This window comes from Salarias fasciatus, chromosome 7, assembly GCF_902148845.1.
Source record: "Salarias fasciatus chromosome 7, fSalaFa1.1, whole genome shotgun sequence".
Classification (NCBI taxonomy): Eukaryota; Metazoa; Chordata; class Actinopteri; order Blenniiformes; family Blenniidae; genus Salarias; species Salarias fasciatus.
The window spans coordinates 30,088,249-30,159,815 of NC_043751.1; the positions used below are offsets into that span (position 1 = coordinate 30,088,249).

The following is a 71,567-nucleotide window of genomic DNA, read 5'->3' on the forward strand; positions in this document are numbered from 1 at the left end:
TCCAGCACCCGGTCGATCTCCTGCTGACATCTTTCTGTGAGGGCGAGATAACATCTCACATTTCACATCACAGACTCAACAAATGAAACCAACACCATTTAAGAACAAAACATAAAAACAAACAAAAAAAAATTATTGTCTCACTCAGGAAAACATCAAGTCAAGCAGCAGTCCTATAAAAAGACAAATCTGCATATCCATGTGTACCTTGTATGTGGGGGAAGTTCATCAGGTAGAAAAACCCAGTCAGCAGAGTGTTGGAGGTCGTGTCTGTCCCGGCAAAGTGAAGATCGAGAGAGTACATGATGAGCCGATCTTCTGAAAAGGAAGAATCTTCTCCCTTCTGAAAAGACAAACATTCTCACATCTGCATCTTATGGACAAACGGCACAAACACAGTCAGGTTCAAATGGATTATGGGTGATTTAAACTCCGGTTTTTTGTAGTGGAAAATAGGCAGCGTGCCATCTCTTTTAGCACCTGAACGCACCTTATCCAGCTCATCCAGGTAACAGTCGAGAAAGTCTCGTGGCTCTCCGGGGACTCTCGTCTTTTTGTGCTCCGTTAACAACTCCTTTAAAAGATCCGTAACAATCTACAAAAGGATAATAAAAAAATGTTCAAAAAACACCCACAAATCATCAGTCTTGTTTGTTTAATTGTCATTATCAAACTACATTTATGTATTGATTTTGTGCGCATGTGTAGCTGGAGTTGTTTGAACATTACCTGAGCATTCTGAAAGGCCTTTCTGAAGGGCAGTGGGAGGCGTCGGATGATAGGAAACGAGTTATATAGCTGTAGAGGAATTTAAAAGGAAGATAAGCTTTGAAAATAAGGTTTTCCCAATATTACCCTTAAGAGGAGGACCAACTATGATCCAAATAAAGTACTGAGTCAACTCATTTGTCACATTTCTGAGTTCCGCAGATCAAAAAGGAGCTGGCAGCAGTAAACAGAGCAATACCGAAGCCTCGTTCACACGAAAACGTTTCCAAGGGCAAACAAGTGTTTTGGGTGTCCGTTGACATGACGAGGATGCCTGGAGCCACTGAAAACTGGGGAAAACGTCACTCTGCTTGTGAGCACCCACTGCATCATTTTCAGTGTTTCTGCTCTTTCCATGTAAACAAACATCAAATTCCAAATGTTGAAATTCAAATTCAAAACGGAAACACAAGAACAATATTCATACTACAACCGTTGTCGTGTGAACGGGGCCTGAAAGCCATTGCTTCATGTACCTGAACTCACCGTCGCCCACGGCCCATTGGCCAGTTTGGCATTCTCAGTAAAGGACTGAACGATGACTTTGATGAAGTTTTCATCGTATCGTGTACCAAACAGAACCTGACAGATGATGTTGGAAACATAACCTGAGGAGTGAAGGGTTTTCCTGTAAATGGCACAGCGTTGACTCAGTCTTGACACAATATCATAGGCGGATCTAGGGGGTGACTACTTGGGCTCAAGCCCCGGATGTTTTGTCAAGAGCCCCGGATCGCGGATCCGAGCTGGTCCGAGTATAATGTGCAGTACTGGAATTCACCAGAGAGTGGCAGCATGCACTGGAGAGCAGCCAGCAATCTGCCGCCTGTGCAGAAGAAGAAGCGTTCACGTCTATGCGCGCCAGTCGCTGCTCCTTGATTCTACTGCTAACCAGAGTCGACTCATAATGGATATCTGAAGCTTTTTCAAAAAAGTGACGTCGCCACCACCAGCAGCAGCAGAAGCTGCTGCACAGATTGATGTTCCCGGTTTGTGAAACTCTGATTTTGCTGGCTGGCTATCAGTATTATCTGTTAATATCAACAACACAACTGCACTGAAAATGAAAGACAGCAAGATCAATGTTGCATTCCAGGATAAGACTAAAAACCCTTTGTGAAATCTGAATGAAAAGTATTACTAGCAAAATGATTAAAGTATTCATTGTGCAGAAAAGTGTTCCCTGTCAGTGCTTTGCCATCATAGGATGTTTTGGATTATTATACTGTACTACGGCAGATGTTTAAGCTTGTCCTAACACTTTTGGGTGGTTCAATCAACAGTTAATACTGATGTATTTTTCAGCTAATCCAGGGGAGTTTAGAACAGTTCATTTATTTGAAGAAGAGGGAGAATTTTCTAATCTCATCAAGAAACATTTCAAACATTTAAACTCAATATATCAGTATGTTCCACAGGCTTCATTTCTAAATATTTTTATTTTGGTTCATGTGTGAGTGAAGAGGAAAAGACAGGAGATGATCCACATTTAACATTCCAAAAAAGGCATGACGAGACATGAGAACAGCTCTGAAATATTGTAATTAAAGAGAAACAGAGACAGAAGAGAGGAAGGAGTGAAAGAAAGTGAGGGGAAAATGAACAGGAAATCATAAAAAATGTGCAGAGAAAGCAAGAGAGAAGAGACAGGAGGACTGAAGACAGGATTTGAGGACAGGACAGAGCAGTAAAGGACAGCAGAGGTGCCAGCCAGGATCACAGGGAGCCTGCAGTAAGGAAATAAGGGATTTTATTTCTTTAGTTTATGATCAGTCTGAATAACTTTTGTATTTTAGATTTTTTTCTTTCAGTGGACATGAGGCATAAAACAATGACTTCAAGGCTGCTGGTGGTGAGACGTTTGCATCATTAAAGGGTCTGATTTTTAAGTGTTCTCTGTGCCTTTCTCAGCTTTCAATTGGTGGTAAGTTGATGTAAAAAAAAAAATTAAAAAAAAGTAAAATAAAGATAGTTCAGTATGCGTGGCACAAAAAATGCCGGAAAAAATAAATCGGCATCTGCACTCTCAGGGCTAAGCCCCTGATCTCCTAGAATCTTAGATCCACCCCTGGTTTACAGTTTCTGCGATCGGCCTCGTTCATACATAAAGCTTGTTTTCCGAAACAGTTCCAGTTTCATTATGTCAGACTCGCCATCGGTAAGTACTAGCTCAGAAGCTCACCGGCTACATAAACACTCTGAATGTGCATGGCCAAAAGGGAGAAGCTTATTGGGCGCAAGCACGTAGAACCGCCTTACGAAAGCAGCTCGTCAGAATGATTGACAAACGGACCCACCAATTATTTAGGTGATCCACCCGGAAATCAAAATCCTGTATTATACCTTTAACTCAGACTTTAAAATAATAAGAGTTCAGTAATTTTTGCTGGTTCTATTGCAAAGACATTAACTTCTACCCACAACAGCATATTCTAGCCAGAAAACAGAGAAATGCATTGACAAAGATTGATATTTAATAGTCCATTTATTCCACGTGTGTTATGTATACTGTAACTAAAGAGCTCTTCACAGTCAGGAAGAAGAATAGCGATAGTTAGATAGATATAAAGATATAAAGTTAACATTTACCAACTTATTGTTAAATAGAAAGCTGAACACACACTCACTCGTCCAATTCATGGTGCGCACATGTGCACAGTAAGATGATGCCAGGCAACAGTGTAACCAGCTGCTATTGGATAGTTGCATAAATGTAAAATGAGCAGTATCTTTCCTGGTGTAGAAGTAAATGCCTCTTCTTACAACCACTGTCCTCTCAGGAGACAGTTTTCCTGTTATCTTCTTGTAAATGTGAAGAACCGCCAGTGATGAAAACCTCGATTCTCCCATCGTTGACCGCAGCCAATTCTGAATTCTCCGCATTGCAGAAAAACTCCTCCTTGGAGGTCACAGATCCAGGCGGGCAGAATCAGTGCTAACTGGAGCATCTTGTGCAGATTTGGATAACTGTCCTTCTGAATAGTTTTATGGAGTTGGTCAAGTGAAACAGGGGTCACAGCAGACACCTTGACAAGTTCCAACTCTGCTCCAACAAGGATGAATTTTCAGCGGCTGTGTGTGTGTACTTCTGAACACTGCTGCACACGACCGTTCAACAGTCTTTTTACAATAGTAACCAGAGAACAAGCGTTTTGTTTTTCCAGTAATTTCTGAGGGATGGCTGCAGTGTTTTTCTCCAGGATCAGTCTGTTCACGGGTGGCAGCCGCTGGAACTGAGCTGGTGGTTCAGGTAGCAGCTGGGCCGCAGATTGAGCGGATGGATATTGCAGCGTCGAGCTGCGACGAGGAGACTGCTGCTTTCTGCTCAATCGGGTTTTATTGTTAAAACAATTAAGCACCAGGAACATTTCACACACCAACACACAGAAAAATATGGTGGCTCGCAGGCCCCAGGTCAGTCCCCCAGCAACTCCCCTGGCTCACGGTCCGACATATCACAACATAAAAGCAACATAAATGAACTCACAGCACAGTGACACAAAGGCAGAACTGGGGCTGGGCGATATGGACCAAAATTCATATCCCATGGGTCACGTGATGCGGTCAGAGTGAGGGGTGCTTTTTCGCAGACCTCCCGTCTCCACCAGATATAATTAATGTTTTTGGGGTGCTTTTGGTTTTACACCGTGTTTTTTACAGTAGATGATCGCTTCCGAACATGTCTGCCTCCGACTCGACCCAAGTGCCGCTTGCTAACGCGGCCAGAACTCCCCCAGATTTGGAGAAATTAAAGTCAGCTAGCCTGGAGGCTACAGCTAGCCAGGGTGCGGAACTAGCAGGTGTAGAAGACATCGTCTTTCGCCTCGCACGGGACGTCACGCAGAAAATCAGCGCTTTGATGGAGTTAAAGTTCACAGAACTTGGAGTGACTCTGGAGGGCATTAACAGTCGCGTTGAAGACAACACCAAGCGCATCACAGAGGCAGAGTCACGCATATCTGAGGTCGAGGACTGCGCCACCTCCCTGTCTTCTAAGTTTGATGCTCTGGAAAAAGAAGTGAAGATTCTTTCACAACGCGCTGAAGACAGAGAGAACCGCAGCCGCAGAGAAAATATAAGGATTCTGGGCTTGAAGGAAGGCTCAGAGGGAAAACATCCAGTGAAATTCTTCGAGTCCTGGCTCCCTAAAATTCTGGATCTGCAAATCAAAAATGGATCAGTTAAAATTGACAGGGCGCACAGATCACTCGGCCCATTGAAGGAAAATTACGCCAGGCCGGTGATAATTAAACTGCACAATTTCTCAGACAGGCAGCGGACCATGGCAGCAGCGAAGGAAAAAGGCAGGCTTCTGTTTGAGGGAAGCACAATCTACATCCGGCAGGACCTTTCGTCCCAGGTGAGACAGACCCGACGGGAATTCAATGGTACCTGCCAGCGTCTCATCAGCCAGGGAATACGCTTCCAGATGCGCTTCCCAGCCAGCCTGTGCTTTACGCACAACAGCCGGGAGTACACATTCCAATGCCCACGCAAGGCTTGGGATCTCATCAAAGACTGGGACAAATAAAACACTAAAGGTCCAGCTTCATCTCTCTATTGCTGTCAGGTTGAAGACAAAAATAGCTTTGTTTTTTTTTTTTGTTTTTTTTCCTTAAATTTGGAGGACTCATTTAGCATAATTGGTGCTCTGCGCATCTCCTTGAACTACTAACAGGCATTCCTTTTGATATGTGCGCATGTGAAGTCATTTAAGTTTATTATGGTAATCCATTGTGCTATCAGTTTTTCATTTTTGTTTCTGCTTATTTTACCCCATAGTAAGATAATATCCTTGATAACTGTTTTCCAGTGTGATACGTGAATGAATATTAATGGGATGCTTTTTTTTATTTTATTTTTATTTTTTGCTGGTGTGGGACGGGAGGGTGACGGGGGTTGGTCTGGATCTGTTTGGGTTATGTTTGATCTGGATCACTTCCCTGGTTTGGAGAAATGCTACTCCTCTGCTTCACTTGCCCAAGTGTGTTCATGTCATTTTCTTGTTTCAGTAGTTGTAGTCGGTTTATTTTTTGTTTCTTTGTTCGTGTTCAGTAGGCTCCACCTATTCAACCTCATTTACAGATGTTTTTTTCACAGTTTTTTTTGGCTACGTTTTTATTTTTCCTTTGTTTTTTTTTCTGTGGGATGCCCTCTCTCTCATGTAAGAACAGTTTTTTTTTTACAACTTTTTATCTTAGTCTGAGTGGTGCACACTCTAGACTTCCCATTTATCTAAGCAGTAGTTATTGAAATGAGTGACCTCAAAATTACTTCATTAAATGTTAAAGGTTTGAATCATGTTGTCAAGCGCCAAAAGATTCTTACACTTTTGAAGAAAGAGAGATGTCAAATTGCGTTTCTACAGGAAACCCACCTGTCGGATTTGGAACAAGTTAAATTATGGAGGAATTGGGTGGGACAGGTATTTTATTCCTCCTTTAAATCCAATAGTCGCGGTGTAGCCATTCTTATACATTGCAGCCTCCCATTTATTTTAGATAAAACAGTAAGTGACAAAGAAGGTCGTTATGTACTTGTGTCTGGATACATATATGGTGAACAGGTACTGCTGGGCTGTATATATGGCCCCAATGTATACGAGCCTTCATTTCTTCTGAAGCTACTGGCAGACATATCAGAATTTTCTACTCCGTATACTGTGATAGGTGGTGATTTCAATTGTACTCTTAATCCTTCTATTGACCAATCTCCCCCTAGACCCTCCTCTTCCTATAAAAGCAAGAAATTATCTGACTTTTGTACTGATTTAGATTTACATGATGTGTGGAGAGTATTTAATCCAGTGGCACGAGATTATAGTTTCTTCTCAAAACCCCACCAAGCCTTCTCCAGAATTGATTTCTCTTTAACTTCTCGAGTACTACTAGACAGAACAAAAAACAGCACCATAGGAATTCAGACCCTATCTGATCATGCTCCTATCAGTCTGACTATTGGCCCTCTTTATAAATACACTGGAAACTGAAACCTTCTCTCTTAAGTAGTCAGCATTTTGTTGATTTTCTCAGTGTGGAACTCAAACAATTCATCTCTGAGAATGAGTCACCTGAGGTGAGTCCAACCACTCTATGGGAGGCAGCTAAGGCTTACTTGCGCGGTGCTATCATATCATACACTTCTGCACAAAAGAAAAATGCCCTCAAAAACCAATTGGACCTGGAGAAGACAATTAGAGAATTGGAGGTGGAATTTAAAAAGTCCCCTTCAAGCACTATTGGAAAAAAATTAGATGCTTCTCGCTCTGCCCTAAACCAGTTACTAACCAGGCAGGCAGAATCCTCCAGATTTTTTGCACAACACAGGCTTTATGAATCCGGCAACAAATCAGGTCGGCTTTTGGCCCGTCTGGCTAAGGGGAGTAGGGGGCTTACCTCAATATCTGCGCTCCTGGATACAAATGGAGTTAGGTGTCATAAATCCTCGGAAATAAATCATATTATGAGAGCTTACTACCAAAACCTGTATTCATCAGATGGTCTTGCTTCTGTGGAAACCAGAAAAAGATTTTTTTGAAAAGATAAATTTACCATCTATATCAGATGAACAAAAGGAAGACCTCACCAGACAAATCTCAGAAAAAGAGGTTTTGGAAACCATTAAGGTTCTGAAGGGGGGCAAAGCAGCGGGGCCTGATGGTTTCTGCCCAGAGTTTTATAAAAAAATTAGGAGACATCATAGTACGCCCTTTGGCAAACATGTATAGAGACTCTTTTGAGAAAGCTCAACTACCCACTTCTCTGAATTTATCTAATATCTCCCTCATCTTGAAAAAGGGCAAACAGCACGAATTATGTAGTTCCTATAGGCCTATTAGTATTATTCCAGTAGAAAATAAACTTCTTGCTAAATTACTTGCTAGGAGATTGGAGCTGCTTCTCCCCTCTATTATTAACAATGACCAAACAGGGTTTATTCGTGGCCGGCATTCATTTACTAATGTAAGAAGATTGTTGAACATTGTCCAGTTTACAAACCAATTTAACTATAAAGCAATTGCCATTTCCTTAGATGCTGAAAAGGCCTTTGATAGAGTAGAGTGGTCTTATCTGTATGACACCCTTGAGCGGTTTGGGTTAGGAGGAGATTTTCTTAAATGGATCAAAACAATTTACCATTCTCCCTCAGCGTCTGTTATCACCAATGGCATTTGCTCAGCCCCCTTCCTCCTAGAAAGGTCCACACGTCAGGGATGCCCTTTGAGTCCTTTGCTCTTCGCCGTTGCCCTTGAACCTTTGGCAGAGGCCATCAGAGCCCATACTGATGTTAGTGGTGTGGTTGTCAGGAGTGTTACTCATAAAATTGCGTTATACGCAGATGACATTCTTCTTTTCCCCACCTCACCTGAGATTTCCACCCCAGCTGTCCTCACAATTTTAAAGGAATTTAGTTCTATTTCTGGATACAAAATTAATTATGGCAAATCTGAGGCTATGCCCTTAGGTGGCTTTGATAAATTCAAGTTATCTGAAAATTTTCCTTTTAAGTGGTCTATCACCGGTTTCACATACCTTGGTTTAAAAGTCTCTCCAAATATACAGGAACTTTGGAACCTTCATTTTGCCCCTGTACTCTCCAGTGTGAAACAAGACCTGGTTAGATGGCATGACCTCCCACTCTCTCTTATTGGTCGCATCAGTTTGGTAAAAATGAATATCTTTCCTCGTCTCCTGTACCCTCTTCAAATGCTGCCTCTGCACATTACTAAAAAAGTCAATAATGACATAGAAAGGTCCTTTTCAAAATTTATCTGGCATGGCAAACGACCTAGACAGCGGCTCAGCACTTTGCAGCTTCCAAAGGAAAGAGGAGGTCTTGCAGTTCCCAATTTGCTTTTTTACAACTGGGCCTGTCATATTCGCATTATTTGGACTTGGCTACATTCTCATCTTAGCTCTGAATTGTGTGTGGACTCATGGCCGTGTTCCTCTGAGTCTCTTTGGAGCTTGGTGACCTGCAAACCTGACAAAATTAAACTGGATATTAGAAATAACCCATTGATCATGAACTCTATTAAAGTGTGGCAGGAGATTACAGCATATCTGGACAGAAAGGGCACAAAATCCATGTTGTCTCCCATCTGCAACAACCTGGAGTTTCCTCCTGGATTGAGTCCCTCTCTGTTCGACTTTTGGCATAACAAAGGGATCCATGCAGTAGGGGATATTCTTAAAAATAATAACCTTATGTCCTTTGAGCAGATTCGAGAAAAATATAACCTTATGAATGAACACTTTTTTGGTTATCTACAGCTGAGGCATTACATCACCTCACTTGCTAAACCTGCAGAAGATACACCCATCTATAGTGATGCAGAGAAATTTATCATTGAATTAAAAAACCTAAATCATGTAGTATCCCGTTTTTACTCTGTACTCTATTCTTATGACAAATCTGACACAAGTAAATTCTCAAGAAAATGGGAGGTCGCCCTTAATAACCAATATATTGAAGATGATTGGCGGGAGGCAGTGCACCTTGTACACTCAACTTTTACTTGCAATATAGGCTCATGGAAATCCAATACAAAATACTACATAGGCTCCATATAGCTCCTGCTGCCCTCCATAAAATGTCTCAAACCTTTTCTCCCATTTGTGGAAAGTGTGGAACTGACCTCGGGACTCATTACCACTACTTTTGGGATTGTAATAAGATTTCTAAATTTTGGAATAACATAGCTCAGGAACTAAGTGGGATCTTTAAGACGGAAAGGAAAGATAAGATAAGGAAGATAAGGAAAGATCCAGGTTTGTTTTTACTAGGATTGCCCTCTAAGGAACTAGTGCTTCCTGCTATTCAATTTAAATTGTTGGATAAGCTACTGCTTCTTGCTCGTAAATATGTCCTTTTAAAATGGGTCCATGACACTCCACCGACAGTGACATTATGGTATAGAGAAGCATTCAGTGTTATGCCTCATGAAAGAATCAGTGCAGTCCTTAAGGGCAACGAAAACCTATTTCTTAGAATTTGGAATCCTGTCCTGGTGTATTTACCCTCAGATCTCAAAGGTACTCTGTTAAAAGGACAGCTTCAATTAGACTGGAAAAAGACCCATCCTGTTGCAATGTAAGGCATGAGTTTGAGGTCCTTCCAGTACTACATGTATAGATGCCCACATATATGGTTTTTACCTCATTTTATTTTTGTGTGCTTACATTTAAGGTTGTTGGCCTATACCTATTAGTTTTTGATGGCAACCCCCCCCCCCCCCCCTTTATTTATTTTTTTTACTTTTTTTTATTTATTTATTTATTTATTTTTTATTTTAATTTTACTGTTATTTTTGTTGTTTCTCTCAAGTTGTATAGCTGATTACTATTTGCTGTAAATAATTTTGCTAACATCTGTGCATGCCTAATCGTTATTGTTCTGTGAGCCTCTTGTTTCATTCTGTATGTAATTAAAATAAAAAGAGTTATAAAAAAAAAAAATTCATATCCCGATATATTTAGGCTGACTATCGATATACGATATATATCCCGATATTTTTTTTTTTCGCAAAGTGAGAGCAAATGTTCTGTCAAAGTCAAAGCCAAATTTAACAAGTCACAAGTAGTTTTATTGAAACTGACTGTTTCAGTGAACAGTGGCAAAATCAAATGAGTAATCAACAGGTTTCCTCACCTGGTTCATGAAAAATGCTCAGTTGTTCAAATAATGAAAAGTAAACATAAATACCGTATAACAACAGGAGTGCCTTTATCAAATTAAATCTCTGTAAGGTATCTTAAAAAAATAGCTTATAAAATAAAATAGGCCAATCTTTTTCTGAAATAAATCCATTCATGAAAACACAATAAGCATTTTTTTATTCTACAACTAAAAATAGCTTATTGAAATCAAATGACTGATTTTCTTCTCCTCTCTAATAAATCTACAGACGCAAATAATAAACATTGCATAACAAAATATGACAAACCTTTGTAAGAGCAGCATTTATATATAAAGAACAAAATAAAGTGCTCAGTTTAAGAAACAGATGTAAACATCAGCTCTAGATTACCTTTTCCTCTTGTTCCTTTAGCAATTTCTTTTCTGAACAGTCTCAACCAGTTGCACAAGAAACATAATATCAAGTCAATATACATTCTCTCACCTTTTTTTCTACTTTGACAAACAGTAATGCGCACAGCTTTACACACTCAGTGCTGCAGTTTGCGCCACTGTTTTAGGTGTTGTAAAAGATTTGTCGTGCTTCCATCCTCGGCTATAACTTGTTTATAGCACTCCCGACATGTAATGTGACTTTGTCGGTCAAGTTCAAGGTCAAAGTTTATCTATAAAGCACATTTAAAATACAGTAAACACTGCCCAAAGTGCTGTACATAATAAAAAAGCACTAAAATAAAAAGAACAACAAAAAGTACATTTAAGAAATTAAGGTGCAAAGAATGTCTAGCTCAGCTCGTGATGAAAGCCAGGGCAAATAAATGAGTTTTTAAAAGCGATTTAAAACACTCAATGGTTGGAGCTGAACGAATGCTCAGTGGGAGGTCGTTTCAAAGTTTAGGTGCGGCAACTGCAAAAGCTCTGTCACCTCTGGTTTTTAGTCTTGAACGAGGGCAAGCTAACAACAGCTGGTCACATGACGGCAGAGCTCTGTGCAGCCCCTCATCATGAGGGGACAGACTGTAGAGGTAGGGAACAAGTTCAAGTATTTAGGTACATATATTGATTGTAATTTAAATTTCAGTGAAAACACATATTTTTAAAATCTGTAACCAACGTCTACTGCGCAAGCTCAACTCCTTCAGAGTGAGCAAGCACATTATGGAAACAGTCTATAAGAACCTGATAGAGGGAATCCTGACCTTTAATATGGTAATGTGGTACGTTAACCTAAACATAAAAGGAAGAAGCAAGCTGCAGAGGATAGTAAACCTTGCCTCAAAAATCATAGGCATAAGACAGAAACATTTAAGTTGCATGTACGAGGAAGTGCAGAGTAAAAAAGCTGTAAAAATAGCAAACGATCCCTCTCATCCACACAACAGGGAGTTTGAACTTCTCCCTTCTGGTAGACGTTACAAAGTGCCAAGGGCAAATCGTAATATCTTTAAAAATTCTTTTATTCCAAACGCAATTGGGGCATTGAACACCATGTCCCGTTGATATGTTGTAACGTAACTGCCGCTGCTGTCCTGCCTTTTGCCCTGAAGATGTCTGTGTGCAAGTGTTGCTGTTTGTTTCTGTTGCTGCTGTTGTTGTTGAGTTGTTCTTACTTACTTACTTACTTGGCCTTTAAACCCCTAGAGGGGCATAGGCCATCCACAACAGTCCGCCAGCGTCCACGGTCCTGGGCGATTCGCTCCAACTCCCTCCAGGTGTAGCCAGTCTGTTTGGCGTCCGCCTCCAGGTCTCTTCTCCAGGTGTTCTTTGGTCGGCCTCTCTTTCTCTTCCCCTGAGGATTCCAGGTCAAGGCCTGTCGTGTAATGTTTGTTGATGGTTTCCTCAGGGTATGCCCTATCCATTTCCATCTTCTCCTCCTGATCTCTTCTTCTGCTGGCACTTGGTTGGTTCTTTCCCAGAGATCTGCATTACTGATGGTATTTGGCCAGTGGATCTTTAGAATTCTTCGCAGGCATAAATTGATGAAGGTCTGGACTCTTTTGATGGTGGTCTTTGTTGTTCTCCATGTCTCTGCTCCATATAGAAGGACTGATTTGACGTTGGAGTTGAACAGGCAGATTTTGGTACGAGATGTTATAAGGTTGGATTGCCAGATGTTCTTTAGCGCTATGAACGTTGTTCTTGCCTTCCCGATGCGGGTCTTAACATCTGCATCTGTTCCTCCCTGCTGGTTAATAACGCTTCCAAGGTAGGTGAACGTGTCGACCTCATCCAGGTTGTTATCTCCCAACTTCACCGCTTCTCTGCTGGAGGCGTTGATTTTCAGGATCTTGGTCTTGTTGGGGTGGATGTGGAGGCCGACTTGGGAGGCATGGGAGGCTAGTCTTGTGGTCTTGTTCTGCATCTGTTGTTGATTGTGGGAGAGCAGAGCAAGATCATCAGCAAAGTCCAGGTCGTCCAGCTGGGTCCAGAGGGTCCACTGGATTCCGTCTCTCTGTCCATCTGTCGTCTGCCTCATCACCCAGTCGATGGCGAGGAGAAATAGGAACGGCGACAGAAGGCACCCCTGACGAACACCGGTCTTCACGTCGAAACGACGCGACAACCGGCCTCCATGAACCACCTGACAAGCCATTCCCTCGTAAGACTCCTTGATGATGCGTGTCAATTTGGCTGGGATCCCATAGTGTCGGAGGAGTTGCCACAGGGTATCACGATGCAGACTGTCAAAAGCCTTGAGGAAATCCACGAAGTTTACATACAATGAGGAATTCCACTCCAGGGACTGCTCGACTATAATACGTAGCGTGGCGATCTGGTCAGTACAGGCTCTGTCCCGCCTGAAGCCACCCTGGTGGTCCCGGAGCCTGGCATCCACTGCGTCCCTCATCCTCTCCAACAGAATTCGGTTGAACACCTTCCCCGGCACTGACATGAATGTGACGCCTCTGTAGTTCTCACAGCTGCTGAGGTCACCTTTCTTGGGCAGCTTGATAATATGTCCCTCTTTCCAATCTGTTGGTGTTTCTTCCTGTTCCCAGATCTTCACAAAGAGCGGTAGTAACATGTCAGCTGTTGTCTCTACATCCGCCTTAAGGGCTTCCGCTGGAATTCCATCTGGGCCGGCTGCCTTGCCGTTCTTCGTCTTCTTGATGGCATGGATAATTTCTTCTCTAGTTGGTGGATCACAGTCTATGTCGATGTCAATCTCTGTTTCTGCTATGTCTGGTGGGTTCTCAGGAGCTGGTCTGTTGAGAAGTTCCTCAAAATGTTCTGCCCACCTCTCTAATAGTTGTTCAGAGTCTGTAATGTTTTGTCCCTGTTTATCTTTGACCGGTCGTTCTGGTCTGCTGTACTTCCCTGCTAGCTTCTTGGTTATCATGTACAGGTCTTTCATATTGCCGTAGTAGGCCGCTTCTTCTGCTTCTTGCGCCAGGCTGTCTATATAGTGTCGTTTATCTTTCTTTATGCTCCTCTTCACTTCTGTATGGGCTTCTGCATATTCTGCTTGGGCTGCTGCTTTGCTGGCTCTTGTACGTTTCACGTTGACTGCTTCTTTCTTGAGTCTTCTTGCTTGTATCTTCCGGAGGGTGTCTACCGAGATCCAGTCCTTATGTTGGTTCTTCTTTGGCCCAAGCACTTCTTGGCATGTTTCTTTGAGTGCTTCTTTTGTTCCTTTCCAAAGGTCGTGGGCATCGGCGTCATTGGTGGTAAGCTCCTGCAGTACCTCGAATCTGTTCCTCAGGGTCATGGTAAAAGCTTCCTGTATTGTCTGATCTTTCAGTAGGGTGATGTTATACTTCGCCCTGCCTGCTGCCTGCCTGTCCATTCTCTTCAATCTCAGCTTGAGTCTCGCAGTCAGAAGATGGTGGTCTGATGCTGCATCAGCTCCCCTTCTCACTCGTACGTCTATGAGAGACCGCCTGAACTTCTTAGTAATACAGAAGTGGTCGATCTGGTTTTCCGTGATATGGTCAGGTGATACCCAGGTGGCCTTGTGTATCCTCTTGTGGGCGAAGATGCTGCCTCCAATGACAAGGTCGTTCAGTCCACAGAGGTCAGCGAATCTCTCTCCATTCTCGTTCATTTCTCCGAGGGCATGTTGTCCCATCACTTCCTCGTAGCCTCTGTTGTCTGAACCCACCTTCGCATTAAAATCCCCCATGAGGATGTTGACTTCCCTGTCTTTCAACTTGTCCAGAATTGCCTGTAGTTGGTTGTAGAACTGATCTTTATCTTTATCGTCATGGTCGTTGGTGGGTGCGTAGCATTGGATCACATTCATCTTGATGTTCTTCTTCATGGTCTTGAAGGATGCTGTTATTATTCTTGAACCGTGCGCTTCCCACCCTATCAGAGCTTTCTGTGCTGTTCTTGAAAGCATGATTGCTACCCCTTCCATGTGCACTGCGTTCTCTTCTTCATGTCCTGAGTACAACACAAGTTCGCCGCTAGCCAGTCTTTTTTGTCCGGCCTGCAGCCACCTCGTTTCACTCAGTCCTAGCAGGGCGATGTTATATCGGCGCATCTCTGCTGACACTTGTGCTGCCTTCCCTGCTTCGTACATGGTCCTGACATTCCATGTAGCGATGGTAGTGGTCTTCTTGGTCGATAGAAGGGTTGTCGGCACTGAAGCGTCCTTTCGGCTTTGGCCCCTGCGCGTCATATTTCCTGTAGGAGCAGGACCTTCCTCTCCCAGAACTGGAGTTTCTTGGGCTGTTGTGAATGCTTCTGTAGCAAAAGATTTTTTTCCGAGGTGAGGGTGCTGACCCCACGCCCAACCTTCCCGGAAGGACTGGGTTTCTTAATCGGAGTTGTCCCTCTCCTAGATGGATTGCCTGACTGGGCTACCGAGTTCCATCTACCCGGGTGAAGTGCTCTTAGTCTGGCCTCTGCCCGTCGACCAGTCCGGCATGGGTGACCCTACCAGGAGACGAATCTCCCACCGGCATAGCTCTTGGGGTCACTGAGGCACGCAAGCTTCCCAACCAACGACAAGGTTGCACTTCCTCTGGGAAGTTGAGTTGTTCTGCTTGTCGTTTTTTTCTTTTGAGACCAAAGACAAATCTCCACACTGTGGACAATAAATGAATTAACTAACTAACTAAGTAACTAACTCACTAACTAACTAACTAACTAACTAACTAACTCTCACAGGAGCGTCACAAAACACAAAACTTCTGACAAATATTCAGGAGCCAGACCATTCAAACATTTAAACACATACAATAAAATCTTAAAATGAACTCCAGAAGACACAGGGAGCCAATGAAGTGATTTCAGCACAGGAGTGATGTGATCAAAGCACCTTTTCCCTGTCAGGAGGCGAGCAGCTGCATTCTGGACCAGCTGTAAGCGACGAATGGAAGAAGCGTCTAGACCATAGCACAATGAATTACAATAGTCTAGACGTGTCGTGATTAGCGTGTGAAATGATTTTTCCAGCTGGTCCGAGGGTATGTAAGATTTTACTTTTGCAATCAGACGCAGCTGAAAGAAACTTGCTTTAACCACTGAACTGATTTGCCTGTCTAATTTAAAAGAGCTGTCAATCATGACACCAAGATTTTTCACGCAAGAGCTTTGAGTAACATCAAATGTAACTGTCGGGTCAGGTTTTCCAAACACAATTACCTCAGTTTTATTCTCATTTAGGTTCAGAAAATTGGATTTCAGCCAAACTTTAACTTCATTTATACAATTTTGTGAGGACTGGAGCGAGGCTTTGGACGTGAGTGGTATATATATCTGAATATCATCCGCAAAGCAATGAAAGGAAACCTGATATTTTCTGAAAATTGAGCCAAGAGGCAACATATATAAAGAAAACAAAGTTGGGCCTAATATGGAGCCCTGGGGTACTCCACATTTAAGGCATGCTTTGGATGATAAAAAGGATCCAATATTCACAGAAAAATGTCTCCCGGAAAGATATGACCTGAACCATTTTAACGCAGTGTCTTTGATACCAACTAGAGAGTCTAGACATGATAATAAAATCTCATGATCCACAGTATCAAATACTGCAGTGAGATCTAAAAGCATCAAAACAGCAGCGTGACCAGAGTCCATTGTTAAAAGTAAATCATTAAAAAATGTTAACAGTGCAGTTTCAGTGCTGTGACGAGATTTAAAACCAGATTGAAATTTCTCAGCTATTTTGTTTAGATCCAAGTGACACTGAAGTTGGGATAAGACAATTTATTCTAGAACTTTTGATAGAAAAAGCAGCTTAGAAATTGGCCTACAGTTTGATAGCTCTGCAGGATCCAAGACGTGGTTTTTTAAAAGGGGTTGAACAACAGCATGCTTGAAAACCTCAGGAACACAGCCTGAGTTAAGTGAAGTGTTGATCAACTTCAAGATGTACGGACCAATGGAATCAACAACAGATTTTAAAAGTTTTGATGGGAGGCTGTCAAAAAGACACGCAGAAGCTTTAGACTTTAATTTCAGGCACAGAAATTACCAATCGTCTGATACTTTAAAACTGAACCATCTCCAAATTACTGAGCCACTGCTTTTTCTTCTACTGACCAGTTCCTCCTTTGCGTGCTCTGCAGTGCTCTGCAGCCGCTGCTGTCCTCGGCTGTGTTCGAAACCGCATACTGCCTACTACATACTGCCGTACCCATACTGTCCATACTGCATACTGCATACCCAGTCCATCAGACAGTATGCAAAGCGTTTACACTACAGCATACTACATAATAACCCACAATGCATTGCACTCCTCCCTGAGCCGAAATCGACCTGCTAAAGCTGATTTAACTTTGACTCTAAACTCTTCAAATGTATAACTTTATCGAGATTTTTTTTTTTTTAAATTAGGTGACAAAGTGGTCGTTTAGAGCCCGAGTGTGTCGTTTATTTGTCCGAATACCAATCGTTTATGATTTTGTTCGGACGAATTCGGACAACTTTAAGCCAGCCGCAGTGAGCGGCTCCAGCACGGAGGAGTCAGAGAAGCAGAGAAGCAGGGAGAGGAGCCGCCACGGGGGCCCCCCGGTGCGGCGCGCCACCCCCAGGGGCGGGCCTGCCGGCGAGCGCAGAGTTTCTCACACCCTCCGGGGCCGGACCCAGATCGCGGGGCCGGACCCAGATCGCGGGGCCGGACCCAGATCGCGGGGCCATCTGGATGGCAGCAGAGGAGAGGGGGAAACAAGGCCACAGTGCAACTCCGTGGCTCAGAAGTGGAGGGCGGGGCATCCACAGTGCGATCGGAGGAGGCAGGGCTGAGACTTGGAACTCCTATTTCACAGCAAACCCACCAAGTAGCCTGTTCAGTCCGTCCAGTTCATTTCACCACAATGATTTTCTCAGTCGTCCTAATATTGGTATGCCTTTACTTTTTAGTTCTCAAAACCCAGCGGCCCAGGAATTTTCCTCCAGGCCCCTTTGCTCTGCCTGTTTTGGGAAACCTTTTAAATCTGAACCTGGAGAATCCCTTGAAGGATTTTGAAAGGGTATGTATTATTTTACGTATTAATGTCAGTTTTTTTATTTTTCCGATGAAAATTTTGCTGCGCATCTTTCCTTGTGCGTTATTCACACAGAAGCCACGCTCTGTTGAATGTTTATGATTTAAAAGCATGCTGCTGATATGAAAGTTGAGTGTCTGCACACTTGGTCCTTTAAAAATAAATTAACATCATTTGGCATCATTTTTGTATGCAATGCAAAAAAAAACCAAAAAAAAAAAAAAAACAACCTTGCATGTAGAAGGGTTTGTCTGTGTGTGGCAGTTATAATAAAAGCAATTGTGTGTCTGATGACAAACTTGATCGATCCATGCTCTCATTGCTGGAAAAGTGAACAGACACAACAGCTTTTACATTAAAGATATTTCACATTTGAATAAACCATGCAGTCAAATAACATTCAGTTAAAAAATAAACATAAGTCTGTACAAAGGTGGGTAACCCAGACCCCTGGATTTCTTTACTCAATATGAAATGCTTTTAATTCACTTACCCTGACTTTCACCATCAAAATAACCTTTATCTTATATCTTTATGACTGTCTTGGGTGATTTCTTTTGCATGAACACACAGAGTCACACAGCAGATCAAAACAAACATGCATGCATAATTTAAATATATAAACACATTTACTATAGATTAGGGGTGTCCTCAGATAGTCGACGATTCGATGATTCCTTCGAAGGGGCCTGATTCCACTGCCAATCATACAGTCGAAGCATTGAAGAAATGTGGTTATTAAACGAGGACCATTCCATTACAGCTGTATAGGGGTGCTGAATGACTGATTTTACATAGAATTGCTTGTTTTTTTCCAAATAAACAAGATATAAAGCCTATTTGGTATACATGTTAGCATATCAAATACACTGTGGAAAAATGTACTTAACTTGTACTTTTATTCAATATTCTATCTAACTAGTGTTTGTGAATGTACCACCATGGTGAGTGGCACAATCCGATTTTGCGCAGAGCTCCGTCACAGAGCAGCATCTCGGTGGTGATTTGGCTGAACTTTAAAAGGTTCAAAATGTAGAAAAAAACCCAGAACTTCAGACCAAGTCAAAGATGATCCAAAAAAAGTCAAATGCAAGTTGTGTTCTTTCATATCACTTCACAACAACATGGCTTTCCACCTTAAACGGGTCAGTAGCCAGATAATTGGGCTAATAAAAGACGGTTCTGTTACTCACTTCTCATTTTTAATGCTGACTTTTATTTCGTTTAATTGTAATATTTTAGGGTATTATTATATTATTATTTTTATTTATCTAAAAGGCTAATTCTATTAATTTAGTGTTTGTTTTTGCGTGGATGTTGCGCTGCGAAACGGACCGACACAGTGAAATTAAGCCTATTTCATTTAATTTGAGCAGATAATGTGAGAAACTGTTTAGCCTAAAAATGTGAGCTTATCTGCAGAGATTATAGATATAAATAAATAACATGCTTTAGCCCGTTTGTTAGAAGAGGGTTTGGTTCTGGTCATTTGAACTATACTTCATTTGTTTGATGTTTAGAGTTACCGACACTTTGTTCCAGTCTGTGTTTCAGTGTGTAGGGGAAAAAAAATAGGTGTTGTTTTACCTGCCTGCGCTGTTTTTTTTAAAATTATTATTATTTTTATTATTAGTGCAATCAGGGCCGGCTGCAGGCATAGGCGCCCGACGCTCCGTGTTCCGTGTGAGCACCGCTCTGCACTGTGCTGTGCTGCTCCGACGCCCTGTGTAGGCACGCTTCACCCCCCCCCCCCCCACACACACACACACACACACACACTTCTACTATAGATTCTAAAATCCAACAGAGAACACACACACACACACACACACACACACACACACACACAGTTCATAGATGTCCAGAGTAATTTACACTTTTCACAACTCAAAGTTTAGACCAGGGTTCCCCAATGGGCGGAGTTTGGGTCTGAATGGAGGAAATAGTTTATCCAGGAGCGATCCAGTTATTGAGGATGAACCTCTCACTTTCTGCACTGCTGACTTTAGGAGTTCTGACTTTTTTCTTTCACTGTCATATAGTGAATATATTTCACATATGTCTCCGTCTCTGACAGCAGGGAGGGGATTTTCTTTTTTAAGCAGCAGCACCAGCCAATCAGGGAGCTTTATTTCGAGGGTGTGGACAGGTCGGCGCGGAGCTGATCGGCGCCTCTCAGAGCACCACACACCACAGGATTTGCTATCAGAATTATTCAACATGTTCATTATGATCTCCCCTTCAGACGCCTCCCGAGAGGCTCCGACCGAAAAAAATCTCTCTGAACACACCGCACACCAGAGGAGGATCAGAACCGAACTCATACGCCCGACAGTCGGAAATGTCGGCTTCGACAGGGAGGAGAAGACCAGGGCAAAATTCGCCCTGATCCTTCTGTAGCAGTGTGTTAAACTGACCCACAGGTTGACGTGACCCGCCCACTTTCCCGCCGGCAAAAACCAAAACACAGACGATAGAACTTCCGGGTCACGGAGATCGAAGACATTTAAAAATCACATTGAAGCCTGCTTTGTGGACAGTATTTCAACTTTCCTTTATTTGATCTATCTTAACAAACGGAATATTGAAAAACAAACTAATTTTCATTTATTTGTTTTTATTTTAAAAATGAAAAAAGGGAAAAACGACTCATTTTTCAATAATTTGTTTTTTGATTCTTAATTGAATATCAATTGAACGAATGGTACATGGATTAGAAGCTTTTGGTTTGGCTTTATTCCAATTTAAATCTGCATGTCCACATTGCCTTGTTTTAAAAGCTGTTATCCCAGTAAGTGATGTTCCATGATTAATGATAAAAGTCATGAGTTTTGTTGTTGTGAAACTTCTAAACTGGGATTTTGTTCTTGTGCTTCACAGCTGAGGAGAACTTATGGAAATGTCTACACTCTGTTCATTGGCCGCAATCCAGCTGTTGTCATCAATGGGTTAAAGGTCATGAAGGAGGCCATGGTGACCAAGGGGGTGGAATTTGCCGGACGACCTCAAGACCTGTTCATCAATGCTATCACCCTGAAAAGAGGTTGATGTATTATCAACTCTATACTTGTTTGACATCTCTTGTTGGAGCATGACAGATGTATTCACCATTATTTGCTTGTTTGTTTGAAGGCTTAGATATTTTATTTTGCTGTCCAGTAATGCAGTTTGACGAGAAATAAGGCGGTGATTAGTGCCAGAAAATGTCATGGGTTCACGAACTGACTGGTCTTCTCTTCATGGAGTTTGCATGTTTTCCGTGTGTGTGTGTGTGTGTGTGTGTGTGTGTGTGTGTGTGTGTGTGTGTGTGTGTGTGTGTGTGGGTTCCAGGTACATTCCAAAACCATCCATGTGAGGTTAAATAGCTTCTAGGTGTGAGTGTGAGTTGTCGTTCTCACTGTTTGTCCTGTGGTGGACTGGACACTTGTCCAGGGTGGATTCGGGATGAACCCATACCGACCTGGGAATAACTCCAGCGGCCGACAACCCTGGACAGGATAAAGCTGGAGAGAAGATGGAGGATGGATGGATGGATGGATGGATCAGAAACAGGTTTACTGCCAAGTACAGAAGCCCATGAGGAATTTCTTTTGGTGGATGTGCAAACATAGATAAAAGAGGAACAGATTTAAAAAGGCACAAATAAAAAATATAAATAGAAGGAATTAAGAAACAAAATAACATAACAATAACTACAACAATAAATATGGAGAGGATTTACAGAATCACATAAGTTACTATAATTACAAAATTACAAAGGTTAAAGGTATACACAGTGATGATTATGGGGGGGGGGGGGGGGGGGGGGGGGGGGTGACGCCTTGTTCATGAGAGCGGTGACAGCAGGGAAGAACCTGTCCTTGTGTCGTGAGGTTCTGGTCCTGGTGGACCAGAACCTCCTTCCAGAGGGGAGAGTTTGAAAGAGTTGGTGGCCAGGGTGGGAGGGGTCAGCCACCATCTCGCCTTCCCGCCTCAGTGTGGTGGATGGATGGATGGATGGATGGATTGATAAGACGTGCTTGTACAATGAATCCTGTCTGCCACAGTGTTTCCTCAACAGGTTTCTGCTCCCATCAGGATGCATGTTTTCACAAATTCCCGGTCATAGTATGATTGACAACAATAATGTAGTTCTCTTTTTCTGCTATGTCACAGATTAACTTTTTCCTAAGAGTTTGTTCTGTTTCTTCTTCTTCTGTTGTAGGAGTGATTCTGGCCAACTATGGGTTAAACTGGAAGGAGCACCGTCGCTTTGCTCTGATGACTCTGAGAAACTTCGGGATGGGGAGGACCTCAATGGAGGACCGGATTCATGGGGAGATTCAATACCTCATCAAAACTCTGGAGAGCAATGTTGGTAGGTCATCTATGGACAATAATAGAAACATAACTAATAATCTGATACGTGAACATGGTTCACACCACTTGATTCAATTCTGTTTTCCATTCCTGCATAAAAGCCCCTTCATATCATGCTTCAATTTTAATGATCTTTACAGGTAAAACCATGAGTCCTGAGCACATGTTTCACAAGGCAGCGTCAAATATCATCTGCCAAGTTCTGTTTGGAAAACGCTACGAATATGACGACGACTTCATCAAAGAGATACTAATATTGTTCTGTGAAATTGGCAAGCTCATCAATGGCCCATGGTCGATGGTGAGTTAAAGCAGGGTCTACAGCCGTGTTCCAGCAGACTGCTTGACAGCACATTAACAACATGATGCAAGAGCTCATGTTCTGCCAGCTCTGTGGACAGACAACGCAAATCTTGATCACACCAGGAATCAGTAAATCAGCCCTAATTTATTTAACAACTAATCAAAATAGATCAAAATTGAAATATTTTGGAAAGCATTAAATTCACACATGGTACAATGTTTTAGGTAAAAAAAAAAAAAAAAGTAAATTGACCAGGTAGTGATCGGTTGACAGCTCTGCCCCCCCCTCTTCACCCGAGTGTCCAAAACATGCGGCCGGAGGTCAATTGACATGACAACACAATCGATGATCGACCTCCGACCAAGGGTGTCCTGGTGCCAAGTGCACTTATGGACACCCCTGTGCTCGAACATGGTGTCCGTTATGGACAAACTGTGTTAGCACAGAAGTCCAATAACAGAACACCACTCGGGTTCGGATCAAGGAGGCCGTGCGTCCCAATCACCCCTCCCCTCCAGGTCTCACTGTCACTGCCCACGTGGGCGTTGAAGTCCCACAGTAGAACAATGGAGTCCCCAGTCAGAGCACTGTCCAGCACCCCTCCCAGGGACTCCAAGAAGGCCGAGTAGTCTGCACTGCTGTTCGGCCAGAAGTGAAGAGTCCAGCTCTTCTCGAGAGATTGGGTTCCAGAGTCCAGGCTGTCTGGAGATCAGGCACACATTGCCCATTTGGGCTGAGCCCGGCCAGGCCCCGTGGGCAAAGGCCCGGCCACCAGGCGCTCATTTGCCATTGTCAGCAGGGTTTTTCACTCCCACCTCTAGGAGAGCTTCTCTCATGTCCCAAGAGAGGCTGGGGACATCGAGTCCAAGTGGACCATGTTCTTCATCTCCATTATCAAAGCAGCTGCCCGGAGCTGTGGTCGTAAGATCTCCAGTGCCTGCTGTGACGGTAACCCCCAAACCTGGTGATGGACACCGGAAGTAAGGGCAGCCATCAAGCTGAAGAAGGAGTCCTATCAAGCCTTGTTGGCTCGTGGGACTTGTGAAGCAGCTGACAGGTATCAGCAGGCCAGAAAAACTACAGCCTGAGTGGTTGTGGAGGCAAAAACTCAGGTCTGGGAGGAGTTCGGGGAGGCCACGGAGGAGGACTATCGGTCGGCCTCGAAGAAATTCTGGCAAACCGTCCGGCGCCTCAGGAGGGGAAAGCAGGTCTCCACCAACACTGTTTACAGTGGAGGTGGGGAGCTGTTGACCTCAATTGGGAATATTATAAGCTGGTGGAAGGAAAATGTCGAGGACCTCCTCAATCCTGTCGCCACATCTTTTGTGGAGGAAGCAGAGGCTGAGGTCTCAGAGGTGGACTCGTCCATCACCCAAGCTGAAGTCACCGAGGTGGTTGGTAAGCTCCTCAGTGGCAAGGCACCGGGGGTGGACTCATTTGATTACCTTAAGTCTCTAAGATGTGTAGGAACTTGGTTGACACGTCTCTGTAACATCGCGTGGTGGTCGGGGACGGTGCCTCTGGATTGGCAGACTGGGTGGTGGTACCCCTTTTTAAAAAGGGGGACCAGAGGATGTGCTCCAACCCTTCGGGGATCATACTCCTCAGCCCCCCTGGGAAAGTCTATTCCAGGGTACTGGAGAGGAGGATTCGATCGATAGTCGAACCTCAGATCCAGGGGGAACAATGTGGTTTTCGTCCTGGTTGTGGAACACTGGACCAGCTCTATGCCCTCCATAGGGTGCGCTAGGGTTCGTGGGAGTTCGCCCAACCAGTTCACATACGTTTTGTAGACTTGGTAAAGGCGTTTGACCGTGTCCCTCGTGGTGCCTTGTTGGGGTGCTTCAGGAATACGGAGTCCGGGGCCCCTTGTTAAGGGGCGTTCGGTCTCTGTATAACCGAAGCAGGAGTCTGGTCCGCATTGCTGGTAGTAATTCGGACCTTTTCCCGGTGCATGTTGGACTCCAGCAGGGCTGCCCTTTGTTTTGTTCATTAATTTTTAGGGACAGAATTTCTAGGTGCAGCCAGGGGCCGGATGGGGTCCGGTTTGGGGACCACAGGAATTCATCTTTGCTTTTTGCAGATGATGTAGTCCTGTTGGCTCCATCGAACCTAGATCCAGGTTCGATGGAGCCGAGTGTGAAGCTACAAGGATGAGGATCAGCACCTCCAAATCCGAGGTCATGATCCTTGACTGGAAGAAGGTGGCTTGCCCCCTCCAGGTTGGTGGAGAGACCCTGGCCCAAGTGGAGGAGTTTAAGTATCTTGAGGTCTTGTTTACGAGTGGGGGAAAGATGGAGCATGAGATTGACAGGTGGATCGGTGCAGCGTCTGCAGTGATGCAGTTGTTGTATCGGTTGTATCTGGGGAGGTGTTCCGGGCATATCCGATCGGGAGGAGGCCCCGGGGAAGACCTTGGGCACGCTGGAGAGACTATGTCTCTCGGCTGGCCTGGGAACGCCTCGGCATCCTCTTGAAAGAAGTATCTGGGGACAGGGAAGTCTGGGCGTCTCTGCTTCGACTGCTGCCTAAGCTGAAAAAAAATCAGACAGAATTAAAAAAAAAAAAAAAAAGGACAAAGTCTAAAGGCAAAACAATCATGGGCGATGCTAAGCTGCAGATCGCTAAAATGATGGATTTGAACTTTTTCTGCAGTGTTAGATGACTTTTCTGTGTTTGGCACATGCATGCATTGGGAGAAAGTCATGATATGATCATTAATATTCTCGTCTTTGCTTTCTTTTTACCAGCTGTACGATTCCTTTCCCTTCATTCGGAACCTGCCGCTACCCTTCCAAAAGGGCCTTAGAAATGTAGAGGTAATGCTTCATATTCAACTGAACCACACACATCACCTGTTACTGTGAACACTCTTAAAGATGAAATATTAATTCATATTATATCCCACATCGATCCACATGATGGCTGATGACTTGCTTTTCAGAGAATTCAGACTCTTATTGGGGGTTTGGTGGCTGAGCACAAGAAGACCAGAGTCCCTGGAGAGCCTCGAGACTTTGTTGACTGTTACCTGGATGAAATGGATAAGGTGTGTGTTAGCTGCAGCAGTTTGAACATCACACAACCATTGTCTGATTTGGGTTTGGTTGTCGTCTCTTTTGCAGAGAGTCGATGAATCTTTCTTTTGTGACAAGCAGCTGACTGTGATTACTCAGGATCTTTACATCGCTGGGACCGACACCACCTCCAACACCCTGCTGAGCAGTTTTCTTCACCTTACAAACAATCCACACATTCAAGGTACACCTGCAAGACTGAGACGAACATGAAACCTTTCATAAACCTTTAAAAATGTTTACTGCAGAGTAACCATCATCCAAGGCAGTCAGACTTGAATCCCACAGCAGCAAAAAGGAAAACCTTTTTTTCTATTGTTTGTAGGCAGAGATGTCAAAAGTATTTGCATTCACAACTCAAGTAGAAGTATAGATGAAAATGTTCAAAAAGACTTTTGTAGAAGTTGAAGTATCAACTCCAGCTTTTTACTCAAGTAAAAGTATAAAAGTACTGATTTCAAAACTACTTATAAGTATAAAAGTAAAAGTAATGTGAGGGCAAAAAATGGCTAAAGTGCAATTGTAAAATGCATTTTCTAAAAGGTTATAACAACTAATGTTGAAAAATTTGGAATGCACTAGAATAGGCTAACTGTTTCCACCTCATATGTCCATTGAAAAGGAATTGATTTTAGTAGATATATTACAGAACTGTGTGTGTACCACTGACAATTAACATGTGTTTCATGGAGCAGCAGATATGATGACTAGTTGCTGTCATGGTGCAAATAGTAATTCCTCCAGATAAGGCCAGGGATGAACGAGGGTTGGTTGGTCTTCCTTGCCCGCACCCTCCTCACTGGTGCTTGGTTGGAAAAGTTCCTTCTCTGCCTCCACGGACATTTTCGCTTCTTCATTCTGCTCCGGTTTGCGGGTGTGTGACGGAAATTCTAATGCGCATGCGCGTTGCATCGCTTTAAAACCAATGGGGGTAAAGGAATGGTGTCACGCTGAGACTTCTCATCCAACCACAATTAAATTAATCCTATTCGGAGGGCAGAATTTATTTGGTAAGCCGGAATAAAAATAAGTTGAAATGAAGTTAGGGTGACCATATTTTGAATTCTCAAAAACCAAATAAACAAAAAAAAAAAAAAAAAAAAAGGGGGGGGGGGCTCGCAACACAAATTCAGATAGGCTGCCTTTTCTAATATTAAATAATTTTCTAAATATGAACTCTTCTGTTAGAAAATCCAGCTTCAACAATATATTTCTTAATAACTGTAATAAGATAGAAGAATAGAAGATTCTCACCAAAATACTAACTTTAAGGGGCTGTATCATGCTTTTTTAGCGAGTCCAAACCCTAGAAATGGCATTAACATGGTAATAGTTTATTTTTGGCGCTAAGGAAAAGTCATTTTGTGTGAAATAAAAGATTTTCTGGGGCTAATTCTGAAACCCGGAAGAGAAAACGCTCTGTTTCACTGAAAATCCCGCCTCTCCCCCTGTGGACTTTGACTGGCAGCGTACTTCAGCCAATCAGCGCTTCAAAACAAATACGCTGGCCAGCTTTAGCTCTTTAGCTCTCTACACACAAAGACACGTGAAAACGTCTTTTCCTGTGAGAAACTCCCCAAGCGCAGACTCTTCAGACTCTTGCGCTTGCTTGATTGTTGCTTTCAGACGATGGTCAAAGTTTATTTCTGTGGGCTCCTAAGGGTGGCGTTGCTAACACTAGCGAGGGTTTCATGTTTGTTTTATGCACTTTTATACTTGTACTCCCGTATGAGTGCCGTAAAGCAGGTTTGTTCTCGCGAGATATAGTCGGGTCCGCTTCCTCTGAAAGTTGTAAATGCTGCTTTCAAGACACAGACACCGGGGGGAGTGGAGGGACCAGCAAATAACCGTTCCAAGTCTTTGTTTAACCCCACAGGGATTCTGAAAAACATTTATTGAGGTAAAAAAAGTTGCATAGTTCTGCTTTAAAAGTTTGAATATAATGTTATGTTGCAGAAAGAGTCCAGCAGGAGATTGATCAGGTGCTGGAAGGGAAGGCTCAGGCCACTTTCGAGGACAGACACAAAATGCCGTATGTTCAGGTATATGTCTCCTCCTGATTTCACCTGTGTCAAACATGTGTCTGGCTCAGCACAAAGTCAACTAAAACTCAAGATTATCCACAAAAAATCTGTTAGAGGGAAAGTACCATGCTCTTTTTATTCCGTCCCACAACAGCTAATAATAAGTTTCTGTTTTCAGGCTGTGATCCATGAAATTCAGAGAATGTCCAACATTTTTCCACTCAGTGTTTTTCACTGTACCACCAAAAACACAGAACTCATGGGATATTCACTTCCAAAGGTAATGGCTTACTGTTTAGAAACAGTTCAAACAGAAGTAAAAGATCCCTCAGGATTTTTTTTTCCTCTTCAGGGAACCACGATCATTCAGAACTTGACCTCGGTGCTGAATGAGGAAGGCCAGTGGAAGTTCCCTCATGAATTCAACCCTGAAAACTTCCTCAATGACAAAGGAGAATTCTTCAAACCGGAGGCCTTCATGCCTTTCTCTGCAGGTACGACTGCATGAACACCTTCATTTATGACTAAGAGAGTCAAATCAGACGACTCTTCTCCATTTTCTTCTGCGTCTCAGGTCCTCGGATGTGTCTCGGAGAGGGTCTGGTTCGTATGATGCTCTTCCTCATCCTGGTCACTCTGCTGAGGAAGTTTAAGTTCATCTGGCCTGAAGACGCAGGAGAACCAGACTTCACTCCTGTCTTTGGGATCACCCTGACACCCAGACCGTATCGCATGAAGGTGGAGCTCAGATCAACCAACGACTGAGAAAATTACTGCAAACGTGTGAATCTACAGATCCTTTAAAAGAAAAATTGTCCTCCTTCTAGTTGAAGCTCCTTCATTCATTTGTCCTCACAGCATATTGACTTTCTTCATTTTTTGTCCTGTCTATCAACTCTCACTACATTTCCAGACATCTCAGCCTACTTTATCTCCGATATCACTCACCTCAGGAATTAACATCACTTTAATGACTTTATGTTTGAATTGAATATCTTGTATTGAAAGTTGTGTCTCCTTTGACGTTTGAAGCTGTGTTTTTTGTGTGTGTTTTGATTCTGTTCCCAGTTGCAATAAAGAGCTCTGAACTTTATCAATCCAGTCTACATTTGGGTTCACCTGGCAAGACGAACCACTTCATGATTTTGTAAATAATAATTGTTGTGGAATTTTTGGTGAATCAGAGCCAAAGATGACGAGTCAAGGTGTTGACGCTGCACAAGGAGGATTTATTGAGGATTGCAGAGGAAGCACACACAAATCAGCTGATTGAGAGCAAGGCTGTTGCTCCGGGGAGAATCCAACCCGAGTCTGGCAGGACTTCCGGCCACGCCATCTCATATAGCTAGATCTCATGAGACTAGCAGACGCTGTTTCCAAGTGACTTCAGACAAAACGGAGCGGCCTTCACACTGGGTTCCTGAGAACTTTGAAAACAAAGCATTATTCCACATCAATAATCTCAGTGACAGAGTTAGTAGGTTGTAAACCTGAAATACAAACCAACAGTCTGGTATCGGTCACGAAGCAATATATTTCCCATAAACAATATTGTTTTCAATTTTAACTTGTATTTACCACTGTCGATAATGAACTCTGACAAAATAGTAAAGGTAGCGCAACAAAGTAGCCTCCCCACCCCACAGCAAACTTACGTGTAAATATTTCACACAGTTTCAAACACACACACACTCTGTCTACATAAGCGAACACAAAATAATCAATAATCAAACACAAATATGCCATCTGTCCCCCAAAAATAACTATAATAATATTTTTATTTCTTTATTCACTGGAAAATTATACAATTTCCAAGACCTCAACGATGTCGCTGTCAGGAACTGCTACCTGTTGTCTCCACTCAGCCAACATCTTTTCCAAGCTGGATCTCCCAAACGCCTGCCACCTAGAATGCATCCGAGAGGGAGACGAGTGGAAGACAGCCTTCAGGACTCCTCTCAGACACTTACGCTGAATCCCATTTCACCCCTTAGCCCTCCCCCTTGGCCCTACCCCTTGTTTTGCGCGTTCATGTGGAGGGGTAGGAGTGTCCCAATTTTCATTATGACGTAGGGGTAGGGCCAAGAAGGAGGGCCAGTCACCCCGCCAAAAGGATATTCTCCCAAGGCACACTTCAAACGGAGGGGTATGATCCAGTGGCGACCGGTGGCAAGGAGCGCTTGTTTCGTCAGCCTACACCGTCAGTGGCGGCCGGGGTTAGTTCACTTCCGCATTGGCGAGAGCGATCGTTTCCACACCCGCGCATTCCAGGCACATTCCAAACACAACAGATAGACGATTATTTTCAATAAACTGGTTTCTTCAACACGGCCCGCCTGGAATGCGCGTGTGGGAAACGATCGCTCCCACCAATGCGGAAGTGAACGAACCCCGCCCGCAACTGACGGTGTAGGCGGGCAAAACAAACGCCCCTCGCCACCGGCCACCACTGGAAGACAGATTTCCCAGAAAGCCTTCCAAGATCGGCAAGATGGCGGCGTCCACAAAGAAAGAAGTTCATAAACGTCAGTATTTTGTCAATTAATAAGGTTTTAAAATGTAAGAAAAACATTCTTCTTCAGCAAACAATTGTCGCATCTGAATACGTCATTGGCAGCGGCGACTACTGATGACGTACGCTGTATAAAAGGCTGGGTTTAGGGAGTGTCCGGGTTGGTTCCTGGCGGCCGGAAATGACAACAGGTCGTCAGCTGTGGCGTGTTAATGTCCCGTGGAGCGTGTGGATTAGCAGATCCCCCTCTTTGAGTTACCTGAATCCTTTGCCTAAGAGTCGGTACCACCTTCACCTTTCCTGCCTCACCTTGTGGACGTGCGTGTCTGGTTGATGCGTGGATCCATAGTAAATGACCCAAAGTGAGTACCGTTTATCTGCAGCCTGCGTTGGTCCCTGTCAGCTGTGATCCGTGTGTTCCCCGTGCTGTGCCGTCCTTTCTTATTACAGACAGATGTTCATTCCTGCCGCTACCAATTTGTGCCTGTGTGCCGTCCGGTAGTTTAATCCGTGTTTATTTCCTTAATTGATAAGCCGATTGTCGGTGTTTGCGCCGGTGGGAGCGCTTGTTCCTACACCCACGCATTCCAGGCGGACGGGGTTATAGGAGTGCTTGTTCCATACACCCGCACATTCCAGGCGGGCGGTGTTAATTCACCTATAGTTGTATTATTTGCCATTAAATGAAGTATTTGTGTTGATGTCTGTCACATGATAGATGCAAATGATTTATGTTCCTGTTAAGTGAAATACAGAGACTGAAGCTGATTCCTTTATTATTGTTATTTCCAGAAACTGATTTGTGATCATGGGCATCAACTAATAAACACACTCCTGAAGAGCCAAACCTCCTCATCCTCCTGTGTTCTGACCGACACCCATCTTGGTTGCTGAATCAACCCAAAGAACTGCGCCTCACGCCTTTCCTCATTTACATACGCGATTTTCGAAGGGGTGTTCCAATTCGGAGAGGTTTACTTTCGGCCCGACCCCTTGGCACTCCGTTTCAAAGGGGTAGGGGTAGGGGCAAGGGGGAGGGCTAAGGGGGAGGGCTAGAAAGAGAAATGGGATTGGGCCTTCGCGGCACGCTGACGCCCATGCAGTATTCCAGGCCTGAGGAATGACGTCATGAACTTCATGAACCGATTCATCTTCGTATACCTCGATGTGTTGATCGACTCTCACAGCTCTGAGGAACACACCCATCACATCTGCCAGGTCCTGGAGCGGCTCCTCAAGAACCATCTGGATGTGAAGGCCTGAGAGCTGTGAATTTCATAAATCAACTGTTTACTTTATTGGCTACATCATCTCCCAAGGAGAAACTCCAGATAGACCCGAAGATGCTCGAGGTGATACAGGATTTAAAGAAAACAACTCCAAAGCTTCCTCGGGTTTGCCAGTGATGATGGTCTTTGTTCCCTTTAAATGATAATCGTAGTCAGGCACTTTTTTTCTCAAATTAGGTTTTGATTAGCATTTTTTTTTTTTTTTTTTTTTTTTGCAATATGTTTTCACTTTTTTAGTTGTTGGAGCCAGTTGGAACCCTGATCTTTATTCTGTTTGGCATGTAAGACAGACAGTATTACATAACTGAGAGACTTTGTGTCACAACAGTTTTCCCTGCTGCCACAGGAGGAGAAAAAATAACAACATAAACCAATAATGGTTATAAAACCAAATTGGCATGAGCAGTGTTTACCAAATGAAAAACTACAAATATAAGTGGAGTCATTACATCATGACAAGTTCATAACTGCAGAATTTTGGTGAGCAAAAGCTGAACGTGTGAGTGTGTGCAAACATGTTTGTTTCATAATGTAATATTGTGTCACTATTAGTCAGCTTTTTTTCTCATCTCACAAGCCAACACAGTTTTCAAAAAAGAAGAGGATGTGGTTTGTTTTTAGGGAAATGTGTTCCAAAAGTGCATGAGTTCCATGGAGACATGGAGAGACAAACGGGAGCTGACTGTGGTCACTTCAGCTGTGAGGCACTGGGACAGTTCAGGAAAGGAAAAGTGAGAAAGTTCTGCAGTGAGTGGAAACCTAGTGAATGTAGAGCTCAGTCACTTGAATAAATCTGCCATGCTCTGATTATGACAAACCTTGTGTCTCTCTGAGTGCAGCACCTGCTGGATGCACTCACTCTACTCTGAGTTCAGAGAGAATACCACAGTGGAGGTGGGTCGGAGAATATAAATGCTGTGATTGTTTCTGTGCTTGTTTTATATTTCTATTTCTATTTCTACAAAAAACAGTTTCAGAGGTTTGGACATTTTCTAGCTGAAATCATAGGAACAGACTACTAATGATGGTCCTCTGGGTTCATTTTCTCTTCGGAATACAAAGGTGATGGAGACCTCAGTACTGAAGGAGGGACAGATTAAAGGATAAGTACGGTTTAAACAGTTTTCACGTTGTTCATGGAATGAAGTAGAATAATATACTCACCCAGAAGGCTTTTCTGATCCGAACAGTGCTTCAGGAGAAATTTAGATCCAAAATTGAGCGGCGCACATCCGTATACGTCGAGTAGACGGGGCATCGGTAATGCCGCTCCTTTAACGGCTTTAATCGTCCAAAAACTCAATAGTTTCACCAATATTTCCTCATGGTCCGCTCACGCCTAAGCGTTCGCACAGAGGACTCATTCTTGTGGGCGATTAGGGCTTCAGGTTTAACGGCGATGGCAGGTTCCATCTCAGCAGCTCCTGCTTCAAACCAATCCACACTCCTCCCCGTCTGCTTCCCAAAGGTGCCCATGGCAATCTCAAACACGGCCTTGCGGATGTGGTTCCACCTTGCAGTAGAAGAGTCAGCGGGGCGGTCCATCAGGGCTTCATTCATGGCTTCAGCATAGCATTCCCGCAGTTCGGGCACTGTAATCATAGTTGTGTGGATGCGGGGCTGGGGTTTCTGCTTGGGGTTGACACGTCTGGGGCAGAGACGTACCTTGGTGGCAACCAGGGAACGGTCGGTGTCACAGTCAGCGCTGTGGAAACTGCGCGTGATCAGCACTTGGTTCAGCAAGGATCTCCAGGTGATGGCGAAGTCCAGCTGATGCCAGTGGTGAGACCTTGGATGTCTCCAGGACACTCGGTGACAAGGCTAGGTGGAGAAGAGTGTGTTGGTCAGACAGAGGACATTTTTTAGGATTTCAAACCTTGGCGCGATAGGGGATCGGATAGGGATAGGACCGCTATCCGATCCCTTTACAACGACATCTGGAGTTCGTCAAGGATGCGTCGCTGCCCCAAACCTCTTCAACGTAGCAGTCGATTACTGGATAAACAGCGCCTCAGCACGTAGCCCAGACATTAGAGTTAAATGCCATTCCTGCATCACTGACCTCTGTTATGCAGAGGATGTCGTTATGTTCGCGGAGCTTATTGACACCATCTCTGATGCTCTCGTCATCCTCCAAGAAGAAGTGTTTTGGGGTTGTTGGATTGTGTATTTGATGAGTTTGACGAGGGAAGCAAATGTACCATCCACTTCCATTATGTCCGCCATGAAGCTCTCCTCAGACCCACCGCTGAATAAACAACAGCTCGCCCTCACAAAAAAAGTAAGTAGACTGTTCTAAATGACTAGGGAATTGCTCTAAATGGGCCAATTTGCCAAAATGTTGAAGTATCGCTTTAAATTCAGTTGTACTCCCCGTTCTCCTCTACGGGAGTGAAACATGGACTCTTTCGCATGAACAAACAAGACAACTGGACGCTTTTCACTGCAACTGCCTTCGCAATATTCTCGGCATCAGGCGGCTTCATCACGTCACAAACGAGGCTGTATACGCCAGAGCCGGTGACCCCGTTCCGCTCTTGACCATCATCAAGAGAAGAAGACTACAACTCTTCGGACACGTCTCTTGCCTTGACAATGACATTCCTGCCGAAGCAATCCTCTCCGAGGCCACCCTCCATCCGCCAAACGACTGGAAGCGCCCCCGCAGCCGTCCGAGGCTTTCCTGGCTGAAACAAGTCTCCGAGGACCGCCCACTGCCCGATCTCATCCGCAAGGCCCAGGACAGAGTCACCTTCAGGATGCTGGTTGCCACGGTCACCTAATGGCCACGCGAACACAAGTACAAGTACAAGTACAACCCTTGGGATCAGAACCTTGAGATCAGAACTCAATTTCCATTCATGGCTTTTTGTTTTCACCTTGATATTTTAGTATCTGAATCATTTCAGTTTTTTTTTTTCCCCAGTTGTGGAAGTTCAATTTAGTTAGAACAGAATAGAAAGCCTTTATTGTCATTATACAAGTACAATGAAATTCAAAGCTTCACCATAAAGTGCACACACATAAATAATAAATAGTAAGCATAGAAAATATGTACAACAAAAAAGACTACTACTTAGTTACCCCTACTAGTAACTTGAGTTGAGTATTGTGACAGCTCTTGGAAAGAAACTGTCCCTGAGTCTGTTTGTTTTAGCGGATACGGTCCTGTAGCGCCTGCCAGAGGGCAACAGGTCAAAGAGGTGGAAGCCAGGGTGTGTGTAGTCCTTAATAATGCTTTTTGCCCTGCCCAGGCATCGGGAGTTGTAGATGGTGGACAAGGAAGGTAGAGGGCAGCCGATGATTTTTACCTCTGCCAGGAGGTTATGTAATCGCGTCGGTTTGTTGGTTTGTTGGTTTATTGATTTCTTGGTTTGTTGGTTGGTTGGTTGGTTGGACTGTTAGCAAGATTGCGGAAAAAGTAATGGACGGATTGCAATGAAACTTTGTGGAAAGGTGGGTCTTGGGCTAACTTAGAAGCCATTAAATTTTGGTGATGATCCAGATCACTGTCTGGATCCAGGAATTTTTTAAAGGATTCTTTATCTTTGACAGATAGGGAGTCTTTCACATAGTTGGGCAGGCCCGCCGACAGGGGGGGACAAACTCCTGGTTCACAAAGGACACGCCGCTTCCGACGCGGAAGTGGAAGCGCCGCGCACCGACTTTCAGATGGGCGCCCCTGTTAACCTAACGGTTCATACAGGAGGCGCAGGGGAGCGCCGCGTGCGTAGCGGCTTGCGCCGTGGACCGCGGACGCTCCACTCCTCTCTATTTTCTCTGCGAGCCGTGTGCGCCGTTCACCGCCCGTTGTAAAGCTGGACAGAGCAGATCGCACCGCACAGGAAGTCAGGAACGGAAAATACGAGAGAATCCGGTCCATTTTCAAATTAAAATGAGGTAAAATAACATTAATTATGTTGCCTTTCGATTTTCCTTTTCAGATAAACACACACACACACGCTCAGTCTTGTATTTCTATCCTTGTGGGGACCGTCCATTGACTCCCATTCATGTCTAGCCCCTAACCCTGACCCTTACCCTAACCCTAACCCACACCACAACAAAGCCTAACCCTAAAGAAATGTTTTTGCACTTTTACTTTTTTCAGTAACAACAACATGGTCAAGAAAACACTGTTTCTCCTACTTAGGACCGGAAAAAGGTCCCCACAAGGCACGTCGTTCCACGTTTTGCTATCCTTGTGGGGACATTTGGCCCCGACAAGGATAGAAATACAAGAACGCACACACACACACACACACACACACACACACACACACACACACACACACACACACACACACACACAGGGAGAGAGGGCGAGAGAGAGAGGCACCGCACGCCGCAGCGCTCCGCTCCGATCACACTCCCGATCACAATGTTGTTCGGTGTTCTTATTGTTGTTGGTGACTGATTTGAGCTGTGGCGGAGGTCTGCGCTCTCTGAGTGCTAAATTCTAGTTTGTGCTGTTTTGGTCACCCTCTGCAGTCTCTTTCTGTCTACTCCTGTGCAACTTGAGTGTCACACTGACACAGCATAGATCAGCGGGCTCTCAATAGCTGACCGGTAAAAGGTCACCAGCAGGTTCGTGTCTAGTGGCTCCTTCCTGAGCACTCTCAGGAAGTGTGGTCAATAACCTGTCCCTGGAACAAGCCAACATCCCAGTCTGCCTGAAATCAACCACCATCCTTCTAGTCCCCAGAAAGTCATGAGACAGGTTAGTTTTACCCTACTGATGCTGTGTTGTTGCAATAGTAATCCTGCTGGATTTCCGACAGAACAAAGCTGCCCCTGCCCTCCTGTACATCAACGGTGTGAGGGTGGAGCGTGTGGAGTCCTTCAAATTTCTTGGGGTCCACATTTCTGCTGACCTCTCCTGGGCAGCCAACACCACAATTTACATCACAGCAAGTTAAAAGAACTTCACATTTAAAGTGTTAACTTTTCTAATAATACTTGAAGAAAAATGCATGTAGAAAATACTTTAATTACAGTTGTATTGTGGTCTGTCGAGGTGCAATAAACATTAAAACCTCTGTGCAGCTACCTGTTTTTGTTGTTCCATTCGGTGCACCTGGCTTGTGAAACCCGCTTTGGTGGTGGTGGGAGGGGGATCCAAATTCTTTTCTTTTTTTTTTAAACTTAAAGTAAAGTAATACTTAGATTCCCTGCTTTCACAGCGGAGTAACAAAATTACTAACTTGGCTACTTTTTACTTTTTTGGAGAAGTAAAGAGTAACTATAACTAATTACTTTTTTAAAGTTTCATGCCCAAAACAGAACCGGTGACAAAGGGCAGCCCTGCCGGAGGCCATCATGCACCGGGAACAGGCTTACTGCCGGCAATGCAGACCAGACTTCGGTCATACAGAGACTGGACGGCCCTTTAAAAGGGGGAACACCCCCCATAAGATACAACAAGGGATGCGGACATGGATTTATGTTGTTTGATAAAACATGTTTCTCTTTACCTGTAACTTAGATTGGATCACATTTTATGCCCAAGATTTCACATCGGACAAACACTTTTTTCTTGCCACTTTAGCAATGGGTGAAAACAGAAAGCAGATGGTTGCACTTTATTCATTTGCTTGTGTACAGCAGTGTGAACTCGGGACATCTTTAAATGTGGGTGTGTGTATCTGTGTTGATAGATGTGTAGTTTTTTGATGATTTTTCACACTCCAGCCTGCCCTCTGTGCTCAGTACCACCATTGTAACTGTAATCCGTTATGTAATCTCGTTACAGGTACCTCTGATAAAAACACGGATTACTGAGCAGGATTACTTTTGAAAATCAGACGGAATATACCAGCAACAACAGACATCTGTGCCGTATACAGACATTGTGACATTTTACAGCACTTTACAGCGCTTTACAGCACAAACCGCCACATCGTAGATCTATTAACAATAGACACCGTAGATATATAAATGATAGACGCCTACAGAGACAATGTTCTATTGTTTGACTGTTCTGGAAAAAAAAAAGAGGCAGATAATATGTGTAATATTTTTGCTGCCCTGTTTTGTATTGCCACTTAAAAAAGATGAATAAAAAAAATAAATAAATGATAGACGCCACATCCACCGCTGTCTCGGAGCAGCCTCCCGCTCTGCTGATATGTTTAACCGTAACTGAAAGAACCCGTGTTGCCATGAATTTTACCCCCTGCTGCTGGAGTCATGGCTGCTCCAGAGAGAGAAACTTTTTCTTTGGCTGGAAACGCAGACATTTAGTATTTAAGTCAGATGAGGCCCAGAACGTCTCTGTACAATGTAAATTCTGCCTTCCAGCTATGAAAATGCTCTCAACTCTGGACATCCAGGGACTCATCAAACCTGAAGACACATCTACAGGAATGAAACACACCTGAACTCACAGTGAAGCTGAAGTGTTGTTAGCCTGCTAACCTGTCAGTAACCTGCTAACCTGTCAGTAACCTGCTGCTGAGAACCTCAGCCTCACCAGGCTGAACTCAGCAGAATCTGATGGAGGCAATAATATCTTCAGCCTGGATGGAGGATTTACTGGAGACTGCATGTTTCCTTCTGTCACCGAGGAATGAATCAACTCTGAACTCTTGAAAAAATACTTTGCATGGCCGACCTGAGGACAAACCTGCTCCTCACGACAGCAGTACAGCTACACAGCAGACTGAGGATATAATATAAATGTGTGTTAACACTGTCAGTCCGGCTCCTGGTGCTGCTGCTGTTCTGTAGAACTACTGGAGGAACACAGTCTGAACTGATGGTTCTGATCCTGAGTCAGAAAGAAAGAAAGTCAGATTCTCAGTTGGTTTAGAGGTCAAAGGTCATGTTGTTGGTATTAATTGGGTTTGAACACACAGAGTTCAGAACACTTAGAGCAGGGGTGTCCAAGACGTGTGCTGAAACTTAGGGATTGTAAGATCAAGTCCTATTCATGACTCTCATCAGGAAAACGACTTCTGCTCCACTGATCATCAGCCGACCAAACTGCAAACACTGCCTGGCCCCACAGAGCAGCAGAGGAGAGGGGGGAAACAAGGCCACAGTGCAACTCTGTGGCTCAGAAGTGGAAGGCGGGGCATCCACAGTGCGATCGGAGGAGGCAGGGCTGAGACTTGGAACTCCTATTTCACAACAAACCCATCAAGTAGCCTGTTCAGTCCGTCCAGTTCAATTCACCACAATGATTTTCTCAGTCGTCCTAATATTGGTATGCCTTTACCTTTTAGTTCTCAAAACCCAGCGGCCCAGGAATTTTCCTCCAGGCCCCTTTGCTCTGCCTGTTTTGGGAAACCTTTTAAATCTGAACCTGGAGAATCCCTTGAAGGATTTTGAGAGGGTATGTATAATTTTTACTTTTAAAACGTTTAGGAAGAAATCTTTGCTGAGCATTTTTTCTTGTGCATTATTCACACAGAAGCCACCTTCTGTTGAATGTTTTTGTGTTTTAAAAGCATGCTGTTGATATGAAAGCTGAATGTCTGCACACTTGGTCCTTTAAAAATAAATTAACATCATTGAGCATCATTTTTGTATGCAATGCAAAAAGAACAACCAAACAGCAAAAGCACAGCCTTCCATGGAGAATGATCTCTCTGTGTGGCAGCTATAATAAAAGCAATTGTGTGTCTGATGACAAACTTGATTGATCCATGCTCTCATTGCTGGAAAAGTGAACAGTTTTTACATTCCGGATCCATCTGAATCACATTTGAATAAACCATGCACTCAAATAACATTCAGTTAAAAAATAAACAGAAGTCTGTCCAAAGGTAGGTAACCCAGACCCCTGGATTTCTTTGCTCAATGTGAAATGCTTGTAATTCATTTACCCTGACTTTCACCATCAAAATAACCTTTATCGTTAATCTTTATTATCGAGTATGACTCATCTCTTTTGCATGAACACACACAGTCACACAGGAGATCAAAACAAACAAATATGAACACATAATTTAAATATACAAACACATTACATAATTTAAAAATACAAACACATTTTCTATAGATTTTGAAATGTCGAAACAACAAATGCACCAACAAAGAACAACATGCATGCACACACGCACACGCACACACACACACACACGCACACGCACGCACACACACAAATAATTCAAAGATGTCCGGAGTTCAGATCACTTTACACAATCAAATGAATTAAGTTCAAAGTTTAGACTGTCTTCACCTCCTGCTGCTGTATCAAGACAAAGTATGTCTGACCTTTTCATTGATGTCTGACATGATTAAATCTGAATCCAGGTTAAAGGTAATAATCAATCACTCCTCTGTGTTGCTGTATTGCTCTCTGCGTGGTGTGACTGGCAACCACCAAGACACTTTACAGCTGAACCACACAAACAATGTTTTTTTTTTTTTTTTTTTTTTTTTTTAGCATACTCTGTACATCACACAGTGGCAGCACTGGTGTAAAAATTAACTCCCAGGGTAATGAGTCAAAAAACAAACAAAAACAAACAAAAAAAAACATTGACTGGACTTGTAAGTTGGAAAAAATGGAGTCCAGACTCCAGAATGAGATTGGGAAAAGGTGGAGAGTAAAACAAGGCAAATAAGAGCTGAGCAGTTTGGTTTGGTATGGGAGAGTTTCAAACACACACTCTCACCACAAATAAAATTTTACCCCAGATTTTCAATTTAACACATAACATGCTCATAAGTCCTCTGTTCATAAGCTTTCTATTTGACTTTATTCCAATTTAAATCTGCATATCTACATTGCCTTGTTTTAAAAGCTGTTATCCCAGTAAGTGATGTTCCATCTTGAACTGAAGAATGATAAAAGTCTTGAATTTTGTTGTTGTGAAACTTCCAAACTGGGATTTTGTTCTTGTGCTTCACAGCTGAGGAGAACTTACGGAAATATCTACACCCTGTTCATTGGCCGCAATCCAACTGTTGTCATCAATGGGTTAAAGGTCATGAAGGAGGCCATGGTGACCAAGGGGGTGGAATTTGCTGGACGACCCCAAGACCTTTTCGTCAATGCTATCACCCTGAAAAGAGGTTGATGTATTATCAACTCTATACTTGTTTGACATTTCTTGTTGGAGCATGACAGATGTATTCACCATTATTTGCTTGTTTGTTTGAAGGCTTGGATATTTTATTTTGCTGTCCAGTAATGCAGTTTGACGAGAAATAAGGTAGTGATTAGTGCCAGAAAATGTCATGGGTTCACGAACTGACTGGTCTTCTCTTCATGGAGTTTGCATGTTTTCCCTCTGTGTGTGTGTGTGTGTGTGTGTGTGTGTGTGTGGGGGGGGGGGGTTCCGGGTACATTCCAGAACCGTCCACGTGAGGTTAACTGGCTTCTAGGTGTGAGTGTGAGTTGTCGTTCTCACTGTTTGTCCTGTGGTGGACTGGACACCTGTCCAGGGTGGATTCAGGGTGGACCCATACCGACCTGGGAATAACTCCAGCGGCCGACAACCCTGGACAGGATAAAGCTGGAGAGAAGATGGATGGATGGATGGATTGATAAGACGTGCTTGTACAATGAATCCTGTCTGCCACAGTGTTTCCTCAACAGGTTTCTGCCCCCATCAGGATGCATGTTTTCACAAATTCCCGGTCATAGTATGATTGACAACAATAATGTAGTTCTCTTTTTCTGCTATGTCACAGATTAACTTTTTCCTGAGAGTTTGTTCTGTTTCTTCTTCTTCTGTTGTAGGAGTGATTCTGGCCGACTATGGGTTAAACTGGAAGGAGCACCGTCGCTTTGCTCTGATGACTCTGAGAAACTTCGGGATGGGGAGGACCTCAATGGAGGACCGGATTCATGGGGAGATTCAGTACCTCATCAAAACTCTGGAGAGCAATGTTGGTAGGTCATCTATGGACAATAACAGTAACATAACTAATAATCTGATACGTGAACATGGTTCACACCACTTGATTCAATTCTGTTTTCCATTCCTGCATAAAAACCCCTTCATATCATGCTTCAATTTAAATGATCTTTACAGGTAAAACCATGAGTCCTGAGCGCATGTTTCACAAGGCAGCGTCAAATATCATCTGCCAGGTTCTGTTTGGAAAACGCTACGAATATGACGATGACTTTATCAAAGAGATACTTCCGTTGTTCTGTGAAATTGCCAAGCTCATCAATGGCCCATGGGCGATGGTGAGTTAAAGCAGGGTCTACCGCCGTGTTCCAGCAGACTGCTTAACAGCACATTAACAACATCATGCAAGAGCTCATGTTCTGCCAGCTCTGTGGACAGACAACGCAAATCTTGATTCACACCAGGAATCAGTAAATCAGCCCTAATTTATTTAAAGCAACACTAAGGAACTTTCAGTTTTCGTTGATTTTGGCAGCGCCAGTGGACCAAAGCGGTAGTGTTTTGCCTGACCGAATACTACAGTTCCCATGAGGACTAGTGCGTGGCGTCGTAAATTGCTGCTCCCGGTGGCGTGCTGTCGGACTGAACTCGCCTTCATTTGTTTCCAGTGGCTGTGTGAAGGATGGATAGCGACGAGGTAATGAATCTAAATGAATCTCATGGTGGCTAAACAATGTTATATCGTGATGTGACGCATGCCGTAAAGCAGTTCGCACATTTGGAGCTTTTTAGTGTGCAGGGTTCCTACCACCCTCCTCACAGCTGCTTAGTCCAAGTGAAAGCAATACTGACGCCCTCAGGCCGTGACAGAGGGGTCATTCAACTAGTTGTAAGTCAAAGTATCATCACAAAAGATATTAAAATGTTTTATTAAGGTTGAAAAGTTCCTTAGTGTAGGTTTAACAACTAATCAAAATCTATCAAAATTGAAATCTATTTGAAAGCATTAAATTCACACATGATACAGTGTTTTAGGTAAAAAAAAGAAAGTAAATTGACCAGGTAGTGATCGGTGGCAGCTCTGCCCCCCTCTTCACCCGAGTGTCCAAAACATGCGACGGAGATCAATTGACATGACAACACAATCGATCATCGACCTCCGACCAAGGGTGTCCTGGTGCCAAGTGCACTTATGGACACCCCTGTGCTCGAACATGGTGATTGTTATGGACAGACTGTGTTAGCACAGAAGTCCAATAAAAGAACACCACTCGGGTTCAGATCAGGGAGGCCGTGTGTCCCAATCACTCCCCTCCAGGTCTCACTGTCACTGCCCACGTGGGCGTTGAAGTCCCACAGTAGAACAATGGAGTCCCCAGTCAGAGCACTGTCCAGCACCCCTCCCAGAGACTCCAAGAAGGCTGGGTACTCTGCACTGCTGTTCGGCCTGAAATGAAGAGTCCAGCTCTTCTCGAGAGATTGGGTTCCAGAGCCCAGGCTGTCTGGAGGTCAGGCACACACTGCCCCTTCGGGTTGAGCCCGGCCGGGCCCCGTGGGCAAAGGCGCAGTCATCAGGCACTCACTTACAAGCCCCAATCCCAGGCCTGGCTCCAGGGTGGGGCCCTGGCTGTGCCATACCGGGCGACGTCTCGGTCCTTGATTTAATCTGTCTCATAAGGGTTATTGACCTGCTTTTAGTCTGGCTCGTCACCCAGGACCTGTTTGCTGTGGGAGACCCTACCAAGGACATAAAGCCCCCGACAGCTTAGCTTCTGGGATCACGCAGGCACTCAAACTCCCCCACCACTTTAAGGTGGCAGGTCAGGGGACCCAAACGTGTTGTGAGAGTCTGCTGGGAACATCCTGCGGAACCCATTGTCAGCAGGGTTTTCAACTCTCACCTCTGGGAGAGCTTCTCTCATGTCCTGAGGGAGGTTGGAGACATTGAGTCCCAGTGGGCCATGTTCTCCACCTCCATTGTTGAAGCAGCTGCTTGGAGCTGTGGCTGTGAGGTCTCCAGTGCCTGCCGTGGCGGTAACCCCCGAACCTGGTGGTGGACACCGGAAGTAAGGGCAGCCATCAAGCTGAAGAAGGAGTCCTATCAAGACTTGTTGGCTCATGGGACTCCAGAAGCACCTGACAGGTATCAGCAGGCCAGAAAAACTACAGCCTGAGTGGTTGTGGAGGCAAAAACTGGGAGGAGTTCGGGGAGGCCACGGAGGAGGACTATCGGTCGGCCTCGAAGAAATTCTGGCAAACCGTCCGGCGCCTCAGGAGGGGAAAGCAGGTCTCCACCAACACTGTTTACAGTGGAGGTGGGGAGCTGCTGACCTCAACTGGGGATATTATAAGATGGTGGATGGAAAACGTCGAGGACCTCCTCTATCCCGTCGCCACGTCTTTCGTGGTGGAAGCAGTGGCTGAGGTCTCAGAGGTGGACTCGTCCATCACCCAAGCTGAAGTCACCGAGGTGGTCGGTAAGCTCCTCAGTGGCAAGGCACCTGGGGTGGATGGGATTCGCCCTGAGTACCTTAAGTTTCTGGATGTGCAGGAACTTGATTGACATGTGTCTGTAACATCACGTGGTGGATGGGGACAGTGCCTCTGGATTGGCAGACTGGGTGGTGGTACCCCTTTTCAAAAAGGGGGACCGAAGGATGTGCTCCAACCCTTCGGGGACCACAGTCCTCAGCCTCCCTGGGAAAGTCTATTCCAGGGTACTTGAGAGGAGTATTCGACTGATAGTTGAACCTCGGATCCAGGAGGAACAATGCGGTTTTCGTCCTGGTCGTGGAACACTGGACCAGCTCTATACCCTCCATAGGGTGTGCTCGGGTTCGTGGGAGTTCGCCCGACCAGTTCACATGCTTTTTGTGGACTTGGAGAAGACATCCGACCGCGTCCCTTGTGGTGCCTTGTGGGGGGGGTGCTTCGGGAATACGGAGTCCGAGTCCCCTTGTTAAGGTCCGTCCGGTCTCTGTATAACCGAAGCAGGAGCCTGGGCTGCATTGCTGGTAGTCTGTCCCCGATTCATGTTGGACTCCAGCAGGGCTGCCCTTTGTCACCTGGGGACAGGGAAGTCTGGGCGTCTCTGCTTAGACTGCTGCCTCCACGACCTGGTATCGGTTGAGCGGTAGAAAATGTATGGATAGATTTTTTTGGAATTTTCATTCTTGTCTACTATTAGATGTATTTTTCCCACACAAGTTATTTCTACTTAACAATGTAGGGAAGTAGTTTATTTTTCACCTTATAAATTCACTACGTTACATGCAGCTTTGCTTCCTGAAACGTCTGTTCAAAATATTGTATTCAGTACAAATCCTTATTTTTTTTGGGATAAAAATAGAAAGAAATCCGACAGAAATGTAAAAAAAAACCAACCAAAGTCTAAAGGCAAAACAATCATGGGCAATGCTAAGCTGCAGATCTTTAAAATGATAGATTTTAACTTTTTCTGCAGTGTTAGATGACTTTTCTGTGTTTGACACATGTATGCATTGGGAGAAAGTTATGATATGATCATTAATATTCTCGTCTTTGCTTTCTTTTTACCAGCTGTACGATTCCTTTCCCTTCATTCAGAACCTGCCGCTACCCTTCCAAAAGGGCTTTAGAAATGTAGAGGTAATGCTTCATATAAAACTGAACCACACACATCACCTGTTACTGTGAACACTCTTAAAGATGAAATATTAATTCATATTATATCCCATACCAACCCATATGATGGCTGATGACTTGTTTTTCAGAGAATTCAGACTCTTATTGGGGGTTTGGTGGCTGAGCACAAGAAGACCAGAGTCCCCGGAGAGCCTCGAGACTTTGTTGACTGTTACCTGGATGAAATGGATAAGGTGTGTGTTAGCTGCAGCAGTTTGAACATCACACAACCATTGTCTGATTTGGGTTTGGTTATTGTCTCTTTTGCAGAGAGTCGATGACTCTTTCTTTTGTGACGAGCAGCTGACAATGATTGCTCAGGATCTTTACATCGCTGGGACCGACACCACCTCCAACACCCTGCTGAGCAGTTTTCTTCACCTTACAAACAATCCACACATTCAAGGTATGTCTGCAAGACTGAGAAGAGCATGACACCTTTCAGTTTTAAAGCTCTTACTGCAGAGTAACCATCACCCAAGGTAGTCAGACTTGTATCCCACAGAAGCAAAAAGGAAAAAAAAATTTTCTATTGTTTGTAGGTAATTACTTTTTTCAGATTCTTGTTTTAATACATGATGATTTAAAAGGCTGAATATAATGCTATCTTGCAGAAAGAGTCCAGCGGGAGATCGATCAGGTGCTGGAAGGGAAGGCTCAGGCCACTTTTGAGGACAGACACAAAATGCCGTATGTTCAGGTAACTGAGATTTCATGATTTCACTTGTGTCAAACATGTGTCTGGCTCAGCACAAAGTCAACTAAAACTCAAGATTATTCACTAAAAATCTGTTCGAGGGAAAGTATCATGCTCTCTTTGTTGGCTCTTCCACAACAGCTAATAATAAGTTTCTGTTTTCAGGCTGTGATCCATGAAATTCAGAGAATGTCCAATACTGTTCCGCTCAGTGTTTTTCACTGTACCACCAAAAACACAGAACTCATGGGATATTCACTTCCAAAGGTAATGGATTACTGTTTGGGAACATTTCAAATAGAAGTGAAAAAAGATCCCTCAGGATTTTTTTTCCTTTTCAGGGAACCATGATCATTCAGAACTTGACCTCGGTGCTGAACGAGGAAGGCCAGTGGAAGTTCCCTCATGAATTCAACCCTGAAAACTTCCTCAACGACAAAGGAGAATTCTTCAAACCGGAGGCCTTCATGCCTTTCTCTGCAGGTACGACTGCATGAACACCTTCATTTATGACTGAGAGAGTCAAATCAGACGCCTCTTCTCCATTTTTTCCTGTGTCTCAGGTCCTCGGATGTGTCTCGGAGAGGGTCTGGCTCGCATGGAGCTCTTCCTCATCCTGGTCACTCTGCTGAGGCAGTTCAAGTTCATCTGGCCTGAAGACGCAGGAGAACCAGACTTCACTCCTGTCTATGGAGTCACTTTGACTCCGAAACCATATCACATGAAGGTGGAGCTCAGATCAACCAAAGACTGAGAGAACTACAACAAACCTGTGAATCTGCAGATTCTTTCAAAGTAAATCATCTTCCTTCTTCTTGTTAAAGCTGCTCTATTAATTTGTCCTCTCAGCATATCAACTTCCTCCATTTTTTGTCCAGTCTACCGACTCCTCACTGCATTTCCAAACATCTCAACTACCGTCTTTATCTCCGAGCCGTCCTTCTGATCTGGTCATGTTTTCATTTTTCTTTTGATTTATGGGTTAGTCTTTCAGTTTAGCGAAGATTCAAGCCAGTGGAAAATGTACAATTTCATCTGATGGCACAAATTGAACCTTATTCTCAACATATCTCTCCATTCAACATTTAATGATTTTACGTTCGAATTGAAAATCTTGTGCTGAAAGTTGTGTCTTCTTTGGAGTTTGAAGCTGTTTTTTTTTTTTCCTTTTTGATTCTGTTCTCACTTGCAATAAAGAGCTCTGAACTTGGATTTCATCTCAGTCCTCATAAGTCTTTCCCAATAATATAATTTAAGAAACTCAATTGATCCGTTGTAGGGAAATTTCTTCATTTCACCCACCGTTCCTCTAGAAGCGCTGGGCTGACCCAGTGCAACATCTGGGAAATCCACAGTGTAAAAAGTGGACAAAGCATGTGACTCCAAAACATGATGCCTCCCCGGATGTGTCAAAGACTTGCAATGTCACAGTGTCCACCAAGGGCTGGCTCCAAAAAGTCTGTGAGTCCATAGACTCCAATTCAAAATAAAACATCAATAAAACTGGAGGGGGCGTGGCTACTTGATTGACAGGTCTGCTTTGGAATGATTCACAGCTCCTTCCAGCGCAACTCCGGTTTTTTGACACCTGGACCTTATTTATAGGTGTGTGCATGCTCATATACTCACTCAGACAAACATCGTGCAGCTCGGAGTCCTCCAGAAGTTATTTAGATCCAACCGATTTAGCGGGGGCCACGGCAAGGGAGCTTCAGCGCGGGACATAATCTCTGCAAAATCGTTCATTTCGCTATATTTCTTCATCCATCGCCAGTGTTATCATAAAGTCAGCTCGTCTACCATCTTCAAGTGGGTCAGCTGACAGTTTTCGCTAACTTAGCCATAATTAGGTCGGATGGGAACGTTGCGGAGCTCCTCTCCCCAGCAGAAAGGCACTTTGAGTCGGCCTCGGCTGTCACGGCACCCGGGCGTCTGACTCGCTGGGAGGCTGTGGAGCTCCGGTGCCCAGCGGAGGCGCACTGCGCACGGGCTGCGGGGCGCTCCTGGAAGTCTCTCCTCACCGAGAGTCTCTGGAGGTCTCCAAGCCGGCGGGGGAGCGCTGCGAGCGGGTCGAGGGGCGCATGCGCAGCCGCGGCACGGCTGCTGGAGCCTCTCCCGTCAGCAGGAGACACTGGAGGTCTCCAAGCCGGGTGAGGAGCGCTGTGCGTGGGCCGCGGGGCACGCGCCTCCCGGCGAGTCAGACGCTCGGGTGCCATGACAGCCGAGGCCGACTCAAAGTGCCTTTCTGCTGGGGAGAGGAGCTCCGCAACACTCCCATTCGAGCTAATTGTGGCTAAGTTAGCGAGGTGTCAGAGAAGAGCTAAGCGGAGCAGATCCCATCGGAGCAGAGCAGAGCAGAGCTTTGAGCATCAACCCCGGACCGAAAGGCAACCTGGGGCTGCCACGGGGGCCCCCCGCCCGGAACGGTACCCAGCGCTGCCGCCGTGGCAGACGGTTCCCCCGACTCAGCGGCCCAGCCTCCAGGCCCAGTGGGGCTCCACAAGCAGGCGACCGGACCCACGCACCGGCTGCCCCTGGCCGTCCAACCGTCTTCAGGTGGGTCAGCTGACCCACCTGAAGACGGTAGACGAGCTGACTTTATGATAACACTGGCGATGGATGAAAAAATATAGCCGAAATGAGCAATTTTGCAGAGATTATGTCCCGCGCTGAAGCTCCCTTGCCGTGGCCCCCACTAAATCGGTTGGATCTAAATAACTTCTGAAGGACTCCGAGCTGCACGATGTTTGTCTGAGTGAGTATATGAGCATGCACACACCTATAAATAAGGTCCAGGTGTCAAAAAACCGGAGTTGCCCTTTAAGATTAAGTTCTCCTATAATTGTTATTTTCCACAGTCACTCAGTTTGTTGACTAGTTAAAATTAGTTGTTGATTCATTGATTGCTGATTCGATTTTCACTGCATGCAAAAAAGATCATGTTGCTTTCAAACCTGAGAATCTCACACTCAATGCAGTGTTTGCTTGATCATCTGTAGAGTGATGATATGTACAATGGGATGGACGTAATAAGTATTTCAAGATCAGATCTGGGCAGCTGTCTGCAGCGACGTGCAGTCACGTTCCTACTGAGCGAGGCTCAAGCCCAAATTCCACTGCATGAGTATCCGGTGCGTCCCCGCTCCGCTGCGGCAGTGGAGCCGATACGTTTGCATGTACTTCCACAGGCTGCGGCACGGCTCCGGCACGGCTGCATATCTGCTCCGCCTGCCTCCGGTCTACCTCTGTCCCATTCAGGTGCATAGAAACATTGCTACAATCATACAATATTGCACGCCCCAGCTGCCGAACAGGACAAGGGAAAAAAAAAAAAAAAAAAAAAAAAAAAAAGGTGCACAGAAACAGAACAAGAGTGGAGTTGGGGTGGCTCTGTGCTTTTACAAGAATCTGGAGTTTAAAATGGTGGAAAAAATGTCAACAGTCGTGAATAATAATTTAGAATGTATCACAAATCAAATATATGTGGAGAAGAATAAACACGTCATGGTGAGTTGATTTTATAGAGCACCAAGTTCAAACAGATTCTTTTAATGAATGGCTGGAAGAATAGATCTCAAAAGCAAATCAGAAGGTCATGTTCATATGTGGAGATTTGAACATCGATTAACCATAGCACAGATGACCACACACTCACATTCACTGCAATTTAGAACTGACATCACATGCATGGTTATGGCCTGTGAGAGTTCTGCTCCTTTGATGCCTGCCTGGGTTTGGACTGTGACTTTAGCTTTAGATACTCTGTCTGGACTTGTCTGCTCTGAATAAAATCCTGTTCGACTCCTCATTGCCTCCAGTCTACATTTGGGTTGACCTGGCAAAACGAACAACTTCATGATTTTTTAAAATAATAACCTCAGTGACAGAGTTGGTAGGTTGTAAACCTGAAATACAAACCAACAGTCTGGTATCGGTCACAAACCAATATATTTCCCATAAATATCATTGTTTTTAATTTTAACTTCCATTTACCAGTGTTGACAATGAACTCTGAAAAAATAATAAAGGTAGCGCTACAAAGTAGCCTCCCCACCCCACGGCAAACTTACGTATAAATATTTCACACAGCAACTAAAAGGTTCTTTTAAAAGACAGGTAGTGGTGAGAGTAAAGTTACCTCTAGTTTCGGTCACATCTGGTGACCTTCCTCAGGAGGCACGTCACGTGATGGGAAGTGACGTGTTAAATAGGCTGCTGGCTCTTCCTCTGATGTTTTCCAGACAGTAGGGGGAAATTATGCCCCCTACTGTCTGAGGCCTTCTCCAGGACTGCGTCCCACGTGCGAGGGGGCGTACACCTTGTCACCACTACCTGTCTTTTAAAAGAACCTTTTAGCTGCTAAGTGAATTGAAGACAGTATGAACCTTTACCCAAAAAAAAAAAAAAAAATTCAGTTTCAAACACACACACACACACACACACACACACACACACTCTGTCTACGTAAGTGAACACAAAATAATCAATAGTATTCAAACAAAATATGCTATCTGTACCCCCAAAATAACCATAATAATATTTTAATTTCTTTATTCACAGGAAAATTATATGTTGCTGTCAAGAACTGCTACCTCTTGTCTCTACCCAGCTATAATTTTCTCTTTCTCCACGGCGCCACCATCTTTTACAAGCTGGATGTCACAAACGCCTGCCACCTACAATGCATCCAAGAGGGAGATGAGTAGAAGACAGCCTTCAGGACTCCTCTTGGACACTGAGAGGCTCGCTGACGCCCATGCGATATTCCAGGCCTGAGGAATAGGGTTGCCAACTGTCTCGTATTAGCCGGGACGTCCTGTATTTAAGCCAAAAGAGGCGTGTCCCGTACGGGACGTTGTCTGTCCCGGCCGCACGAGTAAACGCAAGACGCATTTTTTTTCCTCTCTCTCTCTCTGTGTTCTGAAGGCTGTCTGGCATGGCATGTAATTCGAGGGCCCAGCCACTAGGGGCGCTAAAACCAGAGCAGTAGCGCACCAAGCGGAGTGAAGAAGAAACTCACTGGAGGGCTGCTGCGTTTGGGTTAGAAGAAGAAGAATACTGACGGTGTAGCTGTGTGGAGTTTGATCCGGTGTGTCTGTTCAAGTTCAAGTTTCTATTTTTATCTTTTGATCTGTCGCTTGTGTGTGCGTCCATGGACATGTAAGTTTGTGCCGTTTCCATATCGGATATGTTTTGTTTATTTCATTGATGTGTGTCTGCTGCTGCAGACTGTGGTGCGTTTTCAGTGTTGATACAGCACCTGGACGTATTTAACGCGACTGCATTTGCGCAACAAGTAACACCGCGCCGCGCTACATGCAAAACTTGTCGCTGGTGTGTGAATTCATTCGCGGGACGCGTCACGCTGGTACAAATATGCAACACAGAACATCCTGCAGAAACATCACAGCATCCTCATCACCGTCTCCTGCACAGCAGCAGTGGTCAGGATTCTTCTGATGTTTGTCCCACAGTCCTGTGTGCACCCGGCTGTCTGAGTGTGTGTGTGCGCGCGCGCATACTGATCGATGGTGCGGGTTTTGTTCTTTTTTGTTTTTATTACTGTTTTTACTGTTCAGCACTTTTATGAAAACGAGTAGTACTTTTACAAATAGAGATTGAGATGCTCCGCCTGCTACCGTCGCTGCTCTGTATCTGACATGAGGAAGTCACCTCCGGCTGCAGCGAGGCGTCGGCATTGCTTCAGGCTGCCTGCTGCCCTCCGGAGGCGGTCTGAGCTCGGTGAGTTCCACCGTCTTCTGCAGGAGCTGCGCCCGGACGGCCGGTTCCAGCGCTGCTTCAGGCTGACGCTGTGTTTCCACCAGAAGCGGTGAACAAGTGAGATCGCGCACGCCGCTCGCCTTGGCATCATGCCAACTGTTCTGCGTGGTCGGAGCTCTGCTGCCCTCCGTCAGCATGTCTGTGAAGACCTCCACGCTGATAGGCTGTCCTGGCGCGAATTCACTATTTCAACCAACTCGAGCAACGAGCGATGGAGCGGCGGGCGGCAGCGAGTGGCAATGCAAGTCGACGGGCCCGTGGATTTTTCCCTGGAAACGCTCGCCGCTGGCCGCTCACCGCGTCATCGCTCACCGTCCGCCGCTCAAGGTTGAGCGACAATCGCGTCATTACATTGACTTTGTGAAACACACACTCAAACTTACTGGAAAATAAATACACACAGTGAGCTCAGTGCAGCGCACTCACTTGCGCTCTCTGTTCACCAGACGAGGTGCCACTCCTCTTTATTTTTCAGTGCCAAACCGGCAACCACAACAAAACAACACATCCCTCGAAGATTGTCTATTGCAACACAATGACAGATATCGCACTCTCACAGGGGTGCGTGCGTCCGCTCGACGGCCCGGGGTAATGCGTGCGTTAATGCGTTTGTGCGCGCGCGTGTAGGGATCCTCTCGCGGGCCAGATTGGACGGTTCGGCGGGCCACATTTGGCGGAGACCCCTTGGCCCGCGATTGAAGTGCCCCCAAAAAAGTGGCCCGCCGCCAAATCTAATTGCCGACCCCTGCAATATGCTGTTACAGAAATTTGTTTAAGACCCAATAATGTCGTTTATTTGTCACATTTCCAACCACTCCAAGAAGATATATTAGGAATCATGGGTTTATTATGTGCATTTGTTTGTAATTAATGGAAATATGACCAGTCTTTATCACCAAATATGGTGAATGTGAAAAACTCCTCACTCATCCCTCAGTTAGTGCAATGTGTAAAATAATTTGTTGTGTCCGTCCCCCGAATGTTCTGTCCTGATGCAAGAAGGATTGGGGAACTATGGTTGTTCATATGTGCATCTTTGCTTAATGAATAGCAACAATATGTTTAAAAACATGATTCCCCATGTAATTTTTGAAATCGGGGCCACATTAGTCCCTTTGTGGTGTCCGTCCCTCAGTAGTGTCCGTCCCTTCCTCTGCATGGTCTGTTACATGATGTTACATGAGCTATGATGGAAATTAAATAAGGGTTAAAGGTTCAAATGGAGAAAAAATTTAATTGTTGTCTGATATTAACTGATTTAATGGCAGTAAGATACATATGTAACTAACTGTGGTGCGTTTAGTATGATTGATTGACCGTGTTGACAACATGATCACATGATGATACTCATCAACGATGCAAACGACACTCAATATCAAATGATATTTTATAATTTCCTTGGATATTGACATTTTGAAACATTGAAAGCTTGCTTTGGGACAAAAAATTGCAGAAAAACACCATCAATCCCACTGAGATCACTGTTTAAATGGTCCTTGTACGAATATGTCATCAGCTGTAGCGTCCGTCCCCCTTTTCTTGTGAATCGTTACTTAAGCTACAATTGATAAGGAACATAGTTAAATGAGGAATAAATGTTTAAATGGAGAAACTGAAAGGTTGTTGTTTGATATTCAACTAAATTAGAGCAGTAAGATTTCACTCTGATGAACAATGGGGGCAGATATAGTCTATTGACGGCATGAAATTTTTAAATTTTGTGAAATTGCTCATAAAATCAGTTGATATTTTGCAAGTTTCTTGCATTTTGGCGTTCTATAACACGAAAAGATTACTTTGGGTCACAAACATGTAAGAAAGACACCATCAGTACCATGATGAACACCCAGCAGTTGGTCTCAATAGGATGCATGTTCATGTTGTAGTGTCCGTCCCCTTAAAAAATGCGGATTTGGGTACCTGCGTTCGTTGCCTTTTTACGCGATAATGGTGTACGGATACTACAAATCATTGCTGCTTCATTATAGAAGGTGTTCAAGTACATGTTGCACCAACATACATGGGAATTTGGCAACATGAAATTTTCAGTCACCCTGTCCTGAAAGTCATGATCTGATCTTGGCACACCCGATTCTATTTTATTTAGATGTTTGAGACTTCCAAATATATCTAAAGTTTATCAAGCAAGTTACAGCCACCTTGCTCTTGTAACTAGGCATGTGCCGATATGAAAATTTGATATCACGATATTGGTGGCCCAAAACATCACGATTTGCGATATTATCACAATATTGGTGCATTGATTTTAATACTATTGAAAATGCCCCAAAACACTGTGAAATCTATCAACAACACCTGCCAACAACACTGCATTTTAACATGCCTGAGCAAATTTTGATAAAGTAGAGGAAAAAAAAAAGAAACTTTTACTCTTGCCTATTTTTTTTTCCAGATTCCGTATTGAAAAACACCATGATAACAATGAAGCAGCCATAAAGCTGCCACTGACTGCATTTAGCAGCTCCTGGACTACAACTGGGCCAGGTTTTATGAGATCAGCATAAAGCACACAGATTTTATAGTGTTTAGTTTGGACAGAACCAGGAGAACCCTTCATTTGGCCATTTGGAGACAACCTGTGCCAAACTATACTAAGTGGGTTTATAACTTATTTGAAAGGAATCTGACTTTAAAATATTTTTAATTTCCACTACAGGAGTCTGTATATATGCAATGCAGCCTTTGGCTCTGAGATTTAGCCACTATATTATACATTTCTGCACAGTTTTTGTGCAGAAACTTATAATTGTGCACAGTATTGTGCACAGTATAAAATACTTTTTAATAAATGACTGAGCCATAACATTTAGTTTCCAACTGAAATATATTTATAATAATAAAATCAATACAAAAATAGCCAATTATATGACAGGGAAAACAAAAAAAAAATCCCTTTGCAACATGTAAAAACATCAAGGGTGGGGGTGGGGTGGGGTGATGCCCTGGATCTCGGGGTGCGTGGCCGGAGCGCTGGGGGGTGTACTGGCCCGGGGTGGGTAGCCGCCCGTGTGGGCTGGTTCGCCCGGGGGGGTCATGGCCCTCCGCCTGTGTGGGGGGTTGGCTCCTGGGCTCTTGGGCCTTGGGCTCTCGGCTCTGCCCGCCCCGGGCGTCCGGCGCCCGGGGTGGACCGGCTCCTGCCGGTCGTGGCTCCGTGGGGCCCGGGCCCCGGGGCTGCTGGGGTCCCCGGCCGGGGCTTTCCTCTGCCCCGTTTCTGGACCGGAGCGTGGGCGTCTGCCTGGGGGAGCGGCTTGGATCCAGGCTCTGTGATGACCGCCGGCTGTCTGGGCTCTGAGGGCCTCTCTGGCCTGCTTCTGGCCTTCTCAGAGGTCAGAGGTCATATATGCATGATCACTGTCACCATCACTGTCACCATCATATTCACATGATCACGTTGATCTTTAATCACTCTTCACATCCTCGGTTACCTTGTCTTCTTGTGGTGGTTAGACTAATGGTGATTTGTAGTAGCCCTCTCTTGATGCACGCCCCTTGTTTACTACTAGTTACTACTAGTTACGACTAGCTATAATGTGGTGTCCTTGCATTTCCTTCCTCCCCTACATCTCCTTTTATTTTTGTGGCCTGGTCTGTTCACTAATATGGTTCGGAAAAAAAAAAAAAAAAAAAAAATGTATGTATGGGTCTGTAATTTTCTGTGTTGGTTGTCGGCTTTGTTTTGGTGTTGTCTAGATTGGGGGTTTGGGATTGTTCTTGGTTGCGTGTGGTGCGTCAACAACACTGTTTTGTATTGTGACTTTGTGCATGGGTTGTGCCCCCCCCCCCCCCCCCCCCCCCCCCCCCCCGTTCTCCCTCTCTTTATCTTTCTCTCTTTCTGTCCCTGCTCTCTGAGTGTTTCCGTCCCGGTCCTGTCCGGATGCCAGCTTTAAATAAAGGCAGCAGCAGGAGGAGACTCAGTCTCGTCCTGCTGCTAACATTAAAATCTGTTCGGATAGTAAAAGGCTACAATCATACAATATTGCACGCCCCAGCTGCCGAACAGGACAAGGGGGAAGGAAAAAAAAAACAAAAAAAAACAAACAAAAAAAAAAACTTTATTTAAGCTCCCAAGATTAACGACAAGCCCACAAGATGGCGACAATAACATTCAGGCGCATGATGCGCTGTCACTACTGCAGAGGTTTATGAAGTTAATTTTCGTGGACAGGTGGAAAATGACCACAACACGGTAAGGAAATAAGATATGTTGTGTGAACAGCTTTGATATTTGGTGAAGAACTGTGTGAGAATCGTGCGATCTGAGGTGCGTGCTGTGAAATGTAAAGATCGGTTTTGGGTTTATTTACCGGGAGGCACTCAGCTCAGAGAATATTCTGCCTGGTGTCATCTTAAAGAGCAGCTTTTCTAGGTTCATTAGAGGCCCAATATGTTGGGGCGGAGCAGACGGATCTCTGGTTCTGTTGCGTTTTGTGTCGGGAGGTGCGCTGAGGGGGGCGGTACAGTGTCCGTTGGGCCGAACGCGTTAATGCCTCGTTTGTATCATTCTGGCATAAAATTACTTACTTTAGGGGTTTTCTATGGATGTGGGACTTTTGTGGTGGTTTGTAGTACATTTTGCTGCAGAGGCTTTGACACCTTGGGTAAGATCAATAGCTGTTTCTTTCAGTAACGGGCTTGCCTCCAAATGAAACAGATGATATGTTGTAAATGACATGATATGATAATCTCGGCTGTCCAATATCGTAAATCGCGATTATATCGTAAATTGGCACATCCCTACTTGTAACTTAAAGGGCAACTCCGGTTTTTTGACACCTGGACCTTATTTCTAGGTGTGTGCATGCTCATATACTCACTCAGACAAACATCGTGCAGCTCGGAGTCCTTCAGAAGTTATTTAGATCCAAACAATGTAGCCGCACTAGCGGGGGTGCCACAGCAATGGAGCGTTAGCGCGGGACATAATCTCTGCAAAGTCGCTCATTTCGGCTGTATTTTTCCTCCATCGGCGCTGGGTTGCCTTTCGGTCGGAAGGGGGGCCTCCGGCGGTGTCCCGCGGCCTGGGTCGGAGCGCGCATCCGCCGGGCGGCGGAGATCTGGATTCTCCCGGCCACGGTGCGGCGGGCCGTCGCGCGTCCTGCGGCCGGCGTGGAGTGCGCATCCGCCGGGGAGCAGAGATACGCTTCCTCCCGGCGAGGAGAGAGCACCGGCCTCGGCGCGGCGGGCCGTCGTGCGTCCCACGGCCGGCCCGGAGCGCGCATCTGCCGGGGAGCGGAGATACGCATCCTCCCGGCGAGGAGAGACGCCCAGCGGCCGCGTGTGAGCCGTGCGTCTTCGCGGGTGTCCGGAGCCTCCGTGAGCAGCTGAGGGCCGTTTTCCAACTCGGCCCCTGGAAGTCAGACGCCGGGGCACCGTGACAGCCGAGGCCGACTCAAAGTGCCTCTCTGCTGGGGAGAGGAGCGCCGCAACGTTCCCATCCGAGCTAATTGTGGCTAAGTTAGCGAAAACTGTCAGCTCTTCAGCTGACCCACCTGAAGACGGTAGACGAGCTGACTTTATGATAACACTGGCGATGGATGAAGAAATACAGCCGAAATGAGCGACTTTGCAGAGATTATGTCCCGCGCTAACGCTCCATTGCTGTGGCACCCGCGCTAGTGCGGCTACATCTAAATCTAAATAACTTCTGAAGGACTCCGAGCTGCACGATGTTTGTCTGAGTGAGTATATGAGCATGCACACACCTATAAATAAGGTCCAGGTGTCAAAAAACCGGAGTTGCCCTTTAACGTTACCTGTGACTGATGATTCTGTCAACATCAACTCATTTGAAACGACTTTTTCTCTGTAATGAACATATGGCTATAGCCAAAGTGGCTGTTCTGCTATATGTATATAACTGAAAAAACACCAGAACAGTACGGTTGTCAGGATGGGAAGCAGGGAAACAGCAGTTTTTGATTATTACATAAGCACAGAAAGCTGACCTGGTGAATTTGGTGAGGTTGTTGCAGTTCTCTGAGCTGCTCCAGAACAGACACAGTCTGGGTCAGACACTAGAAAACACACAGGTCCCTGCATTAGGAGGCTAAATATCGCAGTTCCACTGTGCAAATGCTGGACAGACAGTTGTTTGATTTGCGTGCATCATATAAGTTATTCAGAAATGGGTAACAATACAAAAAACTTATGAACAGGCTGAACTCACCTCTGTCTGTGGTCCGTGGCAGCAGAGCAGCACTGTCTGGTGAAAGACTGGGATTTCCGGTTCACCGTATTGTCGTTTTGTCGAGACAACGAGGAAAAATAAGTCGACTTCTCAATAAACCACTGAAATTAACTCGTTATCACGGCAAAGCGGAGGAAATTTAAAAAAAAAAGTATTTGACCATGTCCTTGTAGGGCTCCCATACTTTTTTCTTCTTCTTCTTCTTGGAGCGACCTGGCGCACTTCCGTTGTGGATTGAATTTGCAGCATTTTTCTCTTGCAAGTGTTTTCTGTGTTTGCAGCGTTTTTTTTTTTTTTTTCTTGCATGTGTTTTTTTTTCTTGCATGTGTTTTCTGTGATTGCAGCATTTTTCTCTTGCAGGTGTTTTCTGTGTTTGCAGCGTTTTTTTCTCTTGCAGCATTTTTTTCTTGCATTATTTCTTGCATGTGTTTTCTGTGTTTGCAGTGCGTTTGCACCTTTCAGCCACCGTACAGATCAGACCCCGACACTCTCACCTGGACAGGTCCAGTCCTGAACTGTGGGAGGAAGCCAGAAACACTCATGCATGCATGGGGAGGGAGTGAAATCTTAACATTTAAAGGCCCAGTCAGAGCATGAACTCTCAACATTCTGTGAGGCCAGCGCATCTGCCACTGCACCACTCTGCTTAAGTCTTTACTGCTCCACACGAAATAAAAAATACTATTCATAGAACACAATGGAAAAAGATCATTTAGGTTACAATGAAATGGAACAAGTTGATAATATGTACAAGGAAATGCTAATGTTTAGAAGCCATACAGCAAATATCTACACAAAGAAAGTCTTGACTTAAAGAAAGAAAGAAAAAAACTCCTTTTGGCTGCCGGCAGAGTGATCAGCTGTTTCCTGTAAAAAATGAGGTTGATCATTAAAACATGAAAAAAGAAGCCCATTTACATCTTGGATGGAGCAGAATAAAACTCACCAACACACCAGGAAGAGAAACCAAGAGTTATGAAAAACTGTTGACAGATTGGAAACAAAAACTGGAGCCCACGTGACACGATATTTTGGTCTTACTTTAACCTATCAATGAAGTTTATGATCCCTCTGGATTGAATTCAGTTCCTTTGATTATTTCGTCCTACTTCAATCGAAGGTCCACTTTAGGAAGGTTGTATAAGGGTCATAGAGTCCCCCATGGTGGAAGCAGGCGGGGTGAGAGTGAAAACCTTTGCTGACTATAACCATGGAGGAGCTCGCTGTCTCTTACTCTGCAGTAAAATAAAAACCTCTGGACTCAGAGCACCTGCTGGGTCCTGCCTGTTCCTGGTTTGAAGTCTGCTCCTGTTGTTCTTCACCATCGTCTTCCTCTGTTGTCTCCAGCTGGAGGTGCAGTTTTCTCTGGGATGATATGCTGTCGCTCCCTCGGGTCTGGTGCACTGGGTGCACAGTGGGATCGCTATAGCCCCCCACATTGAGTTTATCAAACCCAGAGGTCATAGAAAACATAGCGCTTGTCTTTAGATCTCTATCCCAGATCACATGGCTTTCCTGTGGGCTACATGTGGCACGTCTCCCGTATTACTGGGACTTAAAGCTCGTGTCCGGAGTTTCCGTTCGTTTCCAACGTATGTATCATTTTTCAACAGAGCTTAAATGTGTCAGTCTGGTTCGATACTATAATATAATATTAGCATAAAGCAATATAAAAATTTATTTATGAGCCCCGCCTTCGTCTCATAGACCCCCATGTTATCCGAAAAAGCGCCGGTCAGCGTCAGCCAATAGATTTCGAGCTTCCGCATTCTCGTGTTGTCAATCAAAGTGTGCGCGCAGCCAGAGAGCACGGCCGCTTGCCCAGGCAGAGGTGAGTTAGCAACGCAGCAGCCCCCGCTTACCTCGGATATATCCACTGTCTGCTGAACATCCACCGTAAACAGCTAAACATGTAGGATGCTGTAGGACTCGGAGGCTCTCATTTTCACCCGACAGATAATAGCGTGCACAATTAAAGGGGCGTGGCTTGGTCGCTCATGAAAGCAGAGGGAGGGCGGAACCTCCAGACGTTGGATTAAAAAAAAACCTCTGTCTTTCAAAACTCCGGACACGAGCTTTAACTTATATTTGTTTTACCTTTTCTGCTATTTTTTGAAACGTTAAAAATAATATTGTTATTAATACACATATATATTATCCTCTCTCTCTCTCTGACACACACACACACACACACACACACACACACACACACACACACACACACACACACACATACACAAACTATTTGAACTTGTCTAGCCATGGCAGAGTAGTGTTTATTTTCACTGACCAGCACCCTTACGACACCAAGAAATCACTAAATTGCATAATCCAGTTGATGGATACATGATCCCTCAGGTCTGGTAAATTCATAAACATCTCCTGTTCCATATAAAACATACTGCTGTTTTCGCCACTGTCTGGACCAAATGGGTCACTGAGCCACAATTGTAATGGGAGCATTGGGGTAGGAACGATATGATGGTGAAACCTGGTGGGACACATTTAGAGGACGGACCCATGTAAATGTATGGGCCGAGCAGCGGTGTTATTAAAGAGCCTGTAAAAGAGCATTTATGTCTCCGGATGTCTATTACAGCACCTAGACATCACAGTACATGGTGTCAGAAGCCAAGAAGCCCGTCTCAGGCAGAGATCGGAGTGAGACGCGGGTGAGAAACAGCTGTTTTTTTGTTTGTTTGTTTTTTTTGCCGTGAGCCCCGCGGGTGAAGCTAACAAGCTAGCAGTGCTAACAACAAGAGGTCCGGAGGACAGCGCGGCATGATGGAGTCTCTGCTTTCAATCAACCCACCGGAGAACTTTGATTTCAGCAACTACTCGTCATGGACCACCTGGAGTCGCCGTTTTGAAAGGTTTCGTGTGGTGGCGGGACTAGACCAGAAAGACGAGAGCTCCCAGGTAAACTCGCTGGTGTACACAATGGGTGACAAAGCAGATGACATCCTGAACACGCTGGGTCTGAGCGACGATGAGCTTAAAAGGTACAAAAGTGTGAAAGAAGCCTTTGACAATCACTTTACTAGCAAACATAATGTGATTTATGAGAGAGAACGTTTCAATAAGAGATGCCATGAGCTGGGAGAGTCAGCTGAATACTTCATTGCTGTTGTCTATAAGTTAGCAGAAAACTGCAAGTACGGACCACTGCAAGACGAAATGATAAGAGACAGGCTCGTGGTGGGCATACAGTACCAAGGCTTGTCAGAAAAACTGCAGATGGACAGTGCATTAACACTTGAAAAGGCAGTGCAACAAATAAGACAGCATGAAGAGATAAAGAAACAGCAACCGGTCGTGAGAGAAGCAAATAAAAGTGAAATGAAAGAAGCAAATGTGGATTTGTTAAAGTTCAAGACAAAGACTTTCAAGGGAAATCTAACACACAAACCAATGGAGACAGAGTGAAAACCAAAAAGGACAAAAGTGCTGTGGTCGCTGTGGAAAATCACCTGTACATTCCAAACTCAACTGTCCTGCACGGGACGCAGAGTGCAGAAAATGTGGAAAGAAGGGACATTTTGCAGCAGTCTGCAGGTCCGGCAGAGTAGCAGCAGTAGTTGAGGATGAGGACAACACACTGTTTTTAGAAGCAGTGTCAGGAGGTGCAAATTCCACCAACTGGAAGAAAACAGTGGCAGTGAATGGCAAAAATGTTACCTTCAAACTGGATACAGGAGCTGACGTGACCGTGATACCAGCTGCCACTTACTCAAAAGAACTGCATGGCCCACTCACCAGAGCAGAGAAACCCTTATGTGGCCCCCGTGGAAAAACACTGCAAGTGAAAGGTCGGTTTGACACAGTCATGAAATACAAAGACAAAATGACAACACAGGCTGTGCATGTCATTCAGAAACTGTCTACCCCCCTGTTAGGCTTTCCAGCTACTTCAGCGTTAGGCCTGCTGCATCTTGTAGACAGTGTGAAAGAGTTAGAGGCTGACATGAAAAAACTGTACCCCAAAGTCTTCACTGGTCTGGTCTGGGAAGTATAAAATAAAACTGAAAGGTGATGTTAAGCCATATGCATTGTCACTGCCGCGTCGAGTCCCACTGCCACTGCATGATAAAGTTAAGGCAGAGCTGGAGAGAATGGAGAAGATGGGTGTGATTGAGGCCATTGAGGAGCCAACAGAGTGGTGTGCGGGGATGGTGGTCGCCCCTAAGCCCAATGAAAAAGTCAGAATCTGCTCGGATATGACTCACCTGAATGAGTTTGTTTGTAGAGAGCGCCACATACTGCCTGCAGTAGACGAGACGTTGGCAAAGTTTGCAGGTGCAACAGTCTTCACAAAACTGGATGCTACAGCTGGATTTTGGCAGGTACCACTACACCCAGAATCAGTCCCCTTGACCACGTTTATAACCCCGTTTGGAAGATACTGCTACAAAAGGTTGCCGTTTGGAATCTCATTCGCACCGGAACACTTTCAAAAGAGACTCACTCAGATGCTGTCAGGACTTGAGGGAACCGTATGTCACGCAGACGACATACTGGTTTTCGGGTCCATGTGAGAACAACATGAACAAAGACTGCACCGCGTGTTGGGGCGGCTCCAGCAAGAGGGCCTGACTCTCAACAAGGATAAGTGCCAGTTTGCTGTTGAAAAAGTTATGTTTTTGGGGCACATCATCACAGCACAGGGCATTGAGGCAGACCCTGGCAAAATCAAGGCGATCAGACCCACACCCAAAGATGCGTCAGATGTGAAAAGATTTATTGGCATGGTGAACTATGTTGGAAAGTTTTCCCCACGAATAGCTGAACTTACACAGCCACTAAGGGAGCTTTAAAGCAGACACTACTTGGGAGTGGGGGACAGCACAGCAGTGTGCCTTCGATGAACTCCGTCAAGAACTGAGCTCACCCACAGTCCTTGCCCAGTACTGTCCGAATAGAGAGACAAAAGTGTCTGCGGACGCTTCCTCCTTTGGATTGGGAGGGGTCCTGTCTCAAAAGCAACCAAAAGGTGATTGACGTCCAGTGGCATTCATCTCATGCAGCATGACAAATGCAGAGCGCAGATATGCCCAAATCGAAAAAGAGGCACTCGCGCTGATCTGGGCATGCGAATGGTTTCAGTCTTATCTGGTAGGAATGGACTTTTTGATTCAGACAGATCATAAGCCACTCATTTCCCTACTGGGCAGCAGAGCTCTTGATGACCTGCCAGCTCGTATCCTACGGTTTAGGTTACGACTGCTTCGCTTCATATACAAAATCGAACATGTTCCAGGAAAGAACTTAAAGGTGCTGTAGGCAGGATTCCGCATCTCCGCCATCTTGCTTAGGGTTACCTAAGCAAGATGGCGATTTGACCCATCTAAGAAGGCGATTTGAAACCCAGCACAGCCAATCCTGTCCAGTTTTCTCTGACATCACGCCCTTACGCAAGTTAAGCCCCTCCCACAAGAACGTTCAACGAACGTCCCTCGACCAATCACGGTTAGAGCCTCAGGGCTCTTCTGATTGGTCAAAGATACCTGGAGCTGTGGAGATTCCTTTTCAGCTCAGAACAGAGACAGATGGAGACGCTGCGCCCTCGCGGTAGTGCAATTATGCTACACTCCTAAAGGATTACCAATGGATACTCTAACATTTAATCCAAAGAAAACACAGAAAAATTAGCAATGACTAGCAAAATCCTGCCTACAGCACCTTTAATCACAGCAGATGTCCAGAGCACTGTCCAGAGCTCCAATCCAAGCCCCACCCACAATGCTGGACAAGCAGTTGGAGGAGGATGTGAGCGTGTCTGTTGACCAGATCTTGCAACAGCTACCAGCATCTGAAAGCAACCTTGGGCAAATCAGACAGGCACAGGACATGGACAGTATGTGCAGAAAACTAAAAGGCTTTGTACAAACAGGGTGGCCAAACAACAGAAAAAATCTCCCACAGGAACTTCAAGTGTATTGGCAGTACCGCCAAGACCTTCTGACTGCAGATGAACTGTTGATGAAATGTGAGAGAATTGTCATTCCATCAAGCATGCAAGAGGAAATGCTGACAATCATACATGAGGTCGTCAGGGAATAACGAAAAGCATTGCAAGAGCTCAGCAATCCATATGGTGGCCAGGTCTGACCAAACAGATCAAACTCAAAGTGGAGAACTGCTCGGTGTGTGCACGGGAGGTGCACAACGCGCCTGAGCCTCTCATGACAACACAACTTCCTAGTAGGCCATGGCAGCGTGTTGCAGCAGATCTTTTTCAGTGGAATAAAGACATGTACCTTGTAGTGGTAGACTACTTCTCAAGATATATCGAAGTTGCGAACCTTATATCTACCACTGCAGTTCCAGTGATCAACAAACTGAAAGCCATTTTCCCACGGCATGGGGTCTCTGAAACTCTTATCACAGATAATGGCCCCCAGTTTTCAGCAGCTGAGTTCACAGCCTTTGCAAAAGACTACGACTTCAACCACGTCACTTCGAGTCCCCACTATCCTCAAAGTAACAGGGAAGCAGAGAGGGCTGTAAGGACTGTCAAATCTCTCCTCAAGAAGGGGGAGGGCCCTCACAAAGCTCTCATGGCGTACAGAGCCACACCTCTGGCACAGGGCTCTTCACCTGCACAGTTGCTGATGGGTCGTAACATCAGGACACCCTTGCCTGTCAGTAAAGAGAAACTTCAACCAAGATGGCCAAACCTTCATCGGTTCCGAAGCAAAGACCTGGATCAGAAAGAAAAACAGGCGTTCTGGTTCAACAAGAGACACAAAACTCAGACAAGACAACAGCTCAGACCAGGACAACAGGTCTGGGTGAAGAACAGCAACGACTCGGGGATCATCCACAGCCCAGCCAACACCCCTCGATCCTACAACATCGACATGCCGTCAGGTTGCCTCAGAAGAAACAGGTCTCACATCAGAGTGATACCTGAGGGCTCCACGGTTACGAGGTCAGGGCGGGTTGTTGACACCCCGCAAAGACTGGACTTGTGATCACTACCAGGTTGTCGACCCTGACCCCTAGACAGGTTCGTCTTCAGTAAGATAATTTTCATGCAGACATGTTGGCATTGTTGTGAAAAAAAGAAAAAAAGAAAAGGAAGAAATGAAAAGAAATAAATGCTGTTTGTTGTGTAACACTGTGAAAAAAGGCACTTAAGAAGTTTACTGAATGTATTGTTTATTGCACTGTTTAGTAGTACAGGTTTACTAAAAGAAAAAGGTTTATAAAAAAAAAAAAAGCTCTAAGAAGAAACAGAAGAAAGAAGAATATGGACACTAAGCTACAAGGGGGAGATGTAATGGGAGCATTGGGGTAGGAACGATATGATGGTGAAACCTGGTGGGACACATTAAGAGGACGGAGACATGTAAATGTATGGGCCTAGCAGCGGTGTTATTAAAGGGGCTGTATCATGCTTTCTTAGCTAGTTCAAACCCTAGAAAAGGCATTAACATGGTAATAGTTTATTTTTGGCGCAAAGGAAAAGTCATTTTGTGTGAAATAAAAGATTTTCTGGGGCTAATTGTGAAACCCGGAAGTGAAAACGCTCTGTTTCACTGAAAATCCCGCCTCTCCCCCTGTGGACTTTGACTGACAGCGTACTTCAACCAATCAGCACTTCGTTAGCGTCTCTAAGGGTTAGCTTTAGCTCTTTAGCTCTCGCTTCTCTACACGGAAGCGCAGACCCTTCAGACTCTTGCTCTTGCTTGACTGTTGCTTTCAGACAATGGTTAAAGTTTATCTCCACATAATCAGAGTTAGAAAAAAGCGGCAACGCTGATTGTCGAGGGCCTGCGGGAGGGGGGCTCAGGGGAGCCATCTTCTCCGTGTGATGTGAACGTGGGAAAACAGAGCGTTTTCACGGGTGCAGGAGGGGCTGCCTCTATGAGCAGCACAACAAAGAGCAAAGGGAAAAAAACGCTTTGGGGGTGTTTTTGGTGAGTACATAACTATATAACAAGGTTAAAACATGCAAAAAGTGAATTTTGCATGATACAGCCCCTTTAAAGAGCCTGTAAAAGAGCATTTATGTCTCTGGGATGTCTATTACAGCACCTAGACATCACAGTACAACAATTTTCCCAGTAGAGTACTTCTCAAAAATGTCAAGGTGAAGTGAAGTTGGGGAATGAAGAACTCAGGAGATTGGCAGAACTTGATGAAACAGTTTATTCTCACACAGCCAAAATGCCCACATCAGATCTGGAAACAGACTGCCGACCAGGAATCCGACATCTTCTCTGACACCAGCTAAACCCTTTCCTTCTCCCAAGGTGGGGTGAGCCCTTCTGCGCCATCTCTCTTAAAAAAAAAAAAAAAAAAAAATGACAGATTTCGTGTCTCAGAAACAACTGTCTCATCATTTTGGCTCAAAACCTCTCACAGCTGCCCAAAGTTATCTTCTCCCCGAGTCACACGAGTTCTCCGTCAGCCCACTGAGTCTCGCCTGCTACTTGTGATTTGAGACACGATGCTGACTCAGGTGTTTCCCAAAGGCTCACTCAGTCCGTTTTCTAAAAGTAATCTCTCCTGGATTCAATATGGCTTCATATAGGATAATTTTTTGCCAATCTACAGGCAATCCACACAATACATGCCTTTACAGAGTCAAAGTTGATCAAAAAGCATCTTCTTCACCCACATCACCTTAGTAAGAGCTTTTTCCCCTCAGCATTTCCTGCTGTGTCTGCAGGCCGCCTCACTGTGTTGACCTGAGCTCCACCTTCATGTGATACGGTTTCGGAGACAAAGTAACTCCAAACATCGGAGTGAAGTCTGGTTCTCCTGCGTCTTCAGGCCAGATGAACTTAAACTTCCTCAGCAGAGTGACCAGGATGAGGAAGAGCTCCATGCGAGCCAGACCCTCTCCGAGACACATCCGAGGACCTGAGGACATTCAGCAAGAGGAACATGAGGCTCAGCCTGTCTGTGCACGGCTCTCTGGGTGTGCGCTGAAGTGGTCCGACCTGCAGAGAAAGGCATGAAGGCCTCTGGTTTGAAAAACTCTCCCTGGTCGTTGAGGAAGTTTTCAGGGTTGAATTCATGAGGGAACTTCCACTGTCCTTCCTCGTTCAGCACTGAGGTCAAGTTCTCGATGATCATCATGCCCTGAAGAGAGAATGAACCAAACAAAACAAGAACAGTTGCAGCTCTTCACCCTCCTGCCTCAGATAACGAAACACCCTGAAGCAGCTTCCACTCACTTTGGGGATTGAATACCCCATGAGCTCGGTGTCTTTGGTTGTGCAGTGGAAGACACTCAGCGGGACGGTGTTGGCCACTCTCTGCACTTCATGGATCACAGCCTGGGTGAAGAGAGTTTGCTCGAGTTCGTCCTGTTTTTATCTGATGATCAGTCAGTTTTCTGTTTGAGGGTTTGTTCCCTGAGCTGATAGAACTGATCTGAACTCTCTCACAGACCTGCTGTATGGTAGCTTCCTGAGCTGACCACTAACAGAATGAAGAAGAGTTTTTTTTTTAGTGATGCTGGGCAGTACCTGCATGTAGGGCATGTTATGTCTGTCCTCAAAAGAGACTTGATCCTTTCCCTCCAGCACCCGGTCGATCTCCTGCTGACATCTTTCTGTGAGGGCGAGATAACATCTCACATTTCACATCACAGACTCAACAAATGAAACCAACACCATTTAAGAACAAAACATTAAAAAAAAACAAAAAAAAAACATTTATTGTCTCACTCAGGAAAACATCAAGTCAAGCAGCAGTCCTATAAAAAGACAAATCTGCATATCCATGTGTACCTTGTATGTGGGGGAAGTTCATCAGGTAGAAAAACCCAGTCAGCAGAGTGTTGGAGGTCGTGTCTGTCCCGGCAAAGTGAAGATCGAGAGAGTACATGATGAGCCGATCTTCTGAAAAGGAAGAATCTTCTCCCCTCTGGAAAGACAAACATTCTCACATCTGCATCTTATGGACAAACGGCATAAACACAGTCAGGTTCAAATGGATCATGGGTGATTTAAACTCAGTTTGCTGTGGAAAATAGGCAGCGTGCCATCTCTTTTAGCACCTGAACGCACCTTATCCAGCTCATCCAGGTAACAGTCGAGAAAGTCTCGTGGCTCTCCGGGGACTCTCGTCTTTTTGTGCTCCGTTAACACCTCCTTTAAAAGATCCGTAACAATCTACAAAAGGATAAAAAAAAAAAAAATTCAAAAAACACCCACAAAACATTAGTCTTGTTGTTTAATTGTCATTATCAAACTACATTTATGTATTGATTTTGTGCCCATGTGTGGCTGGAGTTGTTTGAACATTACCTGAGCATTCTGAAAGGCCTTTCTGAAGGGCAGTGGGAGGCGTCGGATGATAGGAAACGAGTTATATAGCTGTAGAGGAATTTAAAAGGAAGATAAGCTTTGAAAAAAAGGTTTTCCCAATATTACCCTTAAGAGGAGGACCAACTATGATCCAAATAAAGTACTGAGTCAACTCATTTGTCGCATTTCTGAGTTCCGCAGATCAAAAAGGAGCTGGCAGCAGTAAACAGAGCAATACCGAAGCCTCGTTCACACGAAAACGTTTCCAAGGGAAAACAAGTGTTTTGGGTGTCCGTTGACATGCCGAGGATGCCTGGAGCCACTGAAAACTGGGGAAAACGTAACTCTGCTTGTGAGCACCCACTGCATCATTTTCAGTGTTTCTGCTCTTTCCATGTAAACAAACATCAAATTCCAAATGTTGAAATTCAAATTCAAAACGGAAACACAAGAACAATATTCATGTAACCCAGATCTCACAAAACTGTGGGATGGGGCCTGAGTTTGGTATGAACCAGTAAAATTTGTTAAACCAAATAAGGGACACAACAACTGAACTTTAAAGACAATGATCCTCTAAATAGGGTTTATTTTGTATCAATGAAATAAAATAATAAAATTCTAAATGAAAATGTGTTTTAACAAAATATAAAATATATACAAAGACAAAAATTAAATATTAGTCCTTTTCTGAATTATCTTTCAAACCTTTTCTCCTTAAGAATTTACCCTTTTTTGATGAAAACCTGTTTTAGTACCTTGTTAGATATTATTTACAAAAATCCCAAATACATTTCACAACATCAAAACCAACATAAATCAAATTTGTGGGCCCACACACATACACTCACTCCTCTACCATTCACTTGTAAATAACCATGTTGCAGGCCTGGTATGAAGCTGTGGAGCGGTGAGGCCAGAAACTGTGGGGCCGCTTCACTCCAAATTGAGCAACAGAAAATAAAATGTGCACTTTTAGTAATTTTGATGAGTACTCACGGACCCAAGGGGGTTAATAGGATGAGTGGGGAAATGGGTGTTAAAGGCACTTAAGGCAACTTTACAAAATTTACCTCAGTGCTGCCGCGATAGGCGCTGCGGGTAACTGCAGCCACCAGCCAAGGCAGCACGGGAGCGCGCACAAATATTTTACAGAATGTCCGGCTTCACAGCGCTGCACCAGGGATGCTCATGCTGTGTACTACGTCGTGGTTTACTGCAAGACCACAGCACATATTATGTGATTTTTGTCAGCATCCGTTTTCACTCCCAAATGCAGCTGAAGTTCCCTCCATGAATCAAACGCATATCCAATATTTATTCGGGTACCTGCGGCTTCGGTCTTTTTTTTTTTTTTTTGACTCATGAGATAACGCTGATAAAGTCCTTTTTTTCTTCGTGGTGTTTTTTGTGGGCTTTGAGTGGATGCAGTTACCCGATTGTATGGGGAGGGGGGGGGGGGGGGGGGGGGGTTGTGCTTCGATTCACAGACGGGAGCAAATATATAATATTACCGGGAGAGCGGACAATGAAACTACAAATAGAACTACAGATGAACTTTCTTCTGTTGATTCTTGGTTTGTCAGCGAGTGAGCAGCGGCGTATTTGCGCAGCGCGATTCATTTGAAGTGTGGAGGAGTGGTGTGGGTCTCCTCTCTGCTCTGACTGCAGCAGGGGGCGCTGCTGAGACTGGCCGCCTGTGAGTGCTTTGGGACGGGGGAGGGGCTCACGCAGCACCCGCTGCTTGCTGAGGACAGCGGAGACGTCCTGTCACGTCTCGAGAGCAGCAGAAAAAGTCGCTAAATTTGTCGCTAGTCGCTTTTGACATATAAAAAAGTCACCAAGGGGCTTTGGAAAGTCGCCAGATTTAGCGAGAAAGTCACCAAGTTGGCAACACTGCCGCCCCTGATCCCAGCAGTGTATGAGTCCGTGTCCACGGCGGCCATGTTCTTCCTCTTCGGTAACGCGCATACAGCGTCAATTTACGTCACATCCCCACGACTGCGCGGGAAATTCGGACCCCGAACAGCAACAAATTATTTGGCACACAGCCTGTATAAGGCAACAGACAGATACGCGGATTGACCTGTTATTTTAGGTTTTTAATGCTTCACGACCCATTAGCATTGAATAAAGTGGAAATGCATCTGTAGTTTTTCACAACTCTTGCCTTAAGTCCCTTTAACAGTCACAAGGGCACAGAGGAGTAGATGGTCTCTTGTGAAGATGGTGATGATGATGAGATGAAACAAACTCAGATCACTGAAGAAACAAAGCTGAAGAAGTCACTGAAGAAACAGCAGAAACTCATCCGGGCCTCTGGTCGACGCTCCAACCGGCTCTCTCTCAGTCCACATCTCCTTAAAGGATATTTCACTTAGTTCAACTCACACTTATTACAAGTATGTGCTCATACAAGGCTTAAACTGAGCATATTGATTCTCAGTCATATGCTAAAGCTAACAGCTAGCCACTATGTAGCACCAGACACGTGATTCCTTTAAAGGAATACTCCGAAGATTTTGGACCCACGCCCTATCCCGATCATTTTCAGAGTGAGATAAGCCTATAAATACCTTTATTGTGTCCGTTCGTCCAGTCGCGGGCTGTTAGCTGTTAGCATCGTAGTTAGCTTAGCTCAGCTGCTGGAGGTGAAGAGGAAACAGAGACGGACTGACGAAAGTGGACAAAATACTCCTTCCAGTGGTCCAGGGGACGGCGTATTAGCACGTGAAGTAAATCCAAATGGTTGTAAAACATTTTAAAAGACGTTTTTTCCTTTTCGATCCATTAAAATAACGTGTTGATCCACACAGACCGCGGAAGGATATACCGGAGCACAGCAGTAGAAGGTAGACTCAGCCACTGTGCGCCTGGTATATCCTTCCGCGGAGCACTATGTTTGTGCAGATCTGTGTGTATCAACACGTTATTTTAACAGATTGAAAAGGAAAACACGTCTTTTAAATGTTTTATAACCATTCGGATTTACTTCACGTGCTAATACGCCATCCCCTGGACCACTGGAAGGAGTATTTTGTCCACTTTCGTCAGTCCGGCTCTGTTTCCTCTTCACCTCCGGCAGTTGAGCTAAGCTAACTACGATGCCAACAGGTAACACCCCGCGGCTGGACGAACGCACACAATAAAGGTATTTATGAGCTTATCTGACTGTGTAAATGATCGGGATAGGGCTTGGGTCCAAAATCTTCGGAGTATTCCTTTAACACTGCAACCACACGATCTAGCACAGAAATACACATATCTGTTACCAGATGCAGATCACAACAGTCACATTCTGGATCAATGGGTAGTCAATCTTCCATATAACTTGAAGGTTCTCCACAAATCACGATGTTTCCTCGCCATTTACAGCTGACATGAGAGAGATCTATTTTTTTCTTCCTGTCACAGCACCTGCGCCACTTGTCCCGCCCCTTACGCAAAAGAAGATCTCTGATTGGCTATTAAGTTACAACCAAACCAATGACAACAGAAAAACACCATGAGTGACAGCTGAAAAAACATCAAGACAGTGTGCACATCTTTTAAGAAAACAATGAAACCAAACTTATTCATCTCTTTCAATTTCACATATAAATGAACTTTATACATTTTACACTGTAAATACATTTTAACTGAATTCTATGTTTTTAACTGAATAAACTTTGTGGCTCTTTTAACTCATTTACATAGAGAAATTATTCATTTTTTTAAATATTTATAAAGT

At 44.7% G+C, this 71,567-nt stretch overlaps 2 protein-coding genes, 1 long non-coding RNA gene and 1 pseudogene across 4 annotated transcripts in view; 2 read left to right on the plus strand and 2 right to left on the minus strand.

Moving 5' to 3' along the window:
• Positions 1-493: 493 nt before the first annotated feature.
• Positions 494-1,303, minus strand: LOC115392299 (uncharacterized). Its single transcript, XR_003931833.1, has 3 exons — positions 1,255-1,303; positions 730-798; positions 494-595 (listed from the first exon to the last, which is right to left on the minus strand). It is a non-coding gene; the product is annotated as an uncharacterized LOC115392299 (long non-coding RNA).
• Positions 1,304-17,675: 16,372 nt separating this feature from the next.
• On the plus strand, positions 17,676-34,194 carry LOC115392363 (cytochrome P450 2B4-like; annotated as a pseudogene).
• A 4,397-nt stretch (positions 34,195-38,591) lies between these two features.
• Positions 38,592-46,763, plus strand: LOC115392293 (cytochrome P450 2B4-like). 2 transcript variants are annotated; one of them, XM_030096879.1, is made up of 11 exons: positions 38,592-38,747; positions 40,273-40,435; positions 41,106-41,258; positions 41,401-41,561; positions 44,782-44,850; positions 44,976-45,080; positions 45,157-45,292; positions 45,501-45,586; positions 45,749-45,850; positions 45,925-46,066; positions 46,147-46,763. In XM_030096879.1, the coding sequence occupies exons 1-11, from the start codon at positions 38,592-38,594 to the stop codon at positions 46,335-46,337; spliced, it is 1,464 nt and encodes a 487-aa protein (XP_029952739.1). In that variant the 3' UTR covers positions 46,338-46,763. The 2 variants fall into 2 exon arrangements, with proteins under 2 accessions (XP_029952739.1, XP_029952740.1); XM_030096880.1 differs by lacking the exons at positions 38,592-38,747; positions 40,273-40,435 and adding an exon at positions 40,750-40,961.
• Positions 46,764-65,903: 19,140 nt separating this feature from the next.
• LOC115392290 (cytochrome P450 2F2-like) overlaps positions 65,904-71,567 on the minus strand; it is an 8,325-nt gene continuing 2,661 nt past the window's right edge. Inside the window, exons 5-11 of the mRNA XM_030096876.1 lie at positions 67,838-67,906; positions 67,598-67,702; positions 67,319-67,454; positions 67,055-67,140; positions 66,761-66,862; positions 66,524-66,665; positions 65,904-66,443 (exon numbers count right to left, since the gene is read on the minus strand). Coding sequence (XP_029952736.1) covers positions 66,256-66,443; positions 66,524-66,665; positions 66,761-66,862; positions 67,055-67,140; positions 67,319-67,454; positions 67,598-67,702; positions 67,838-67,906 — 828 coding nt within the window. The 3' untranslated portion in view covers positions 65,904-66,255. The remainder of the gene's footprint in view (positions 66,444-66,523; positions 66,666-66,760; positions 66,863-67,054; positions 67,141-67,318; positions 67,455-67,597; positions 67,703-67,837; positions 67,907-71,567) is intronic.

Excerpts from the sequence above, each read along its gene's own strand:
- LOC115392293 (XM_030096879.1), top strand. The coding sequence starts at position 38,592 with ATGATTTTCTCAGTCGTCCTAATATTGGTATGCCTTTACCTTTTAGTT. Across the intron at positions 40,436-41,105 it reads TGCTATCACCCTGAAAAGAG|GAGTGATTCTGGCCGACTAT; the intron begins GTTGATGTATTA and ends CTTCTGTTGTAG. Across the intron at positions 45,081-45,156 it reads ACCTGGATGAAATGGATAAG|AGAGTCGATGACTCTTTCTT; the intron begins GTGTGTGTTAGC and ends TCTCTTTTGCAG.